A 72089-nucleotide genomic window follows, 5' to 3' on the forward strand; every position below is an offset into this window, starting at 1 on the left:
AGGCAACTAAAAAATGCTGAGGGGGAAAAAATATTAGTACTAGAGAAGAACAAACAATTGGTGTCCAATACCAAATGCTCAGCCCTGAAAATATCCATACAATCAACATCATGTATAAATGTATGCATGTGTGTAACATATATATGTATACATGTATATGTGATATATACATAATATATAGTGACATTTAATAAAAAGTGGCCATAAATTGAAAAAAGAACAAAAAGTAGTATATAAGAGTTTGGAGGGAAGAAAATAGTAAAATTTCAAAATTTTAAATAAAAAGTTTGTAAAGTTGCCTAGTTCAATGCCTGGAATCCTCTAGCTGAACTTACAAAAGAGGAAACATAACACGTAACTTCATTTGATGTGTACATTTTATATGAAATAATCTTCCTAAATAAGAAGAAAATGTGCCAGAGATATTATATACCATCTGTCATTGTTAGGTTTCATTGCTGTGAAGAGATACCATAACCATAGCAACTCTTATAAAGGAAAACATTTAATTGGAACTGGCTTACAGTATCAGAGGTTTAGTACATCATAAGATTTAGTCCAGGGAACAGCATTAGGAAGATATGGTTCTAGAGGAGCTGAAAGCTCTACAGTTTGATCTACAGACAGCAGAAGGAGACCTTGTGCCACACTGGATATAGCTTGAGCATAAGGAACCTCAGAGCCCACAGTGGCTCACTTTCTCCAACAAGGCCACACCCACTCCAACAAGGCCACACCTCCTAATAGTGCCAATCCCTATGGGCCAAACATTCAATCACATGAGTCTATTGGGTCAAACCTATCAAGCCATTACACCATTTTTAATTAAAAGTTATTAACTGTAGAAATGTTACAAAATTACAGAAAAAGGGTTTTAGACTTGAAGGACTGCAAACTCTTTGGAGGGAAACATGGGAATGAAACTAATGGAAAGTAAGAACTATTTGAAAAAGATGTGTTTGGGGCCCAGGAGCGGCAGGACTTCTGCGCCTGAGACACCGCCGGAACCTGAAAGAAACAGACCAGATAAACAGTTCTCTGCACCCAAATCCCGTGGGAGGGAGAGCTAAACCTTCAGAGAGGCAGACAAGCCTGGGAAACCAGAAGAGACTGCTCCCTGCACACACATCTCGGACGCCAAAGGAAAAAGCCAAAGACCATCTGGAACCCTGGTGCACTGAAGCTCCCGGAAGGGGCGGCACAGGTCTCCCTGGTTGCTGCCGCTGCAGAGAGCCCCTGGGCAGCACCCCACAAGCGAACCTGAGCCTCGGGACCACAGGTAAGACCAAACTTTCTGCTGCAAGAAAGCTGCCTGGTGAGCTTGGGACACGGAAGCAGAATTTCTCTAGGAGGCACGGTATGTGTTTACCGGAAGTCCCACACCCGCGGATCCCGGCCCGCAGCAGCTCTCTGCTCCCAGACCCGGTGAGAGAGAGACCCAACCGCCTGGTCAGGTGGGCACTCCTGAGGCTGCAGAGCGGAAGAGACCACCAACACTGCTCACCCCTGCCCACATCCCTGGCCCAAGAGGAAACTGTATAAGGCCTCTGGGCTCCCGTGGGGGAGGGCCCAGGAGCGGCAGGACTTCTGCGCCTGAGACACCGCCGGAACCTGAAAGAAACAGACCGGATAAACAGTTCTCTGCACCCAAATCCCGTGGGAGGGAGAGCTAAACCTTCAGAGAGGCAGACAAGCCTGGGAAACCAGAAGAGACTGCTCCCTGCACACACATCTCGGACGCCAGAGGAAAAAGCCAAAGACCATCTGGAACCCTGGTGCACTGAAGCTCCCGGAAGGGGCGGCACAGGTCTTCCTGGTTGCTGCCGCTGCAGAGAGCCCCTGGGCAGCACCCCACGAGCGAACCTGAGCCTCGGGACCACAGGTAAGACCAAATTTTCTGCTGCAAGAAAGCTGCCTGGTGAACTCAAGACACAGGCCCACAAGAACAGCTGAAGACCTGTAGAGAGGAAAAACTACACGCCGGAAAGCAGAACACACTGTCCCCATAACTGACTGAAAGAGAGGAAAACAGGTCTACAGCACTCCTGACACACAGGCTTATAGGTCAGTCTAGCCACTGTCAGAAATAGCAGAACAAAGTAACACTAGAGATAATATGATGGCGAGAGGCAAGCGCAGGAACCCAAGCAACAGAAACCAAGACTGCATGCCATCATCGGAGCCCAATTCTCCCGCCAAAACAAACATGGAATATCCAAACACACCAGAAAAGCAAGATCTAGTTTCAAAATCATATTTGATCATGATACTGGAGGACTTCAAGAAAGACATGAACACACTTAGGGAAACACAGGAAATCATTAATAAACAAGTAGAGGCCTACAGAGAGGAATGGCAAAAATCCCTGAAAGAATTCCAGGAAAACACAATCAAACAGTTGAAGGAATTAAAAATGGAAATAGAAGCAATCAAGAAAGAACACATGGAAACAACCCTGGATATAGAAAACCAAAAGAAGAGACAAGGAGCTGTAGATACAAGCTTCACCAACAGAATACAAGAGATGGAAGAGAGAATCTCAGGAGCGGAAGATTCCATAGAAATCATTGACTCAACTGTCAAAGATAATGTAAAGCGGAAAAAGCTACTGGTCCAAAACATACAGGAAATCCAGGACTCAATGAGAAGATCAAACCTAAGGATAATAGGTATAGAAGAGAGTGAAGACTCCCAGCTCAAAGGACCAGTAAATATCTTCAACAAAATCATAGAAGAAAACTTCCCTAACCTAAAAAAAGAGATACCCATAGGCATACAAGAAGCCTACAGAACTCCAAATAGATTGGACCAGAAAAGAAACACCTCCCGTCACATAATTGTCAAAACACCAAACGCACAAAATAAAGAAAGAATATTAAAAGCAGTAAGGGAAAAAGGTCAAGTAACATATAAAGGGAGACCTATCAGAATCACACCAGACTTCTCGCCAGAAACTATGAAGGCCAGAAGATCCTGGACTGATGTCATACAGACCCTAAGAGAACACAAATGCCAGCCCAGGTTACTGTATCCAGCAAAACTCTCAATTAACATTGATGGAGAAACCAAGATATTCCATGACAAAACCAAATTTACACAATATCTTTCTACAAATCCAGCACTACAAAGGATAATAAATGGTAAAGCCCAATATAAGGAGGTAAGCTATACCCTAGAAGAAGCAAGAAACTAATCGTCTTGGCAACAAAACAAAGAGAATGAAAGCACACAAACATAACCTCACATCCAAATATGAATATAAAGGGAAACAATAATCACTATTCCTTAATATCTCTCAATATCAATGGCCTCAACTCCCCAATAAAAAGACATAGATTAACAAACTGGATACGCAACGAGGACCCTGCATTCTGCTGCCTACAGGAAACACACCTCAGAGACAAAGACAGACACTACCTCAGAGTGAAAGGCTGGAAAACAACTTTCCAAGCAAATGGTCAGAAGAAGCAAGCTGGAGTAGCCATTCTAATATCAAATAAAATCAATTTCCAACTAAAAGTCATCAAAAAAGATAAGGAAGGACACTTCATATTCATCAAAGGAAAAATCCACCAAGATGAACTCTCAATCCTAAATATCTATGCCCCAAATACAAGGGCACCAACATACGTAAAAGAAACCTTACTAAAGCTCAAAACACACATTGCACCTCACACAATAATAGTGGGAGATTTCAACACCCCACTCTCATCAATGGACAGATCATGGAAACAGAAATTAAACAGTGATGTTGACAGACTAAGAGAAGTCATGAGCCAAATGGACTTAACGGATATTTATAGAACATTCTATCCTAAAGCAAAAGGATATACCTTCTTCTCAGCTCCTCATGGTACTTTCTCCAAAATTGACCATATAATTGGTCAAAAAACGGGCCTCAACAGGTACAGAAAGATAGAAATAATCCCATGCGTGCTATCGGACCACCACGGCCTAAAACTGGTCTTCAATAACAATAAGGGAAGAATGCCCACATATACGTGGAAATTGAACAATGCTCTACTCAATGATAACCTGGTCAAGGAAGAAATAAAGAAAGAAATTAAAAACTTCTTAGAATTTAATGAAAATGAAGATACAACATACTCAAACTTATGGGACACAATGAAAGCTGTGCTAAGAGGAAAACTCATAGCGCTGAGTGCCTGCAGAAAGAAACAGGAAAGAGCATATGTCAGCAGCTTGACAGCACACCTAAAAGCTCTAGAACAAAAAGAAGCAAATACACCCAGGAGGAGTAGAAGGCAGGAAATAATCAAACTCAGAGCTGAAATCAACCAAGTAGAAACAAAAAGGACCATAGAAAGAATCAACAGGACCAAAAGTTGGTTCTTTGAGAAAATCAACAAGATAGATAAACCCTTAGCCAGACTAACGAGAGGACACAGAGAGTGCGTCCAAATTAACAAAATCAGAAATGAAAAGGGAGACATAACTACAGATTCAGAGGAAATTCAAAAAATCATCAGATCTTACTATAAAAACCTATATTCAACAAAATTTGAAAATCTTCAGGAAATGGACTATTTCCTAGACAGATACCAGGTATCAAAGTTAAATCAGGAACAGATAAACCAGTTAAACAACCCCATAACTCCTAAGGAAATAGAAGCAGTCATTAAAGGTCTCCCAACCAAAAAGAGCCCAGGTCCAGATGGGTTTAGTGCAGAATTCTATCAAACCTTCATAGAAGACCTCATACCAATATTATCCAAACTATTCCACAAAATTGAAACAGATGGAGCCCTACCGAATTCCTTCTACGAATCTACAATTACTCTTATACCTAAACCACACAAAGACACAACAAAGAAAGAGAACTTCAGACCAATTTCCCTTATGAATATCGACGCAAAAATACTCAATAAAATTCTGGCAAACCGAATTCAAGAGCACATCAAAACAATCATCCACCATGATCAAGTAGGCTTCATCCCAGGCATGCAGGGATGGTTTAATATACGGAAAACCATCAACGTGATCCATTATATAAACAAACTGAAAGAAGAGAACCACATGATCATTTCATTAGATGCTGAGAAAGCATTTGACAAAATTCAACACCCCTTCATGATAAAAGTCCTGGAAAGAATAGGAATTCAAGGCCCATACCTAAACATAGTAAAAGCCATATACAGCAAACCAGTTGCTAACATTAAACTAAATGGAGAGAAACTTGAAGCAATCCCACTAAAATCAGGGACTAGACAAGGCTGCCCACTCTCTCCCTACTTATTCAATATAGTTCTTGAAGTTCTAGCCAGAGCAATCAGACAACAAAAGGAGATCAAAGGGATACAGATCGGAAAAGAAGAGGTCAAAATATCACTATTTGCAGATGATATGATAGTATATTTAAGTGATCCCAAAAGTTCCACCAGAGAACTACTAAAGCTGATAAACAACTTCAGCAAAGTGGCTGGGTATAAAATTAACTCAAATAAATCAGTTGCCTTCCTCTATACAAAAGAGAAACAAGCCGAGAAAGAAATTAGGGAAACGACACCCTTCATAATAGACCCAAATAATATAAAGTACCTCGGTGTGACTTTAACCAAGCAAGTAAAAGATCTGTACAATAAGAACTTCAAGTCACTGAAGAAAGAAATTGAAGAAGACCTCAGAAGATGGAAAGATCTCCCATGCTCATGGATTGGCAGGATTAATATAGTAAAAATGGCCATTTTACCAAAAGCAATCTACAGATTCAATGCAATCCCCATCAAAATACCAATCCAATTCTTCAAAGAGTTAGACAGAACAATTTGCAAATTCATCTGGAATAACAAAAAACCCAGGATAGCTAAAGCTATCCTCAACAATAAAAGGACTTCAGGGGGAATCACTATCCCTGAACTCAAGCAGTATTACAGAGCAATAGTGATAAAAACTGCATGGTATTGGTACAGAGACAGACAGATAGACCAATGGAATAGAATTGAAGACCCAGAAATGAACCCACACACCTATGGTCACTTGATTTTTGACAAAGGAGCCAAAACCATCCAATGGAAAAAAGATAGCATTTTCAGCAAATGGTGCTGGTTCAACTGGAGGGCAACATGTAGAAGAATGCAGATCGATCCATGCTTATCACCCTGTACAAAGCTTAAGTCCAAGTGGATCAAGGACCTCCACATCAAACCAGACACACTCAAACTAATAGAAGAAAAACTAGGGAAGCATCTGGAACACATGGGCACTGGAAAAAATTTCCTGAACAAAACACCAATGGCTTATGCTCTAAGATCAAGAATTGACAAATGGGATCTCATAAAACTGCAAAGCTTCTGTAAGGCAAAGGACACTGTGGTTAGGACAAAACGGCAACCAACAGATTGGGAAAAGATCTTTACCAACCCTACAACAGATAGAGGCCTTATATCCAAAATATACAAAGAACTCAAGAAGTTAGACCGCAGGGAAACAAATAACCCTATTAAAAAATGGGGTTCAGAGCTAAACAAAGAATTCACAGCTGAGGAATGCCGAATGGCTGAGAAACACCTAAAGAAATGTTCAACATCTTTAGTCATAAGGGAAATGCAAATCAAAACAACCCTGAGATTTCACCTCACACCAGTGCGATTGGCTAAGATCAAAAACTCAGGTGACAGCAGATGCTGGCGAGGATGTGGAGAAAGAGGAACACTCCTCCATTGTTGGTGGGATTGCAGACTGGTAAAACCATTCTGGAAATCAGTCTGGAGGTTCCTCAGAAAATTGGACATTGAACTGCCTGAGGATCCAGCTATACCTCTCTTGGGCATATACCCAAAAGATGCCTCAACATATAAAAGAGACACGTGCTCCACTATGTTCATCGCAGCCTTATTTATAATAGCCAGAAAATGGAAAGAACCCAGATGCCCTTCAACAGAGGAATGGATACAGAAAATGTGGTACATCTACACAATGGAATACTACTCAGCTATCAAAAACAACGAGTTTATGAAATTCGTAGGCAAATGGTTGGAACTGGAAAATATCATCCTGAGTGAACTAACCCAATCACAGAAAGACATACATGGTATGCACTCATTGATAAGTGGCTATTAGCCCAAATGCTTGAATTACCCTAGATCCCTAGAACAAACGAAACTCAAGACGGATGATCAAAATGTGAATGCTTCACTCCTTCTTTAAATGAGGAAAAAGAATACCCTTGGCAGGGAAGGGAGAGGCAAAGATTAAAACAGAGACTGAAGGAACACCCATTCAGAGCCTGTCCCACATTTGGCCCATACATATACAGCCACCCAATTGGACTAGATGGATGAAGCAAAGAAGTGCAGACCGACAGGAGCCGGATGTAGATCGCTCCTGAGAGACACAGCCAGAATACAGCAAATACAGAGGCGAATGCCAGCAGCAAACCACTGAACTGAGAATAGGTCCCCTATTGAAGGAATCAGAGAAAGAACTGGAAGAGCTTGAAGGGGCTCGAGACCCCAAAAGTACAACAATGCCAAGCAACCAGAGCTTCCAGGGACTAAGCCACTACCTAAAGACTATACATGGACTGACCCTGGACTCTGACCCCATAGGTAGCAATGAATATCCTAGTAAGAGCACCAGTGGAAGGGGAAGCCCTGGGTCCTGCTAAGACTGAACCCCCAGTGAACTAGTCTATGGGGGGAGGGCGGCAATGGTGGGAGGGTTGGGAGGGGAACACCCATAAGGAAGGGGAGGGGGGAGGGGGATGTTTGCCCGGAAACCGGGAAAGGGAATAACACTCGAAATGTATATAAGAAATACTCAAGTTAATAAAAAAAAAAAAAAAAATTAAAAAAAATTAAAAAAAAAAAAAAAAAGAAAAAGATGTGTTTGTTTAGAGCCATTGGGGTGTCAAATTTCCATCTTCATGGCCATAACTCACCTTAATGAGGGGTTTTTAGCAGTCTTTATTCTCAGAAGGGAGGGGAAGGTCCAGGAAGCCTTTCTTATGGATCACCTTATAACTTTTTAACTTTTGTTATTTATTTTAATTAACATACAAAGTAATGAGCTTAATTAACTCACTGATGGTTCAGCAGGCAAACCTGTCAAACTGATTTCAATCTCTAGAATCTGCATGGTGGAAAGACAGAACTGAATCCTGCAAGCTGTCCTCTGTAGCATGAATGTGTCTCAAACACACATGCACAAAAATAAATAAATGATGAAAAATGGGAAATGATAAAAAAGAAGGGAGAGAGAGGGAGTGGTGTAGTGGTAAATATTTAAAAAATGAATCTACCATCCCATGCTAGTGCTGGCACCGTAGGGCCACATGGCATCTGCAGGGTATTTTCATCTCAGTCAGCAAAGAGTCTCAACCACTAAGCTCCCAATCTCCATCCCACACTGCCTCCAGCTACTGTCTGAGCCCAGCACAGCAGCAGCCGCCCTCTTCAACTCTCTTGCTGCAGACTGATCACATTCCCAGCATCTGCCCCCGGTGCTTATAGTCACAGCTCCCATAACCAATTAAAATCAAAACTCAATAAGCTTGAAATTTAACAATCAGATTTATATCAGTGAATTTGAACTCCACAAAATGTCTACACAATAAACTCACAACCAATTAATGATATAAGCTGTTGACCCAGATAATCCAATTTGTCCTATAAAAAGCCATCCCTTATGAAATTTTATAATTACTTGTGGTCCTTTAAGGCCACACAGATCTGGGTCGTCCTTCTCCATCTTGGTTCTTCTCTCTTTCTCTCTCCTCCCTTCAAAACGCTGTGCCTGCCTTACTTTTTCACTGCCCAATTAGCCTTGCCTTATCTTGTGCCTGTCTTCACCAGCATAAAGACAACAGTCTACACAGAGGGAAGGAAAGAGGGAGAAAGGATAACTTTGGGTTGTAGCTCCAGAGGGATATGGCTGTGTCATAGGAAGTTTTTTGAGAAAACCTCCATATTGGGTACACTAATGAATTCTTTTATCCACAATGCAAAAGTCTCATCTTTCCCAACATCCCCAGCTGGTGGAACTGCCATTTGCCCTTTCAGGGTTAGCCATTCTGATTAAGGTGAGATGGAATTTCAATGTAGTTTTAATTTTCATTTTCCTAATGGCTAAAAAAACATTTAAAAAATATTAGCCACATATATTTCTTTTCTCAAGAACTATCTAATCAGTTCATTGATCCAACTAAAAATTCAGCAGTGTTTTTACTTGAAAATTTTTACTATGTTTTAATTTTTTATTTTTTTCTCATTTTTACATCCCTGCCTGACCATACTTTCCCCTCCCTCCACTCCTCCAGGTTTCCTCCTACTTCCACTCTCCCCCAGATCCACTCCTCCATTTCCCTTCAGAAAAGAGCAGGCATCCTAGGGATTTCAAATGAACACAGCATAGCAAGTTTCATTAAGGCTCAGCACAAACCTTCCTATCAAGGCTGCTCTATGTTATAGCTCTTAAGGGAAAGGTATCCTGGCAATTGGGAGCCAAGGAATACCACAAAGTCACAGTGCACAATAAGCCTCACATACAAGATTTATTGGGAGGGAAAAGCTCAGGAGGATGGCTGCCTCAGCTCGGCCAGAAACATCAGAGAACTGAGCAGAAAACAGTTTATATAAAATTTCTGGGAGTGTGTGTGTCTGGCGGAGATGGGTGGGATTTCAAGTTCAGGGCTTGGACTTCTTACCTGGTCCTGTGTTTAAGGACATCTGGGTTCTTTCCCAGATAAATAAGGCTGCTGTGAACATAGTGGAACAAGTGTCTTTGTTGTATGTTGGAGCATCTTTGGGATATATGTCCAGGAGAGGTATAGCTAGGTCCTCAGGTACTGGAATGTGCAATTTTCTGAGGACCCGCCAGACTGATTTCCAGTAGTTGTACCAGTTTGCAATCCCACCAACAATAGAGGAGTGTTCTCTTTCTCCATATCCTCACCAGCATCTGTGTTAACCTGAGATTTTGAACTTAGCCATTCTGACTGGTGTGAGGTAGAATCTCAGGGTTGTTTTGGTTTGCATTTCCTTGATGACTAAGGATGTTGAACATTTCTTAGGTGCTTCTCAGCCATTCGATATTCCGCAGCTGTGAATTCTTTAACTCTGTACCCCATTTTTAATAGGGTTATTTGGCTCTCTGGAGTCTAACTTCATGAATTCTTTGCCTATTTTGGATATTAGCCCTCTATTGAATGTAGGATTAGTAAAGATCTTTTCCCAATCTGTTGGTTGCCATTTTGCCCTAATGACAGTGTCCTTTGCCTTACAGAAGCTTTGCAGCTTTATGAGATCCCATTTGTCGATTCTTGATCCTAGAGCATAAGCCAATGGTGTTCTGGTCAGGAAATTTTCTCCAGTGCCCAGGTGTTAGCGATCTTCCTCACTTTTTCTTCTATTAGTTTGAGTGTGTCTGGTTTGATGTGGAGGTCCTTGATCCACTTGGACTTAAGCTTTGTACATGGTGATTAAAAATGAATTGATTTGCATTCTTCTAAATGCTGACCTCCAGTTGAACCAGCACCATTTGCTGAAAATGCTATCTTTCATCCATTGGATGGTTTTACCTCCTTTGTCAAAGATCAAGTGACCATAGGTATGTGGGTTCATTTTTGGGTCTTCAATTCCATTCCACTAGTCTATCTGCTGGTCTCTGTAGCAATACCATACAGTTTTGCTCTGTATTACTGCTTGAAGTCAGGGATGGTGATACCCCCAGAAGTCCTTTTATTGGTGAGGATAGTTTTAGCTATCCTGGGTTTTTTGTTATTCCAACTGTGTTTGCAAATTATTCTTGTTATCTCTATAAAGAATAGGATTGGGGAGACCCAACTGCCTGGTCAGGTGGGCACTCCTGAGGCTGCAGAGCGGAAGAGACCACCAACACTGCTCACCCCTGCCCACATCCCTGGCCCAAGAGGAAACTGTATAAGGCCTCTGGGCTCCCGTGGGGGAGGGCCCAGGAGCAGCAGGACCCCTGCCTGAGACACCGCCTGAACCTGAAAGAAACAGACCGGATAAACAGTTCTCTGCACCCAAATCCTGTGGGAGGGAGAGCTAAACCTTCAGAGAGGCAGACAAGCCTGGGAAACCAGAAGAGACTGCTCCCTGCACACACATCTCGGACGCCAGAGGAAAAAGCCAAAGACCATCTGGAACCCTGGTGCACTGAAGCTCCCAGAAGGGGCGGCACAGGTCTTCCTGGTTGCTGCCGCTGCAGAGAGCCCCTGGGCAGCACCCCACGAGCGAACTTGAGCCTCAGGACCACAGGTAAGACCAAATTTTCTGCTGCAAGAAAGCTGCCTGGTGAACTCAAGACACAGGCCCACAGGAACAGCTGAAGACCTGTAGAGAGGAAAAACTACACGCCCAAAAGCAGAACACTCTGTCCCCATAAATGACTGAAAGAGAGGAAAACAGGTCTACAGCACTCCTGGCACACAGGCTTATAGGACAGTCTAGCCACTGTCAGAAATAGCAGAACAAAGTAACACTAGAGATAATCTGATGTCGAGAGGCAAGCGCACGAACCCAAGCAACAGAAACCAAGACTACATGCCATCATCGGAGCCCAATTCCCCCACCAAAACAAACATGGAATATCCAAACACACCAGAAAAGCAAGATCTAGTTTCAAAATCATATTTGATCATGATGCTTGAGGACTTCAAGAAAGACATGAACACACTTAGGGAAACACAGGAAAACATTAATAAACAAGTAGAAGCCTACAGAGAGAAATCGCAAAAATCCCTGAAAGAATTCCAGGAAAACACAATCAAACAGTTGAAGGAATTAAAAATGGAAATAGAAGCAATCAAGAAAAAACACATGGAAACAACCCTGGATATAGAAAGCCAAAAGAAGAGACAAGGAGCTGTAGATACAAGCTTCACCAACAGAATACAAGAGATGGAAGAGAGAATCTCAGGAGCAGAAGATTCCATAGAAATCATTGACTCAAATGTCAAAGATAATGTAAAGCGGAAAAAGCTACTGGTCCAAAACATACAGGAAATCCAGGACTCAATGAGAAGATCAAACCTAAGGATAATAGGTATAGAAGAGAGTGAAGACTCCCAGCTCAAAGGACCAGTAAATATCTTCAACAAAATCATAGAAGAAAACTTCCCTAACCTAAAAAAAGAGATACCCATAGACATACAAGAAGCCTACAGAACTCCAAATAGATTGGACCAGAAAAGAAACACCTCCCGTCACATAATTGTCAAAACACCAAACGCACAAAATAAAGAAAGAATATTAAAAGCAGTAAGGGAAAAAGGTCAAGTAACATATAAAGGGAGACCTATCAGAAGCACACCAGACTTCTCGCCAGAAACTATGAAGGCCAGAAGATCCTGGACTGATGTCATACAGACCCTAAGAGAACACAAATGCCAGCCCAGGTTACTGTATCCAGCAAAACTCTCAATTAACATTGATGGAGAAACCAAGATATTCCATGACAAAACCAAATTTACACAATATCTTTCTACAAATCCAGCACTACAAAGGATAATAAATGGTAAAGCCCAACATAAGGAGGCAAGCTATACCCTAGAAGAAGCAAGAAACTAATCGTCTTGGCAACAAAACAAAGAGAATGAAAGCACACAAACATAACCTCACATCCAAATATGAATATAAAGGGAAACAATAATCACTATTCCTTAATATCTCTCAATATAAATGGCCTCAACTCCCCAATAAAAAGACATAGATTAACAAACTGGATACGCAACGAGGACCCTGCATTCTGCTGCCTACAGGAAACACACCTCAGAGACAAAGACAGACACTACCTCAGAGTGAAAGGCTGGAAAACAACTTTCCAAGCAAATGGTCAGAAGAAGCAAGCTGGAGTAGCCATTCTAATATCAAATAAAATCAATTTCCAACTAAAAGTCATCAAAAAAGATAAGGAATGACACTTCATATTCATCAAAGGAAAAATCCACCAAGATGAACTCTCAATCCTAAATATCTATGCCCCAAATGCAAGGGCACCTACATACGTAAAAGAAACCTTACTAAAGCTCAAAACACACATTGCACCTCACACAATAATAGTGGGAGATTTCAACACCCCACTCTCATCAATGGGCAGATCATGGAAACAGAAATTAAACAGTGATGTCGACAGACTAAGAGAAGTCATGAGCCAAATGGACTTAACGGATATTTATAGAACATTCTATCCTAAAGCAAAAGGATATACCTTCTTCTCAGCTCCTCATGGTACTTTCTCCAAAATTGACCATATAATTGGTCAAAAAACGGGCTTCAACAGGTACAGAAAGATAGAAATAATCCCATGCGTGCTATCGGACCACCACGGCCTAAAACTGGTCTTCAATAACAATAAGGGAAGAATGCCCACATATACGTGGAAATTGAACAATGCTCTACTCAATGATAACCTGGTCAAGGAAGAAATAAAGAAAGGAATTAAAAACTTTTTAGAATTTAATGAAAATGAAGATACAACATACTCAAACTTATGGGACACAATGAAAGCTGTGCTAAGAGGAAAACTCATAGCGCTGAGTGCCTGCAGAAAGAAACAGGAAAGAGCATGCTTGACAGCACACCTAAAAGCTCTAGAACAAAAAGAAGCAAATACACCCAGGAGGAGCAGAAGGCAGGAAATAATCAAACTCAGAGCTGAAATCAACCAAGTAGAAACAAAAAGGCCCATAGAAAGAATCAACAGAACCAAAAGTTGGTTCTTTGAGAAAATCAAAAAGATAGCCAGACTAATGAGAGGACACAGAGAGTGTGTCCAAATTAACAAAATCAGAAATGAAAAGGGAGACATAACTACAGATTCAGAGGAAATTCAAAAAAATCATCAGATCTTACTATAAAAGCCTATATTCAATAAAACTTGAAAATCTTCAGGAAATGGACTATTTCCTAGACAGATACCAGGTACCTAAGTTAAATCAGGAACAGATAAACCAGTTAAACAACCCCATAACTCCTCACGAAATACAAGCAGTCATTAAAGGTCTCCCAACCAAAAAGAGCCCAGGTCCAGACGGGTTTAGAGCAAAATTCTATCAGACCTTCATAGAAGACTATCCAAACTATTCCACAAAATTGAAACAGATGGAGCACTACCGAATTCCTTCTATGAAGCCATAATTACTCTTATACCTAAAACACACAAAGACCCAACAAAGAAAGAGAACCTTAGACCAATTTCCCCTATGAATATCGACGCAAAAATATTCAATAAAATTCTGGCAAACCGAATCCAAGAGCACATAAAAACAATCATCCACCATGATCAAGTAGGCTTCATCCCAGGCATGCAGGGATGGTTTAATATACGGAAAACCATCAACGTGATCCATTATATAAACAAACTGAAAGAACAGAACCACATGATCGTTTCATTAGATGCTGAGAAAGCATTTGACAAAATTCAACACCCCTTCATGATAAAAGTCCTGGAAAGAATAGGAATTCAAGGCCCATACCTAAACATAGTAAAAAGCCATATACAGCAAACCAGTTGCTAACATTAAACTAAATGGAGAGAAACTTGAAGCAATCCCACTAAAATCAGGGACTAGACAAGGCTGCCCACTCTCTCCCTACTTATTCAATATAGTTCTTGAAGTTCTAGCCAGAGCAATCAGACAACAAAAGGAGATCAAAGGGATACAGATCGGAAAAGAAGAAGTCAAAATATCACTATTTGCAGATGATATGATAGTATATTTAAGTGATCCCAAAAGTTCCACCAGAGAACTACTAAAGCTGATAAACAACTTCAGCAAAGTGGCTGGGTATAAAATTAACTCAAATAAATCAGTTGCCTTCCTCTATACAAAAGAGAAACAAGCCGAGAAAGAAATTAGGGAAACGACACCCTTCATAATAGACCCAAATAATATAAAATACCTCGGTGTGACTTTAACAAAGCAAGTAAAAGATCTGTACAATAAGAACTTCAAGACACTGAGGAAAGAAATTGAAGAAGACCTCAGAAGATGGAAAGATCTCCCATGCTCATGGATTGGCAGGATTAATATAGTAAAAATGGCCATTTTACCAAAAGCAATCTACAGATTCAATGCAATCCCCATCAAAATACCAATCCAATTCTTCAAAGAGTTAGACAGAACAATTTGCAAATTCATCTGGAATAACAAAAAACCCAGGATAGCTAAAGCTATCCTCAACAATAAAAGGACTTCAGGGGGAATCACTATCCCTGAACTCAAGCAGTATTACAGAGCAATAGTGATAAAAACTGCATGGTATTGGTACAGAGACAGACAGATAGACCAATGGAATAGAATTGAAGACCCAGAAATGAACCCACACACCTATGGTCACTTGATTTTTGACAAAGGAGCCAAAACCATCCAATGGAAAAAAGATAGCATTTTCAGCAAATGGTGCTGGTTCAACTGGAGGGCAACATGTAGAAGAATGCAGATCGATCCATGCTTATCACCCTGTACAAAGCTTAAGTCCAAGTGGATCAAGGACCTCCACATCAAACCAGACACACTCAAACTAATAGAAGAAAAACTAGGGAAGCATCTGGAACACATGGGCACTGGAAAAAATTTCCTGAACAAAACACCAATGGCTTATGCTCTAAGATAAAACTGCAAAGCTTCTGTAAGGCAAAGGACACTGTGGTTAGGACAAAACGGCAACCAACAGATTGGGAAAAGATCTTTACCAATCCTACAACAGATAGAGGCCTTATATCCAAAATATACAAACAACTCAAGAAGTTAGACCGCAGGGAAACAAATAACCCTATTAAAAAATGGGGTTCAGAGCTAAACAAAGAATTCACAGCTGAGGAATGCCGATTGGCTGAGAAACACCTAAAGAAATGTTCAACATCTTTAGTCATAAGGGAAATGCAATTCAAAACAACCCTGAGATATCACCTCACACCAGTGAGAATGGCTAAGATCAAAAACTCAGGTGACAGCAGATGCTGGCGAGGATGTGGAGAAAGAGGAACACTCCTCCATTGTTGGTGGGATTGCAGACTGGTAAAACCATTCTGGAAATCAGTCTGGAGGTTCCTCAGAAAATTGGACATTGAACTGCCTGAGGATCCAGCTATACCTCTCTTGGGCATATACCCAAAAGATGCCCCAACATATAAAAAAGACACGTGCTCCACTATGTTCATTGCAGCCTTATTTATAATAGCCAGAAGCTGGAAAGAACCCAGATGCCCTTCAACAGAGGAATGGTTACAGAAAATGTGGTACATCTACACAATGGAATATTACTCAGCTATCAAAAACAACGAGTTTATGAAATTCGTAGGCAAATGGTTGGAACTGAAAAATATCATCCTGAGTGAGCTAACCCAATCACAGAAAGACATACATGGTATGCACTCATTGATAAGTGGCTATTAGCCCAAATGCTTGAATTACCCTAGATCCCTAGAACAAACGAAACTCAAGACGGATGATCAAAATGTGAATGCTTCACTCCTTCTTTAAATGAGGAAAAAGAATACCCTTGGCAGGGAACGGAGAGGCAAAGATTAAAACAGAGACTGAAGGAACACCCATTCAGAGCCTGCCCCACATGTGGCCCATACATATACAGCCACCCAATTAGACAAGATGGATGAAGCAAAGAAGTGCAGACCGACAGGAGCCGGATGTAGATCGCTCCTGAGAGACACAGCCAGAATACAGCAAATACAGAGGCGAATGCCAGCAGCAAACCACTGAACTGAGAATAGGTCCCCCGTTGAAGGAATCAGAGAAAGAACTGGAAGAGCTTGAAGGGGCTCAAGACCCCATATGTACAACAATGTCAAGCAACCAGAGCTTCCAGGGACTAAGCCACTACCTAAAGACTATACATGGACTGACTCTGGACTCTGACCCCATAGGTAGCAATGAATATCCTAGTAAGAGCACCAGTGGAAGGGGAAGCCCTGGGTCCTGCTAAGACTGAACCCCCAGTGAACTAGACTGGTGGGGGGAGGGCGGCAATGGGGGGAGTGTTGGGAGGGGAACACCCATAAGGAAGGAGAGGGGGGAGGGGGATGTTTGCCCGGAAACCGGGAAAGGGAATAACACTCAAAATGTATATAAGAAATACTCAAGTTAATAAAAAAAATTAAAAAAAAAAGAATAGGATTGGAATTTTGATGGGGATTGCCGTGAATCTGTAGATTGCTTTTGGTAAAATGGCCATTTTTACTATATTAATCCTGCCAATCCATGAGCATGGGAAATCTTTACATCTTCTGAGATCTTCAATTTCTTTCTTCAGAGACTTGAAGTTCTTATCATACATATCTTTCACTTGTTTGGTTAAAGTCACACCGAGGTATTTTGTATTATTTGGTACTATTGTGAAGGGTGTTATTTCCTTAATTTCTTTCTCAGTCTGTTTATCCTTTGAGAAGAGGAAGGCTACTGATTTGTTTGAGTTAATTTTACACTCAGCCACTTTGTTGAAGTTTCTTATCAGGTTTAGTAGTTCTCTGTTGGAACTTTTGGGGTCACTTAAGTATACTGTCATATCATCTGAAAATAGTGATATTTTGACTTCTTCCTTTCCAATTTATATCCCTTTGAGCTCCTTTTGTTTTCAGATTGCTCTGGCTAGGACATGAAGAACTATATTGAAAAAGTATGGAGAGAGTGAGCAGCCTCATCTAGTCCCTGATTTTAGTGGGATTGCTTCAAGTTTCTCTCCATTTAGTATAATGTTAGCTACTGGTTTGCTGTATACAGCTTATACTATGTCTAGGTATGGGCCATGAATTCCTGTTCTTTCCAGGACTTTTATCATGAAGGAGTCTTGAATTTTGACAAATGCTTTCTAGCATCAAATTAAATGATCATGTCATTTTATCTTTAAGTTGGTTTACATAGTAGAGTATGTGGATGGTTTTCTGAATATTGAACCATCCCTGCATCCCTGGGATGAAGCGCACTTGATCATGATGAATGATCATTTGATGTGTTCTTGGATTCGGTTTTCAAGAATTTTATTGAGTATTTTTTTTATTAACTTGAGTATTTCTTATTTACATTTCCAATGTTATTCCCTTTCCCGGTTTCCAGGCCAACATCCCCCCTAACCCTCCCCCTCCCCTTGTTTATGGGTGTTCCCCTTCCCATCCTCCCCCCATTACCGCACTCACCCAACAGTCACATTCACTGGGGGTTCAGTCTTAGCAGGACCAAGGGCTTCCCCTTCCACTGGTGCTCTTACTAGGCTATTCATTGCTACCTATGAGGTCAGGGTCCAGGGTCAGTGAGTATTTTTGCATTAATATTCTTAAGGGAAATTGGTCTGAAGTTCTCTTTCTTTGTTGGGTCTTTGTGTGGTTTAGGTATAAGAGTAATTGTAACTTCATAGAAGGAATTTGGTAGTGCCCCATCTGTTTCAATTTTGTGGAATAGTTTGGACAGTATTGATATGAGGTCTTTTATGAAGGACTAGGAATTCTGCACTGAACCCATCTGGTCCTGTGCTCTTTTTGGTTGGGAAACTTTTGATGACGGCTTCTACTTCTTTAGGAGTTATGGGGTTGTTTAAATGGTTTATCTGTTCCTGATTTAACTTTGTTACCTGGTATTTGTCTAGAAAATTGTCCATTTCCTCCAGATTTTCGAGTTTGGTTGAATATAGGCTTTTTTAGTAGGATCTGATGATTTTTTTGAATTTCCTCTGATTCTGTTGTTATGTTTTCCTTTTCATTTCTGATTTTGTTAATTTGAACAAACTCTCTGTGGCCTCTGGTTAGTCTGGCTAAGGGTTTATCTATCTTGTTGATTTTCTCAAAGAACCAACTTTTGGTTCTGTTGATTCTTTCTATGGTCCTTTTTGTTTCTACTTGGTTGATTTCAGCTCTGAGTTTGATTATTTCCTGCCTTCTACTCCTCTTGGGTATATTGGCTTCTTTTTGTTCTAGAACTCTTAGGTGTGCTGTCAAGTTACTGATGTAAGCTCTCTCCTGTTTCTTTCTGCAGGCACTCAGAGCTATGAGTTTTCCTCTTAGCACAGCTTTCATCATGTACCACAAGTTTGGGTATGTTGTACCTTCATTTTCATTAAATTCTAAGAAGTCTTTAATTTCTTTATTTCTTTCTTGACCAAGTTATCATTGAATAGAGCATTGTTCAACTTCCATGTATATGTGGGCATTCTTCCCTTATTGTTATTGAAGACAAGCATTAGTCCGTGGTGATCTGATAGGATGCATGGGATTATTTCTATCTTTCTGTATCTGTTGAGGCCTGTTTTGTGTCCAATTAAATGTTAATTTTGGAGAAGGTACCATGAGGTGGTGAGAAGCTATATCCTTTTCTTTTAGAATGGAATGTTCTGTAAGTATCCATTAAGTCTATTTGGCTCATAATTTCTATTAATTTCTCTATGTCTGTTTAATTTCTGTTTCTATGATCTGTCCATTGATGAGAGTGGGGTGTTGAAATCGCCTGCTATTATTGTGTGATGTGCAATGTGTGCTTTGAGCTTTAGTAAGGTTTCTTTTAAGTATGTAGGTGCCCTTGTAATTGAAACACAAATATTTAGGATTGAGAGTTCATCGGGGTGGATTTTTTTCCTTTGATGAATATGAAGTGTCCTTCCTTATCTTTTTTGATGACTTTTGGTTGAAAGTCGAATTTATTCGATATTAGAATGGCTATTACAGTTGCTTCTTCAGACCATTTGATTGGAAAGTTGTTTTCCAGCCTTTCACTCTGAGGTAGTGTATGTCTTTGTCTCTGAGGTGTGTTTTCTGTAGGCAGCAAATGCTGGGTGTTCTTTATGTGTCCAGTCTGTTAATCTGTGTTTTTTTATTGGGGAGTTGAGACCATTGATGTTGAGAGATATTAAGGAATTATACTTGTTGCTTCCTGTTATTTTCATATTTGGAGGTGGGATTATGTTTGTGTGCTTCTCTTCTTTTGGTTTTGTTGCAAGGAGATTACTTTCTTGCTTTTTTCTAGGGTGTAGTTTACCTCCTTATATTGGGCTTTGCCAATTATTATCCTCTGTAGGACTGGATTTGTAGAAAGATATTGTGTAAATTTGGTTGTGTCATGTAATATCTTGGTTTCTTCCTCGATGTTAATTGTTAGTTTATTGCTGGATATAGTAGCCTTGGCTGGCATTTGTGTTCCCTTAGGGTCTGTATGACATCTGTCCAGAATCTTCTGTCTTTCATATTATCTGGTGAGAAGTCTGGTGTAATTCTAATAAGTCTGCCTTTATATGTTACTTGACCTTTTTCCCTTACTACTTTTAATATTTTTTCTTTGTTTTGTGCATTTGGTGTTTTGACAAAATGTGACAGGAGGAATTTCTTTTCTGGTCCAATCTACTTGGAGTTCTGTAGGTTCCTTGTATGTTTATGGGCATCTCTTTCTTTAGGTTATGGAAGTTTTCTTCTATGATTTTGTTGAAGATATTTACTGGGCTTTTAAGTTGGGAGTCTTCACTCTCTTCTATATCTATTATCCTTAGCTTTGATCTTCTCATTGTGTCCTGGATTTCCTGTATGTTTTGGGCTAGGAGCTTTTTCCATTTTCCATTATCTTTGACAGTTGTATCCATGTTTTCTATGGTATCTTCAACTCCTGAGATTCTCTCTTCTATCTCTTGTATTCTGTTGGTGATACTTGCGTCTATGACTCCTGATCTCTTCCCTAGGTTTTCTATCTCCAGGGTTGTCTCCCTTTGTGCTTTCTTTATTGTTTCTATTTCCATTTTTAACTCATTGATGGTTTTGTTCATTTCCTTCTCTTGTTTGGTTGTGTTTTTCCAATAGTCCTTTAAGGAATTTTTGTCGTTCCTTTTTAAGGGTTTCTACTTGTTTACTTGTGTTGTCCTGTAATTCCTTAAGGGAGCTATTTATGACCTTCTTAAAGTCCTCCATCATCATGATAAAATGTGATTTTAAATCTAGACCTTGCTTTTCCAGTGTGTTTGGATATCCAGTGTTTGCTTTGTGGGAGAACTGGGCTCTAATGATGCCAAGTAGTCTTGGTTTCTGTTGCTTGGATTCCTGTGCTTGCCTCTCCCCATCAGGTTGTCTCTGGTGTTAGCCGTTCTTGCTGTTTCTAATGGTGGCTTGATCTTCCTGTGGACCTGTGTGCCAGCACTCCAGTAGACCTGTTTTCCTGTTTTCTTTCAGCCAGTTATAGGAACAGAGTGTTCTGCTCTCAGGCATGTAGTTGCTCAGGGCAGCTGGCTTTCGGCTCTCTGTAAGGGCAGCAACTGGAAGGGTCCTGCCCCTACTGCTCCTAGGTCCCTGTGCACAGGGAGAACAGATGGCACTAGATGTTTTCCTCCTGAGTTGGGAATGTGAGCTGAAAGTTGTCTTCTCTTGGTTCTCAGGGGTGTCTGCACCTCTGAGGTTCTAGCTCCCCGTCCCCACTGGATTTGTGTGCAGGGAGCTGTTTGACCAGTTCAGTTCAGATTCGGGCACAGATCTGGACATCAGGACTCCTGCAACTGACTGCTCCTATATTCTTGTGTCCAGAGGCACAGTTTCCTCTTGGACCAGGGATGTGGGCAAAGGTGGGCAGAAGTGGCAGTCTGTCCTGCCCTGCAGTCTCAGGATTGCCCACACTTCTGGGTGTTCAGCTCTCTCCCACGGGATTTGGGAGCAGGGAGCTGTGGGCTGGGATCAGAGTTTGGGCCACAGCCAGAAACTGGAAGTGCCTGGTCCCAGAAGACTTCTGCCTTTGTGTGTCTTGAGTCCACCAGGCAGGCAGAAAAGTTGACCTTACCTCTGCTCTCAGGCATGTAGTCACTCCTGGCAACTGGCTTTCAGCTCTCCGTGAGGGCAGCAACTGAAAGGGTCCTGCCCCTACTGCTCCGAGGTCCCTGTGCACAGGGGGCACTGTCCTGTATTTCTTTAAGTGTGTTGTTTATGTCCTTTTTAACGTCCTCTAACATCCTGTTGAGATTTGATTTTAAACAAGAATTGTGCTTTTCTACTCTGTTGGCGTATCCAGGACTTGCTGTAATGGGAGAAAAGGGTTCTGATGATGTCAAGTGACCTTGGTTTCTGTTCCTTACATTCTTCAACTTGCCTCTCGCCATCTGGTTTTCTTTGATGTTACCTGGTCTTGCTGTCTCTGACAGTGGCTTTACCCTCCTATAAGCCTTTGTATTGACACTCCTTGGAAACTATCTCTCTTCTCAAGGGACTTGAGTACAGAGAGCTATGGCACATCGTCAGCTCTGGGAGCAGACAGAAACTGGTAGGATCCTGTCCCAGACTGCTCCTTGGTCCCTGTCCTTAGGTCTCTGGGTAAGTCCTTCTGATCAGAAGTGGAGGTCTCACCATTGCTTTCAGGTGTGTCAGCACTCCCAAAAGTCTAGCTCTCTCCCTGAAGAACCAGGCACAGAAAGCTGTAGCACAGGGTCAACTCTGGGCACAGATGGAAACCAGAAACTGTAGATTACTTTTGTTTGAATGGCCATCTCTACTATGTTAATGATACCAATCATTTAGCATGGAAAAATGTTTCCATCTTCTGATATCTTTTTCAATTTCTTTCTTCAAAGACTTGAAGTTTTTATCATACAAGCCCTCAACATACTTGATTAGGGATAACCAAAGATGTTTTATATTATTTGAAATTATTGTGAAAATGTTGTTTCCATAATTTCTTTCTCTGTCTATTTATCATTCCTATATAGGCGGGCTACTGGTTTTCTATGAGTTCATTTTGTATCTAGCTACTTTGCTGAAAGTGTTTATACCTGGTAGAACATTTAGTATCACTCATGTATACTAGGGAAACTATCATACCCTGTGAAAATAAAAATACTTTGATTTCTACCTTTCCAATTGTATTCCCTTCATCTTCTTTAGTCATCTAAGTTCTAGCTAAGATTTCAAGTCCTATATTAATTAGATTGATAGTGTACAGCCTTGCCTTGTCCCTGATTTTAATACTGGAATTACTTTGAATTTCTCTCCATTTATGCTGATGTTGGCTATGGGCTTGCTATAAACTGCCTTTATTATGGTTAGGTATATTCCTTGTATACCTTATATCTCCAAGACTATTATTGTGAAGGAGTGTTAGATTTTGTCAAAAGTCTTTCTACATCTAGTGAGATGATAGTGTGGGTTTTTTCTTTCAGTTTACTTATATGGTAGAATACATTTATTTGGATGGAGGCAGTTGTAGCAAACTTCATTGATGGTATTCAAAAGAGTAGGGTAGGCTCCCTAGGCCCCTCCTGCTATGGGGGTCAGGAATGGAAATTGTGAGGGAGATGCTCAGTGTTCAGCGCTGAGTCAGGACAGGGACTCCTCAGCAACTGAGGGCCTCTCTTTTGCTCTCAGTGTCCTTTCTGAGGTGGTTGGTTCAGGGTTTCTTACTCCTTGCAGGCCATGTAGATCCATCATTCTGTTGCTGTAGACATATTCATTGTCATACCAGGAAATGAGCTTTACAAAATTGTCATTGAGAGCAATGCCAGCCCCAACATAAAAGGTGGAAGAGACAACCTCATCCTTGGTGCAGCCCAGAATGCCCTTTTGTGGGCCCTCAGATGCCTGCTTCACCATCTTCTTGATGTCATCATACCTGGCAGGTTTCTTTAGGTGACATGTCAGATCCACAATGGATATATTGGGGGGTAAGAATATGGAAGACCGTACCAGTGAGTTTCCCATTCAGCTCTGTGACGACCTTGCCCACAGCCTTGTCAGCACCTGTGGATGCAGGGATAATGTTCTAGGCTGCCCCATGGCCATCATGCCATAGCTTCCCAGAGGGGCCATCCACATTCTTATGAGTGGCAATGATGGCATAGACTGTGGTCATGAGCCCTTCCATGAGGCAAACTTGTCATGGATGTCTGAGCTGAGGGGCTAAGCAGTTGGTGGTGCAGGATGCATTGTTGACAATCTTGAGTGACTTGTCGCATTTCTTGTAGTTCACACCTATCACAAAGATGGAGGCATTGGCTTAAGGAGCAGAGATGATTACACTTTTGGCCCTACCCTTCAAGTGGGTCCCAGCCTTCTCCATGTTGGTGAACACACCAGCAGACTCCATGACATACTCAGTACCAACATCACCCCATTTGATGTTAGTAGTATCTCACTCCTGGAAGATGGAGATGGGTTTCCCCATTGATGACAAGCTTCCCATTCTCAACATTGACTATGCCATTGAATTTGCCATGGGTAGAGTGATACTGTAACATGTAAACCATGTAATGAAGGGATCATTAATGGCAACAATCTCTACTTTGCCAGATACAGAGCAGAAGGCAGCCCTGGTAACCAGGTACTCAATATGGACAAATCTGTTCATGCCAACCTTCACCATCTTGTCTCCTGGACAAGTCTGGCACTGCATGAGAAGATGCAGCTGTCTCTAGAACAGAGAGGAGTAGAGAGCTATTTATTGATTTTTATATTTTTGAATCATCCCTGTATCTCTGTAATGAAACCTACATGATCATGGTGAATAATCTCTTTTTATGTGCTCTTGGTTTTGGTTTTCAAGTATTTTATTGAGTATTTTCACATCTATGTTCATAAGGAAGATTGGTCTGTAATTCTGTTAGTGGTGGTGATGGTTGTTGTTTATGTGATTTGTGTAAGATTGGTCTGTAATTCTGTTGATGGTGGTGGTGGTGGTGGTGGTGGTGGTGGTTATTTATGTGGTTTGGATATCAGTGGAACTCTGACTTCATAAAATGAATTGGGCAGTGCTCTTTCTGTTTCTATTTTATGGAATAATTTGAGTAGCATTGACATTAACTCTGCTTGGAAAGCCTGGTATATTTGTGCACTAAAGCCATCTGTCTCTGAGCTTTTTTGGTGGGGGGAGCTATTAATGACTGCTTCTATTTCACTAGAAGTTATAGGTTTATTTAATCTGCTTGTTGTTTTTGATTCAACTTTGGTAAGCAGAAGCTATGGAGAAAAATTGTGGGATCCTCCTGGGCCCCTTCAGTGTTTGCCCTCTGCTGAGTCTTGCTGATGCATGTGGAAACTTTTTTTTTAAGAAAAGAACATCTTGGCCTTTGCTGATTGGCTGATGGGCAGTAACAACATTGAGTCAGTTCCTCTTTTTATCCTGAGATATATACCTGTTTTTATCCCAAGATGTGTTCCTCTTTTTATCCTGAGAATGTAAACTTGTTTTTGCGCTGTGCTTCCAGGGTTTTTCCACCTAGTGGACTTGGTGTATATATACTGTAAACCTCAGTAAACCTTTGGCATTCTCATAGCATGATTGACCCTTGTCTCTGTCTTTTGTTAAATCCTCCAGACCTATACCTGGTTCTCAGTACCATGGCAGCATGGGTGCTGTCAAGTGGAGGTCCTACTGAGATCCAGAAAGTAAGGAGCCCCTGACTGGATTGTTCCAGGAAGACAGCTGGTGAAGTGAAAGGAATGTATTGGGTGAGTGGCATAGCAATAAACCAAAGGTAAGTTTAGTTTGTAGTAAATAAAAGGGTCACACCACAGGAACCTCAAGTTCCACATTAGAGCTAACAGATCAGATGGTAGCTCTTCTCAAATAGCAGGTAACAGAGATAAAGGTAAAAACAGCTAAAGAATTTATTAAAACTTTAGAAAAGACTAGTCCCTGGTTTGTTCATTCAGGAGGACTTAATATTCCTGATTGGGAGCATGGTAAGACAAATTTGCAAAAAACACTGCAGAGAGATGGCCCTGAAACCATTCCTGTTGCCACATTCTCTTTGTAGAGATTGGTCAAGGATGCTGTCTTGAATACTAACACTAAAATAAAAGATCAAACGTCAGAGATATAAAGCTTTAAAGAAGAGGGAGCTATTGCACCTCCTGCCTATGAACCCTATCCTTCCTTGGAGTAGTTTTATGGAGACAAGGCTCCAATGAGAAGGGTAATTTTTCCTGAGCCTCCTCTAGACATGAAACAGTATATCCTGTTGTTGAGGTCCTGGACCACAAAATACAGGTCAATTTATTAGACAACATGTTCCTCTTAGTTTAAGGAGTTGGTCTGCTTATGGTCCCCTTGCTCCCTTTACTTACAATTATGTAGGGTGGTGTTGTCTTGGGAAGATTGTCTTATATGGTGAGGAGAATGTCAGGAGCAGTGCACCCAGACAGCTCAGGGACATGCTGCTGCAGGATTGGGAGAGATAGCTTACGTGATATGGGAGCTGTGATTACCACCCAACCAGTACAGAGGATGCTGCATAGACAGAGATTTGCCCCCTGTAAGACTTTGGAGAGTTAAGACAGGGGGACCCTCAACCTGTAATGGGGACCTGGTTGTTCAAGCCCATGCAGATGGGATGGGATTGGGAGGGTTGTCATGGGCCACTGCTAATTTGTTTCCTATCCTGTGTGGGTAAAGCAGTGGTCCCTTTTCTCTTGGGGAATTGGAGGCAGTTCATGGACTTGTGAGGGAGTGGTTGCAAGCAGGACATATTGTTCCCTCCACTTCCCCCTGAAATGTTTCTTTGTGGCCCTCTTACATGCCTGGATGCTGCTCCTCTGATGTTAAGAAAGAAGGTAGCTTTTAATTCCACTGCTTCTTGGAATATGTCTATCACCTTTGAAGTTTCCCTTAATTTTGAAAATAGTAAATTTAGTAAAAATTTTAATATCTCTTCCTTCACCTGTGTAATTCCTCCATTTTTCTTTGTTGTTTGAAATGGTACTAATGCTGGAGATAGTCTTGACTATTATTCACAGGAATGCCATCGACATGAAGCTGCTGGGGACCAGAGAATTCTGCCCTGGTTGTGCGAATCTCAGGCATAGTTCCATTGCCTGCTGGTAATTCAGGAGAGGGTTAGCTGATCCTGAACTGTCATGGGAAAGACTTAGGCATCATCACTGCTATTATAAGAGCCATTGCCACTTCAACAACTGCAGTATCTGGGATCTCCCTCTCCCAATCTATTGTTAAGGCAAGCACAGTGGATAAACTTAAAGGAAACGATGCTGACAATTTGAAATTATAAATTTCAATCAACAGACAGAACTTTTACAGGAACAGCTTGATCTCATATGGCCTCCTGTTCTATTTTTTATGCGTGTTTGTGTGACTCCACTTAGAGTTCAAAACCTTACAGCACCCCTCGGTGTTATGGCCCTCAGCACTGCAGTAGTTGGCCTTTTACTTCTTTGTCACATGTGTAGACAACATTCACAGTCCCAAGCAGCAACTAAGCAAGTGTTGCTCTCTTGGCAGGAGAAAATCCCTCTGCCCAAATCTGACTCAGCCTTTACAAGAAGTAGTTAGCCTATGATGGGCAACCCTTTGGGATCAGCACCCACCTAAAACAGAGGCTCTGAGACTGACAGATATTCCCAAGGATGGACAAGGCCAAGGATGGATAAGGCTGTTGGTTTTCCCAGAGTGACCTAAGACAGCACTACTTTAAAAAATATAAAACAGGGACTTGTGGGAACCTCCTGAGTGCCCTCAGTGTTTGCCCTCTGCTAAGTCTTGCTGATACATGTTGAAACATTTATTTTTATTTTTTTATCTTTATTAACAAGTATTTCTTATTTACATTTCTTTTTTTTTATTATAGATGGTTGTGAGCCACAACGTGGTCGCTAAGAATTGAACTCAGGACCTCTGGAAGAGCAGTCAGTGCTCTTAACCACTGACCCATCTCTCCAACTCAAATGTACACATTCTTTTTTTTTTTATTAACTTGAGTATTTCTTATATACATTTCGAGTGTTATTTCCTTTCCCGGTTTCCGGGCAAAGATCCCCCTCCCCCCTCCCCTTCTTTATGGGTGTTCCCCTCCCCATCCTCCCCCCACTGCCACCCTCCCCCCAACAATCACGTTCACTGGGGGTTCAGTCTTAGCAGAACCCAGGGTTTCCCCTTACACTGGTGATCTTACTAGGATATTCAATGCTACCTATGAGGTCAGAGTCCAGGGTCAGTCCATGTATAGTCTTTTGGTAGTGGCTTAGTCCCTGGAAGTTCTGTTTGCTTGGCATTGTTGTTCATATGGGGTCTCCAGCCCCTTCAAGTTCTTCCAGTTCTTTCTCTGATTCCTTCAATGGGGGTCCTGTTCTCAGTTCGGTGGTTTTGCTGCTGGCATTCGCCTCTGTATTTGCTGTATTGCGGCTGTGTCTCTCAAGAGAGATCTACATCCAGCTCCTGTCAGCCTGCACTTCTTTGCTTCATCCATCTTGTCTAATTGGGTGGCTGTATATGTATGGGCCACATGTGGGGCAGGCTCTGAATGGGTGTTCCTTCTGTCTCTGTTTTAATCTTTGCCTCTCTGTTCCCTGCCAAGGGTATTCTTGTTCCCCTTTTAAAGAAGGAGTGAAGCATTCACATTTTGATCATCCGTCTTGAGTTTCATGTGTTCTAGGCATCTAGGTTAATTCAAGCATTTGGGCTAATAGCCACTTGTCAATGAGTGCATACCATGTGTGTTTTTCTGTGATTGGGTTACCTCACTCAGAATGATATTTTCCAGTTCTAACCATTTGCCTATGAATTTCATAAAGGCATTGTTTTTGATAGCTGAGTAATATTCCATTGTGTAGATGTACCACATTTTCTGTATCCATTCCTCTGTTGAAGGGCATCTGGGTTCTTTCCAGCTTCTGGCTATTATAAATAAGGCTGCTATGAACATAGTGGAGCACGTGTCTTTTTTATATGTTGGGGCACCTTTTGGTTATATCCCCAAGAGAGGTATAGCTGGATCCTCAGGCAGTTCAATGTCCAATTTTCTGAGGAACCTCCAGACTGATTTCCAGAATGGTTGTACCAGTCTGCAATCCCACCAACAATGGAAGAGTGTTTCTCTTTCTCCACATCCTCGCCAGCATCTGCTGTCACCTGAGTTTTTGATCTTAGCCATTCTCACTGGTGTGAGGTGAAATCTCAGGGTTGTTTTGATTTGCATTTCCCTTATGACTAAAAATGTTGAACATTTCTTTAGGTGTTTCTCAGCCATTCGGCATTCCTCAGCTGTGAATTCATGAAGGTGTGCTGAATTCAAGAACATATCAAAATGATCATCTGTCATGATCAAGTAGGCTTCATCCCAGGGATGCAAGGATGGTTCAATATATGGATATCCATCACCATAATCCACTATATAAGCAAACTCAAAGAAATAAACCACAAGATGATTTTATTAGATGCTGAGAAAGCATTTGGCAAAATTTAAGGAAAGCATTTAATTGAGATTGGCTTACAGTTTCAGAGTTTCAATCCATTATTATCATGGTGGAAAGCATGGCAGTGTTCAGGCAGACATGGTGCTGGAAAAGAAGCTAAGTGTTCTACATCTTGATCCACAGGCAACAGGTGACAGTGTAGCACATTGAGTGTAGCTTGCACATACATAATACCACAAAGTCTACCTTGAAACTAATACCTTTTCTCCAACAAGGCCACACCTACTCCAACAAGGCTGCACCTCACAATATAACCACTCCCTATGAGCCAATCATTCACCCACATAAGTCTGTAAGGGCCAAACCTACTTAAACACAACACCTTTTTAAAAATTATCTTAATGTTTTTTATAATCGAATTATTATCCCCATCCCAGTCCTTCTGACAGTTCCTCATACCATTCCTCCTCCCCTCCTTCTCTTCCTCTTCCTCCTTTTCTCCCTCCTCCTCTCCAAGAAGATATACCCACCCTCCCCTAACCTCCCAGATCTTCCCACTCCCTCTGGCCTCAAGTCTCTCCAGGGTTAGATGTATCTTCTCTCACTGAGGCCAGACCAGGCAGTCTACTACTCTGTCAGGGGCCTTGTATCAGTTATTGTATGCTGTCTGGTTGGTGGCTCAGTGTCTAAGAGATCTTAGAAGTCCAGGTCAGTTGAGACTGCTGGTCTTCTTATGGGGTCACCATCCTCCTCACCTTCTTCCAGCTTTTTCCTAATTCAACCATAGGGGTCCGCAGCTTCTGTCCATTGATTGGATGCAAGTATCTGCTTCTGACTCTTTCAGCTGCTTATTGGACCTCTCATAGGGCAGCCATGCTAGGCTTCTGTCTGTAAGCACATGATAGCACCAGTAGGAGGCCTTGGAGCCTCCCCTTGAGATGGATCCCAATTTAAGCTGGTCACTGGACCTGCTTAGTCTCTTCTCCATTTTTTTCCCTGAAGTTTTTATTTTCTTTTTCTTTTTTTTTTTTGACTGTATTTTTTATTGGATTATTTTTATTTACTTACATTTCAAATGCTATCCCCTTTCCCAGTTTCCCTTACATAAACCTCCTATCCCATCCTCCCTCCCCCTTCTTCTATGAGAGTGTTCCCCCACCCATCCATCCACCCCCTTCCTGCCTCCCTGGTCTGACATTTCCCTACACTGGGGAGTTGAGCCTTGGCAACACCAAGGGCTTCTCCTCCCATTGGTGCACAACAAGGCCATCCTCTGCTACATCCTCTGCTGGAGCCATAGGTATGTCCATGTGTGCTCTTTGGATGGTGGTTTAGTCCCTGGGAGTTGTGGTTGGTTGGTAATGTTGTTCTTATGGAGGTGTAAACCCTTTCAGTTCCTTCAATCCTTTCTCTAATTCCTCAATGGGTAGCCCATTCTCAGTTCAATGTTTGGCTGAAAGCATCAGCCTCTGTAATTGTCATGCTCTGTCAGAGCCTCTCAGGAGACAGTTATATCAGGCTCCTGTCAGCATACACTTCTTGGCATCTGAAATATTGTCTGGGTTTGGTGGCTGTATGTGTGTGTATATATATATATATATATATATATATATATATATATATATATATATATATATGCTGGATCCCCAGGTGGGGCAGTCTCTGGATGGCCTTTCCTTCAGGCTCTGCTCCAAACTTTTTACCTCCTCCTCTGAATATTTTTGTTCCCCTGTCCAAGGGCTGAAGAATCCTTCTTCTTGAGCTTCATGTAGTCTGTGGGTTGTATCTTAAATAATCCAAACTTTTGGGCTAATATTCACTTATCAGTGAGTGCATAACGTGTGTGGTTTTTAGTGTTTGGGTTACCTCACTCAGGATAATATTTTCTAGTTCCATCCACTTGCCTATGAAGTTCTTTTTAACAGGAACAATTCTGGGTCAGAATTTTTGACTGTGACATAGCAACCCCATCCCTCCAACTGATGCCCTGTCTTCCTACGGAAGGTGGGCTCTACAAGTTCCCTCTCCCCACTGTTGGGTATTTTATCTAAGGTCCCTCCCTTTCAGTCCTGAGCAGCTCTCATCTCCCAGGTCTCTGAAACTTTCTAGAGCCCCCCAACCCCCATCTCCTACCTCCTGAGGTTACTTACCTGTTTCTATACTTTCTGCTGGGCCTCAGGGTATCATTCCTGTCCCCTCCTCCCTAATACTTGATCATGTTCTATCTTTCTCCTCCCTGTCCCCTATCTCACCCAGGTCCCTCCCTCCCTCTAACCTCATGATTTCTTTCTTCTCCCTCCCAAGTGGGATTGAGGCATCCTCACTTGGGCTCTTGGCTTGTTAACCTTATTGAGTTCTGTGGATTGTATTCTGTACTCTTTTGGCCAATATCCACTTATTAGTAGTGAGTACTTACCATGCAGTTCCTTTTGGGTCCGAGTCACCTCACTCAGAATGGTATTTTCTAGTTCTATCTATTTTGCCTGCAAAACTCATGATGTTCTATTCATAGCTGAGTAGTATTCTACTGTGTAAATGAACCACATTTTCTGCATCACTCTTCTGCTGTGGGACATCTGGGTTGTTTCCAGCTTCTGGCTATTACAAATAAGGTTGCTATGAACATAGAATACATGCCCCTGTGGTGTGGTACAGCATCTTTTTGATATATGCCCAAGAGTGGTATGGCTGGGTCTTCAGGTAGATCTATTTCCAATTTTCTGAGGAACATCCAGATTGATTTCCAGAGTGAATGTATCAGTTTGCAATCCTACCAGTGATGGAGGAATCTTCCTCTTTCTTCACATTCTCACCAACATGAGCTATCAGCTAAGTTTTTGATCTTAGACATTCTGATTGGTATAAGGTGGAATGTCAAGGTTATACTGATTTGCAGTTCCCTGATGACGAAGGACTTTCAACAGTACTTTAAGTACTCCTCAGCCATTTGAGATTCCTCTGTTGTGAATTCTCTGTTTAGTTCTACACCCCATGTTTTGATTGGGTTGTTTGGTTTTTTGGAGGTTAGCTTCTTGAGTTCTTTACATGCTTTGGATATTAGCCCTCTATCAGATGTGGGGTTAGTTAAGATTCTTTTCATAAACTGTAGGTTACAAATTTGTCCTATTGACTATGTCCTTTGCCTTACAGAAGTTTTTCAGTTTCATGAGGTCCCTTTTATCAATGGTTAATCATGAGCCATTGGAGTTCTGATTAGGAACTCACCACCACCTCCCCAGGAACAATTTGAGTCTCTTTCCCACTTTCTCTTTTATTAGATTCAGTATATCTGGTTTTATGTTGAGGTCCTTGATCGTCTTGGCACAGCACCTATTTGAACCCAAACTGCCTTGCAACTTTGGGTTCAGCCTGTAACGAAGATTACATTGTAAAAGCTCCAGACCTGAGACATCAAGAATTCCTAAAACATGTATTTTCATTCTCTTGGGACCAAGATACTATGACAAATTCTTGAGACTTTACTTATGCATGAGAGATCATATCAAGAGAGAGATAGCACCTTTCTAAACATCCAGCCTAAGTCACACACCTAAGAGTAAGACCACGTTATACTCTTCAGCTCCAACAGACACACCATGTGCAACTTCTGAGCAAGACCAGTAGAATTATACAAAAGAATCATAATAAATGATAAATCAGTATTTCTCTAAACCATGAGCACTGTGGGAACCTTTTGCACAGTGGAAGACAGTTAATCTAAAACTATTTGTGGGTCATGTCTTAGGGTTTCTATTGATGTGACAAGATTCCATGACCAAGGCAACCTTATAAGGGACAATATTTAATTGGGGCTGGCTTTCAGTTTCAGAAGTTTAGTCTATTATCATCATAGCAGTAAGCATGGCAGTGTGCCAGCAGACATGGTGCTGGAGAAGGAGCTGAGAGTTCTGCATCTTGATTCAACCAGGAGAGACTGACATCCTCAGGAAGCTAGGAGGAAGTTTTGTTCTGCAATGGGTGGAGCCTGAGCATAGGAGGAGAAATCCAAAGCCCACCCCACAATGACACACTTCCTCCAACAAGGCTGCACTTCATGACAGTACGACTCCCTATAAGCCAAGTTTATTCAAACCACCAGCGTCATACAGAGGAGTTTTCTAGAAAATACATCAGTAGTTCAGTGAGGAAAGCTGGAGAAGATAAATGTATATATTACAAATAAATACAGATTTAGCCAGTATGTAAATTATGCAGGAAGCACCATGTAGTAATCAGATACCATATTGTTTTTTAGAAAAGTTTTCAAACTATGGGTGCTTTTAAAAAAATGAATCAATAATTTATTCATTATAATTCATTGTATTTCCAAAACAAATCAACTAGTTATTGATTAGGTAACAGTTGTCTTTTGGTATTATCATAGTTTCTATGAATTTTTTATAGTGGAGAAATCTAGTAGTGACTATAAATCTCTCACAATGTTGCAGTCAAGGCGAAGAATAGAGTCACATATAGCTGATAGCTCAAAGGGGCTAGAAAACCCAGTTCTCAAAAGTGTCATTATTGTGGCTGAGATCCATCTTGCTCCACTTGAGCCTTTCCTCACAAGTCTGTGTATAGTCTCACAGTGTGGCAGTTGGCTTCTCACATACCCACAGCTTAAAAAGACCAAAGACTCTGAAATGTCTTTAATTATCTAGCCTTGGAAGTAATATAACAAATACCTTCCCCTTGTTTTCAACAGGCACAGAAACAGTTAGAACTTTGCTAGGAGACTACACAAAGGTAGGTATTTCTTGTTCTTAGTTCTCTTGGAGACTTGATTTCATATCCTAATGCCCAAAAGTCACCAGAGCTTATACTAAAAAATCGTATATGATGGGATTCTCTAAATTATGTGGACTCGGGAAATCAGAAACTAGAGCCAGAAAAGGACCTAATTCTTCTATTTTTACAAGTCCAAAACTACTTAGTAGGAAGAAATCCTACAGGTCAGAATTTAGAGCTTTTTGAATTTTGGAAAGTTAGGGCAATACCTGCTGACTCTGCAAGAGTACAGGAAAGTCAGCCTAAGACCAAGTACACTGTGGTTTATGGAAAAATACATTGATTTTCACAGTGAGATAAAGATTTTAAACATATATAATTTATTTTTTATTAATCATTCCATTCGTTTACATCTCAAATGATATCCCACTTCCTGGTTACCTCTCCACCAGCCCCCCCATCTCACAACCTTCCTCTCCTCCCTCCCCTTTGCCTCTATGAGGGTTCTCCCCCACCTACCCACCCTCTTCTGGCCCACCCCTCCAACATCCCCCTACAATGGGGGATCAAATAAGGCCATCCTCTGCTACCTATGTCTCTGGAGCCATAGATCCCTTCCTGTACACTCATTGGTTCGTGGTCTAGTCCCTGAGAGCACTGGGTGGTCCCGCCAGCTGATGCTTTTCTATGGGGTTGCAGTCTCCCTCAGCTTCTCCAGTCCTTCCACCAGCTCCCTTACCAGGGTTTCTGAGCTCAATCTGATGGTTAGCTCTAATCATCCTCATCTCTATTGGTCAGTTGCTGGCTGAACTTCCCAAAGAGCAGTCATACTAGATTCCTGTCAGCGCCTCTTGGCAACAGTGTCAGTTTTGATATCTGCAGACAGGATGGATCCCCAGGTGGGACAGTCCTCGGACGACCCACCCTTCAGTCTCTACTCCATTTTTTTGTCCCTGTTCTTTCTTTGGACAGGAACATTTATGGGTCAAAAACTTTGAGATGGGTGTATAGTTCCTATCCCACGACCAGGGGCCATGCCTATCTACTGGAGGTGGTCTCTACAGGTTCTATCTCCCGTTCTCTGCTAAAATCATCCCTGTTGGGTCCTGGGAGCCTCTCGTTTCCCTGGCATCTGAGACCCTCCAGTGGCTATCCCCAGTTCCCCATCCCCCTCTGCTATATACTTTTAATTTGATTTCCTGACCTTCTGTACCTCTTTCCTGTCTCTCCAGTACCTGATACTGTCCCCCTTATTCCCTCCCCCACCTCTCTACCTCCCAGGTCTGTCCTCCCTTCACATCCCTGGATCATCCTGTTCCCCCCTCAATGCAGGACTGAAGCATTGACACCCTGGTCTTCCTTCTGCCTAAGCTCCATATGGTCTGTGGGTTGTATCATGGGCATTGTGAGGTTTTGGCCTGATAGCCACTTATCAGTGAGTACATATCATGTGTGTTCTTTTGTGTCTGGGTTATCTCATTCAGGATATTTTCTAGTACTATCCATTTGCCTATTAATTTCATGAAGTCACTGTTTTAAATCGCTGAGTAGTACTCCATTGTGTAAATGTACCACGCTTTCTGTATTCATTCCTCTGTTGAGGGACATCTGGGTTGTTTCCAGCTTCTGACTACTATGAACATAGTGGAGCATGTGTCTTTGTTATATTTTGGAACATATTTTGGGTGTGTTCCCAGGAGTGGTATAGCTGGGTCCTCAGTATTATGTCCAATTTTCTTGGGAACTGCCAGATTGATTCCCAGAGTAGTTATACCAGCTTACAATCCCACCAACATGGAGAAGTGTTCCTATTTCTCCACATCCTTGCCAGCATCTGTTGTCACCTGAGTTTTTTGATCTTACTTGTTCTGACTGGTATGAGGTGGTATCTCAGGGTTGTTTTGATTTGCATTTCCCTGATGACTAAGGATGTCGGACATTTATTTAAGCACTTCTAGCTATTTGAGAGTCTTTAGTTGAGAATTCCTTGTTTAGCTCTGTACCACATTTTAATAGGGTTATTTGGTTCTCTGTAGTTTAACTTTTTGAGTTCTTCTTATATTTTGGATATTAGCCCTCTATCAGATTTAGGGTTAGTGAAGATCTTTTTCCAATCTGTGACTTGCTGTTTTGTCCTATTGAGAGTGTCCTTTGCCTTATAGAAGCTTTGCAATTTTATGAGGTCCCATTTGTTGATTCTTGATCTTAGCCATTGGTGTTCAGTTCAGGAAATTTTCCCTTGTGCCTACGTGTTTGAGGCTCTTCCCCCACTTTCTTTTCTATTAGATTCAGCATATCTGGCTTCCTGTAGAGATCCTTTATAAACTTGGACTTGAGCTTTGTACAAGGAGATAAGAATAGATCAATTTGCTTTTTTCTACATACTGACCACCAATTGAACCAACACCATTTGTTGAAAATGCTGTCTTTTTCCCACTGGATGGTTTTGGCTTCTTTGTCAAATATCAAGTGATCATAGGTAAATGGGTTTATTTCTGGGTCTTCAATTCTATTCCATTGATTTCATCAAAATATAACTATTTGCAGATAATATGACAGTATACTTAAGTGACCCCAAAAATTCCACCAGAGAATCTTACAGATGATAAACAACTTCAGCAAAATGGCTGAATATAAAATTAACTCAAACAAATCAGTAGTAGCCTTCCTCTACTCTAAGGATAAATGGGTTAAAAAAGAAATTAGGGAAATGACACCCTTCATAGTAGTCACAAATAATATAAAATATCTTGGTATGACTCTAACCAAGCAAGTGAAAGATCTATATGACAAGAACTTCAAGTCTATGAAGAAAGAAATCAAAGAAGACCTCAGAAGATGGAAAAACACATGCTCATGGAAAAAACGGCCTTAAATCTTTTCTGTGATGCTTTCCCTGTACTGTTCTACATCCTGTGGACTATAATATACTCCAAATAATCTTCAGTGTCCAAAACATAATTTAAACCTTGCTCAAACAACGCAATCATGGGTGTGTCATCTCATCTGCTATACCTTGTCATTATGAGTACACAAGAAGAGAAAATCTCAGCTCAGGAAAAAGTGATATTTCTATGACACATACACAAGGAGAAATGTAGTAGTCTGAATGAGAGATGGTCACCATTGGTTCCTAGTTGGTAGTGTTATGCCCAGAAGCATTTGTGAACTCCAAAATACCACAAGGTGCCATTTCTGATGTTATCACATTAGGGTCTCTTTATTACAAACTCTAGTTTGGGTTTACTCACCATCGACCCACAGGACTGTTTGGTGAAGCAGTCCCGAACTCTCGCCAGGACAAGGTTTTATAGGAAATGGAAGTAAATGAGGATGGGCTCAGCCTGGCAAACCTTTAACTGAATGACTATTGTAAGTCAACAGATGGATGCTCTGAAGTAAGACCTTATACAATCAAGAATGGTCCAAAATACATCTGAAACAATCAGAATAATTTTTAATCCATTGTCGATAGGAAGTAGCTAGGTCAAGAATAAGACATGAGGTCGTTGCTGATATGTGGGTGCAGCTTGTGTTCTACTACAGGTCATTTCTCAGGCTTTTTTTTCTTTAAGATCGAGGCCAGTTGCAAGATGGAGTAGGTTTGGCCTCTCAGTAGCACTGTTTCTAAATGTAATGGAACATTTAGGAAGCATGATCTCACTTGAGAAAATAGGGAGTGAGCTTAGGAGTTTTATAGCTTTACTCCAATTCCTGCCTTCCCTCTCTCCTTATATATTGATGAAAATGTATCCACCCAACTTCTTGTTCTTGCTGTCCCAGGAAATGTTTGTGAACACCAAAAGACCACCACGGAACAAGTTCAAATGCAATTAGTCTCTTTATACAATCTTTAGCTTGGGCCACACAACCATCTCTGCAGGAGAACAGAAGGGCCCCTGTCCCAAGCCCAGTTTCAAGCAAATATAGAGAGAGGCAAAAAGCAGGTAACTAGCCTGGTACACATCTGATTGGGGGCCATTATGGCCTTTAACATAATTGGCTGGTGCTGTGAGCCAAACCATAAACTTAACTTCTGTGTTTCTCCTGATTGGTGGTTTTTCGAAAGTGAAATGCCAGAGGCAGGCACCTAACCTGGGGTGTAGATTTGTTGGGGAATAACCTGAAAACTGGTGTTAGGTTAACTCAAGTTCAAACTCAGGTCAGTTTCTCTAAGATGAACCCAAAACATCTGTTTCTCACTCCTACTATCATGTTGTGCTTTCCTGGCCAATACGGACTGTCCTTCTGGAACTGTATTCCAAAATAAACTCTTTCTTCTATGTGTTGCTTTTGGTCATGGTGTGAATTCACAAGAAATGATCTGAACTACCTGATTAAACCAGGGCAAATAAATAGTTGTTGATTGTTTCTTTGTTTTTCTTTTTTGTATTTGTATTAGGAAAATTGATCCCAGACACAAGGCATGGCTTAGATTCTGTAAACAGGGGAAAATGGCTCATTTTCCAGTTTACCCATAATAGTAGCATATTTTTTAAAATAAATTAAATTTTTAAATAAAACTTATCTTGGGACTGGAGCAATGACTCAATGGTTAGGAGAGTGTGCACTCTTCCAGAGGACCTAAGTTCAGTCCCTGTCACATATCACCAGGTGGTTTAACAATCACCAGAAACTTCAGCTCTAAGAGATGTGATGTCATCATTCTGGCACCACTAAGATCTCCAATACACAGCACTTACACAGATACATGAATATGCATAAATACAAATGACAAAAATAAATATTTCAATAAAAACTGGAATTGACTCTCACAAAACATTTTCTTAAAAACCTGCCAACAGATCATAATGAGGCAGATATGTGGAGTACATCTTTAATTCCAATACTCAAAATGTAGAGTCAAGAGGATCTCTTTGAGTTCAAGGCCAGCCTTGTCTACATAGAAAGTTTCAAGACAGCCACAGCTACATAGTGAGAACCTTCCAATCAAAAACCAAAAACAAAACATCAACAAGATCAACAACAACAAAAACTCTAATGTTTTGCAAAGACCAGTACTAACTTTTTTAAGTAAAATAAGTTTTGAAAAACCCAAGATAGATTTTTTTTAACTAGTACAGCCAAAAGAAAGCTCTACTGATCTTCCTTGAAAGAAAGCTGCAGCAGAACAACAGATCACATGCTTGGCAAGGGTTTGGAATTAACGATGGTTCTGATTCAAAGGAGCTCAGAGATGAACTTTATGCCTAAACAGAGCCTTATTAAGCACAAAGTGTACTAACCACAATGTACTCTGCAGCGATAAAATCAGAACTCTCAGCATATGAGATGTTAGGGCTGGAATTACTCTGAATGTCTTTTATACAGCCATACAGAGAAACAAGCCTCTGAACTTCACCCAGCTTACAAGACTGGCATGCCCTTCTGTTTGGGCAAGAATCTGATAAAGGCTTGATCTTTGGGTGGTTATCTGTCCTCCTCGTGTTATCACATGTATTTTGAAGTTTAAAATATGAAGATTAGGTAGAAAATGCTACATATCCAAGTCCAAGCTCACACAACATTTATGATTACTGATATTATTTCTCCAGCCCTGTCTATCAAAAGACTCAACAGGTACTTCATATTCATTTGCCAAAGCTTTATTTGCAAGAGTCTTTTTTGGATAGGAACTGTGTTTAAGTGATAAGTTATATAAGGCAGTGATGTGTGTTGAAGAAAGGCAATTAAAACTAAAAGTAGCTCTCTGCCCCCAGACCCGGTGAGAGAGAGAGACCCAACCGCCTGGTCAGGTGGGCACTCCTGAGGCTGCAGAGTGGAAGAGACCACCAACACTGCTCACCCCTGCCCACATCCCTGGCCCAAGAGGAAACTGTATAAGGCCTCTGGGCTCCGGTGGGGGAGGGCCCAGGAGCGGCAGGACCCCTGCCTGAGACACCGCTGGAACCTGAAAGAAACAGACCGGATAAACAGTTCTCTGCACCCAAATCCCGTGGGAGGGAGAGCTAAACCTTCAGAGAGGCAGACAAGCCTGGGAAACCAGAAGAGACTGCTCCCTGCACACACATCTCGGACGCCAGAGGAAAAAGCCAAAGACCATCTGGAACCCTGGTGCACTGAAGCTCCTGGAAGGGGCGGCACAGGTCTTCCTGGTTGCTGCCGCTGCAGAGAGCCCATGGGCAGCACCCCACGAGCGAACTTGAGCCTCAGGACCACAGGTAAGACCAAATTTTCTGCTGCAAGAAAGCTGCCTGGTGAACTCAAGACACGGGCCCACAGGAACAACTGAAGACCTGTAGAGAGGAAAAACTACACGCCCGAAAGCAGAACACTGTCCCCATAACTGACTGAAAGAGAGGAAAACAGGTCTACAGCACTCCTGACACACAGGCTTATAGGACAGTCTAGCCACGGTCAGAAATAGCAGAACAAAGTAACACTAGAGATAATCTGATGTCGAGAGGCAAGCGCAGGAACCCAAGCAACAGAAACCAAGACTACATGGAACCATCGAAGCCCAATTCTCCCATCAAAACAAACATGGAATATCCAAACACACCAGAAAAGCAAGATCTAGTTTCAAAATCATTTTTGATCATGATGCTGGAGGACTTCAAGAAAGACATGAAGAACTCCCTTAGAGAACAAGTAGAAGCCTACAGAGAGGAATCGCAAAAATGCCTGAAAGAATTGCAAAAATCTCTGAAAGAATTCCAGGAAAACATAAATAAACAAGTAGAAGCCCATACAGAGGAGACACAAAAATCCCTGAAAGAATTCCAGGAAAACACAATCAAACAGTTGAAGGAATTAAAAATGGAAATAGAAGCAATCAAGAAAGAACACATGGAAACAACCCTGGATATAGAAAACCAAAAGAACAGACAAGGAGCTGTAGATACAAGCTTCACCAACAGAATACAAGAGATGGAAGAGAGAATCTCAGGAGCAGAAGATTCCATAGAAATCATTGACTAAACTGTCAAAGATAATGTAAAGCGGAAAAAGCTACTGGTCCAAAACATACAGGAAATCCAGGACTCAATGAGAAGATCAAACCTAAGGATAATAGGTATAGAAGAGAGTGAAGACTCCCAGCTCAAAGGACCAGTAAATATCTTCAACAGAATCATAGAAGAAAACTTCCCTAACCTAAAAAAAGGGATACCCATAGACATACAAGAAGCCTACAGAACTCCAAATAGATTGGACCAGAAAAGAAACACCTCCCGTCACATAATTGTCAAAACACCAAACGCACAAAATAAAGAAAGAATATTAAAAGCAGTAAGGGAAAAAGGTCAAGTAACATATAAAGGCAGACCTATCAGAATCACACCAGACTTCTCGCCAGAAACTATGAAGGCCAGAAGATCCTGGACTGATGTCATACAGACCCTAAGAGAACACAAATGCCAGCCCAGGTTACTGTATCCAGCAAAACTCTCAATTAACATTGATGGAGAAACCAAGATATTCCATGACAAAACCAAATTTACACAATATCTTTCTACAAATCCAGCACTACAAAGGATAATAAATGGTAAAGCCCAACATAAGGAGGCAAGCTATACCCTAGAAGAAGCAAGAAACTAATCGTCTTGGCAACAAAACAAAGAGAATGGAAGCACACAAACATAACCTCATATCCAAATATGAATATAACGGGAAGCAATAATCACTATTCCTTAATATCTCTCAATATCAATGGCCTCAACTCCCCAATAAAAAGACATAGATTAACAAACTGGATATGCAACGAGGACCCTGCATTCTGCTGCCTACAGGAAACACACCTCAGAGACAAAGACAGACACTACCTCAGAGTGAAAGGCTGGAAAACAACTTTCCAAGCAAATGGTCAGAAGAAGCAAGCTGGAGTAGCCATTCTAATATCAAATAAAATCAATTTTCAACTAAAAGTCATCAAAAAAGATAAGGAAGGACACTTCATATTCATCAAAGGAAAAATCCACCAAGATGAACTCTCAATCCTAAATATCTATGCCCCAAATACAAGGGCACCAACATACGTAAAAGAAACCTTACTAAAGCTCAAAACACACATTGCACCTCACACAATAATAGTGGGAGATTTCAACACCCCACTTTCATCAATGGACAGATCATGGAAACAGAAATTAAACAGTGATGTCGAGAGACTAAGAGAAGTCATGAGCCAAATGGACTTAACGGATATTTATAGAACATTCTATCCTAAAGCAAAAGGATATACCTTCTTCTCAGCTCCTCATGGTACTTTCTCCAAAATTGACCATATAATTGGTCAAAAAACGGGCCTCAACAGGTACAGAAAGATAGAAATAATCCCATGCGTGCTATCGGACCACCACGGCCTAAAACTGGTCTTCAATAACAATAAGGGAAGAACGCCCACATATACGTGGAAATTGAACAATGCTCTACTCAATGATAACCTGGTCAAGGAAGAAATAAAGAAAGAAATTAAAAACTTTTTAGAATTTAATGAAAATGAAGGTACAACATACCCAAACTTATGGGACACAATGAATGCTGTGCTAAGAGGAAAACTCATAGCGCTGAGTGCCTGTAGAAAGAAACAGGAAAGAGCATATGTCAGCAGCTTGACAGCACACCTAAAAGCTCTAGAACAAAAAGAAGCAAATACACCCAGGAGGAGTAGAAGGCAGGAAATAATCAAACTCAGAGCTGAAATCAACCAAGTAGAAACAAAAAGGACCATAGAAAGAATCAACAGAACCAAAAGTTGGTTCTTTGAGAAAATCAACAAGATAGATAAACCCTTAGCCAGACTAACGAGAGGACACAGAGAGTGCGTCCAAATTAACAAAATCAGAAATGAAAAGGGAGACATAACTACAGATTCAGAGGAAATTCAAAAAATCATCAGATCTTACTATAAAAACCTATATTCGACAAAATTTGAAAATCTTCAGGAAATGGACAATTTCCTAGACAGATACCAGGTATTGAAGTTAAATCAGGAACAGATAAACCAGTTAAACAACCCCATAACTCCTAAGGAAATAGAAGCAGTCATTAAAGGTCTCCCAACCAAAAAGAGCCCAGGTCCAGACGGGTTTAGTGCAGAATTCTATCAAACCTTCATAGAAGACCTCATACCAATATTATCCAAACTATTCCACAAAATTGAAACAGATGGAGCACTACCGAATTCCTTCTACGAAGCCACAATTACTCTTATACCTAAACCACACAAAGACACAACAAAGAAAGAGAACTTCAGACCAATTTCCCTTATGAATATCGACGCAAAAATACTCAATAAAATTCTGGCAAACCGAATTCAAGAGCACATCAAAACAATCATCCACCATGATCAAGTAGGCTTCATCCCAGGCATGCAGGGATGGTTTAATATACGGAAAACCATCAACGTGATCCATTATATAAACAAACTGAAAGAACAGAACCACATGATCATTTCATTAGATGCTGAGAAAGCATTTGACAAAATTCAACACCCCTTCATGATAAAAGTCCTGGAAAGAATAGGAATTCAAGGCCCATACCTAAACATAGTAAAAAGCCATATACAGCAAACCAGTTGCTAACATTAAACTAAATGGAGAGAAACTTGAAGCAATCCCACTAAAATCAGGGACTAGACAAGGCTGCCCACTCTCTCCCTACTTATTCAATATAGTTCTTGAAGTTCTAGCCAGAGCAATCAGACAACAAAAGGAGATCAAGGGGATAAAGATCGGAAAAGAAGAGGTCAAAATATCACTATTTGCAGATGACATGATAGTATATTTAAGTGATCCCAAAAGTTCCACCAGAGAACTACTAAAGCTGATAAACAACTTCAGCAAAGTGGCTGGGTATAAAATTAACTCAAATAAATCAGTTGCCTTCCTCTATACAAAAGAGAAACAAGCCGAGAAAGAAATTAGGGAAACGACACCCTTCTTAATAGACCCAAATAATATAAAATACCTCGGTGTGACTTTAACAAAGCAAGTAAAAGATCTGTACAATAAGAACTTCAAGACACTGAGGAAAGAAATTGAAGAAGACCTCAGAAGATGGAAAGATCTCCCATGCTCATGGATTGGCAGGATTAATATAGTAAAAATGGCCATTTTACCAAAAGCAATCTACAGATTCAATGCAATCCCCATCAAAATACCAATCCAATTCTTCAAAGAGTTAGACAGAACAATTTGCAAATTCATCTGGAATAACAAAAAACCCAGGATAGCTAAAGCTATCCTCAACAATAAAAGACTTCAGGGGGAATCACTATCCCTGAACTCAAGCAGTATTACAGAGCAATAGTGATAAAAACTGCATGGTATTGGTACAGAGACAGACAGATAGACCAATGGAATAGAATTGAAGACCCAGAAATGAACCCACACACCTATGGTCACTTGATTTTTGACAAAGGAGCCAAAACCATCCAATGGAAAAAAGATAGCATTTTCAGCAAATGGTGCTTGTTCAACCGGAGGGCAACATGTAGAAGAATGCAGATCAATCCATGCTTATCACCCTGTACAAAGCTTAAGTCCAAGTGGATCAAGGACCTCCACATCAAACCAGACACACTCAAACTAATAGAAGAAAAACTAGGGAAGCATCTGGAACACATAGGCACTGGAAAAAATTTCCTGAACAAAACACCAATGGCTTATGCTCTAAGATCAAGAATCGACAAATGGGATCTCATAAAACTGCAAAGCTTCTGTAAGGCAAAGGACACTGTGGTTAGGACAAAACGGCAACCAACAGATTGGGAAAAGATCTTTACCAATCCTACAACAGATAGAGGCCTTATATCCAAAATATACAAAGAACTCAAGAAATTAGACCGCAGGGAAACAAATAACCCTATTAAAAAATGGGGTTCAGAGCTAAACAAAGAATTCACAGCTGAGGAATGCCGAATGGCTGAGAAACACCTAAAGAAATGTTCAACATCTTTAGTCATAAGGGAAATGCAAATCAAAACAACCCTGAGATTTCACCTCACACCAGTGAGAATGGCTAAGATCAAAAACTCAGGTGACAGCAGATGCTGGCGAGGATGTGGAGAAAGAGGAACACTCCTCCATTGTTGGTGGGATTGCAGACTGGTAAAACCATTCTGGAAATCAGTCTGGAGGTTCCTCAGAAAATTGGACATTGAACTGCCTGAGGATCCAGCTATACCTCTCTTGGGCATATAACCAAAAGATGCCTCAACATATAAAAGAGACACGTGCTCCACTATGTTCATCGCAGCCTTATTTATAATAGCCAGAAAATGGAAAGAACCCAGATGCCCTTCAACAGAGGAATGGATACAGAAAATGTGGTACATCTACACAATGGAATATTACTCAGCTATCAAAAACAACGAGTTTATGAAATTCGTAGGCAAATGGTTGGAACTGGAAAATATCATCCTGAGTGAGCTAACCCAATCACAGAAAGACATACATGGTATGCACTCATTGATAAGCGGCTATTAGCCCAAAGGCTTGAATTACCCTAGATCCCTAGAACAAACGAAACTCAAGACGGATGATCAAAATGTGAATGCTTCACTCCTTCTTTAAATGAGGAAAAAGAATACCCCTGGCAGGGAAGGGAGCGGCAAAGATTAAAACAGAGACTGAAGGAACACCCATTCAGAGCCTGCCCCACATGTGGCCCATACATATACAGCCACCCAATTAGACAAGATGGATGAAGCAAAGAAGTGCAGACCGACAGGAGCCGGATGTAGATCGCTCCTGAGAGACACAGCCAGAATACAGCAAATACAGAGGCGAATGCCAGCAGCAAACCACTGAACTGAGAATAGGTCCCCTATTGAAGGAATCAGAGAAAGAACTGGAAGAGCTTGAAGGGGCTCGAGACCCCAAAAGTACAACAATGCCAAGCAACCAGAGCTTCCAGGGACTAAGCCACTACCTAAAGACTATACATGGACTGACCCTGGACTCTGACCCCATAGGTAGCAATGAATATCCTAGTAAGAGCACCAGTGGAAGGGGAAGCCCTGAGTCCTGCTAAGACTGAACCCCCAGTGAACTAGTCTATGGGGGGAGGGCGGCAATGGGGGGAGGGTTGGGAGGGGAACACCCATAAGGAAGGGGAGGGGGGAGGGGGATGTTTGCCCGGAAACCGGGAAAGGGAATAACACTCGAAATGGATATAAGAAATACTCAAGTTAATAAAAAAAAAAAAAAAGAAAACTCAACCTGAAAAAAAAAACTAAAAGTAAAATAATCCATCTTTTAAAAATTAAAGAAGAGGATAAACAGAAGATGATAAAAATCACATAGTGAGGAAATCGACAAATCAGGGCCAGGACATGTCCACAGAGGAATAGTAGAAAAGAGATGGGGGACATAAACAAAGAGAAATAAAAGACAAAGAGGCAGGAATGAAGAAAAGGGTACAGGCACGCAGGACTAGAGTAAATGAGGGACAAACATGGGGCAAGAAGAACACACTAACATCTCAAGTGGTCCCTGTATTTGGGACAAAATAATGACAGAAATATTAATTGCATAGGATAAAATACATTGAACTATGTTCATATCCTGGGAAACATAAGTCAGAGTTTAAAACTATCAACAATAATTATGCTTTAAGAACATATAAGAAAATTGACAAAGTTGATATAAATGAACTAACATAGAAAAAATATGCCAAGTACTAAGAAGTCCCATAGAGATAAATGCTCATGAAAAGAGACAAAGACACCAGGACACTGAAGATTCCTCTTAGAGAAGACAAGTACTTTCAAAAAGTACTTTCCTTGTCAATCACAGTTCATATGTCTCAGCCTGTGTGACAGGGTCAATATTCACAGGCTTCTAAGGGATATAATAAAATACAATAAGATAAAATTACTAACACATCAATAGAACAAAAGAAGTAAACAAAAAGAAAAAAATCCAAGAAAAGATATAAGAAACAGTTATAAGTAGAAACTCACTAGTATGAACATGAAGGATCCCATAAAACTCTAAACTTGGGGGCTAAAAATAAGATAAAAATAAAGAAATAAATGAATATAACAAACATATAAATAAACTAAAATAACAGTGCCTCCACCTTCCTGGGAATTCCAGGATTTCAATGATTTAAGGGGAAGTAATGAGGGGTAGAGGAAAAGGAAACATACTCAGGAGTTATTATATGATTTAAAAAATATTTTCAATTAAAGGAAAAGTAAAACTCCATTGCGTGTTACCATATTCTTTATTTATTAATCTGTTGAAGGACATCTAGGTTGTTTTCAATTTTTAGATATAATGAATAGAGCAACAATGAGCACGGCTGAGTAAATGTCTATGTGGTGGGATGAGCATCCTATACGCATATACCTAAGAATGATAAAGCTGCATCATGAGGTACCTCAAATCCCAACTTTCTGAGGAACCATCATACTGATTTCTATAGTGGCTGTACAAGTTTATGTTCCCATCAGCCAAGGATGTGTGGTCCCCTTACTCCACATTCTTGCCAGCATGAGATTTCACTGATTTTATTGATCGTAGCCATTCTGATGGGTGTAAGAGAAATCTCAAAGTCATTTTGATTTGCATTACTTTAATGGTTAAATGTAAAGCATTTCTTTAAGTGTTTCTTGGCTATTTGAGTTTCCACTATTGATAATTCTCTGTTTGCATCTATATCCCATTTTTTAACATTGGATTATTTGTTTTCCGAGATTGAGTCTCTTGATATATATATCAAGAGAATATATATATATATATACACATATATATACATATATATACACATACATACATACATACACACACACACACACACACATACATATTCCCTCTTTTGGACTTGCTAAAAAATTCTTTTCCCATTCTATAGATTGCAGTTTTGTCCTGTTGATAATGGTCTTTGCCTTACAGAAACTTTTTAGTTTCATGAGGTCCAAATTATTAACTGTTGATCTTAGTGCCTGTGCCAAAGGTATTCTGATCACAAAGTCTTTTCCTATGCCAGTGAGTTCGAAGCTATTCTCCACTTTCTCTTTAATCAGGTTCAGTGTACCTGGTTTTATGTTGAGGTCCTTGATCCATTTAGAGTTGAATTTTGTACAGAGTAATAGATCTGGATCTCTTTGTATTCTCCTACATTCAGACATCTAGTATGGCCAACATCATTTATTGAAGATGCTACCTTTTTTCCAGTGTATATTTTATCCAGCTTCTTTATCAAAAACTGTGTGTCCATAGGTGTGTGGATTTATGTCTAGGTCTTTAATTCAGTTCCATTAATAAGTGTGTCTTTTTTATGCCAATGCCATTCTGTCTTTATAACTATAACTCTGTAGTAAAACCTGAGATGAAGAAAGGCAATACCTCCCACAGTTCTTTTATCATTGAGGATTGTTTTAATTACCCTGGTTTTTTTTGGGGGGGTCTTTTTTTCTTTTCCATATAAAGTTAAGAATTGTAATTTCAAGGTCTGTGACAGGCTGCATTGTAATTTTGATGGGGATAGAATTGAATCTATAGATAGCTTTTTTGTAAGATTAAATCCTATCAAACCATGAGCATGAGAGATTGTTCCATATTCTGATATCTTCTTCAATTTCTTATTTCAAAGACTTGAAGTTTTTATCATATATGTCTTTCACTTGCTTGGTTAGAGTTACCGAAGATATTTTATATTATGAAATGTGTTGTAGGAGCTATGGGCTTATTGCAAACTGATTTTATTATGGTTGTGTATGTCCCTTGTATTCCTAATTTTATCAAGGACTTTTAATATGAAGGGGTGTTGAATTTCTGTCAAAGGACTCTTCTACATCTAATGAGATGATCATGTGGTTTTTTGCTTTCAGTTTGTTTATGTAGTAGATTATATTTATTGATTTTTATATATTGAACCATTTATATATTGAATACATCTTTTTGATGTATTCTTGAATTTTGTTTATAAGTATTTTACTGATTATTTTTACATCTGAGCTTATAAGGAAGATTGGTCTATAATTCGCTTCTTTGTTGGGTATTTGTGTCTTGGGTGTTGGTAACTGTGGCCTTATAGAATGCATTGGGCAGTGTTCTTTCTATTTCTATTTTGTGGAATAATTTGAAGAGTATTGGCACTAACTCTTGTTTGAAAGTCTGGTAGAATTGTGCCCTAAAATCATCTGGCCCTGAGGTTTTAGATTGGGACATTTTAAATGACTACTTCTATTTCACTACAAGCTGTATATCTGTTTAAATTGCTTACCTCATCTTGATTTAACTTTGGGAAGTGGTAGCTTTATATATTGGGAAATTTATCCACTTCATTTTGGTATTTCAATTACATGTAGTGCAGGTTTTTTTTTTATTAACTTGAGTATTTCTTATATACATTTTGAGTGTTATTCCCTTTCCCAGTTTCCGGGCAAAGATCCCCCTCCCCCTCCCCTTCTTTATGGGTGTTCCCCTCCCCATCCTCCCCCCCTTGCCGCCCTCCCCCCAACAATCTAGTTCACTGGGGGTTCAGTCTTAGCAGGACCCAGGGCTTCCCCTTCCACTGGTGCTCTTACTAGGATATTCATTGCTACCTATGAGGTCAGAGTCCAGGGTCAGTCCATGTATAGTCTTTAGGTAGTGGCTTAGTCCCTGGAAGCTCTGGTTGCTTGGCATTGTTGTACATATGGGGTCTCGAGCCCCTTCAAGCTCTTCCAGTTCTTTCTCTGATTCCTTCAACGGGGGTCCTATTCTCAATTCAGTGGTTTGCTGCTGGCATACGCCTCTGTGTTTGGTGTATTCTGGCTGTGTCTCTCGGGAGAGATCTACATCTGGCTCCTGTCAGCCTGCACTTCTTTGCTTCATCCATCTTGTCTAATTGGATGGCTGTATATGTATGGGCCACATGTGGGGCAGGCTCTGAATGGGTGTTCCTTCTGTCTCTGTTTTAATCTTTGCCTCTCTATTCCCTGCCAAAGGTATTCTTGTTCCCCTTTTAAAGAAGGAGTGAAGCATTCACATTTTGATCATCTGTCTTGAGTTTCATGTGTTCTAGGCATCTAGGTTAATTCAAGCATTTGGGCTAATAGCCACTTATCAATGAGTGCATACCATGTGTGTTTTTCTGTGATTGGGTTACCTCACTCAGGATGATATTTTCCAGTTCCAACCATTTGCCTACGAATTTCATAAAGTCATTGTTTTTGATAGCTGAGTAATATTCCATTGTGTAGATGTACCACATTTTCTGTATCCATTCCTCTGTTGAAGGTAGTGTAGGTTTTTAAAGTATGCCTTTTGATTTTCTGTTTTTTCTCAGTGTCTGTTGTCACATCCCCCTTTCATTATTGATTTTTCTTTGAGTAGTCATTCCCTCTGCCTTTTGGTTAATTCAGACAATTGCTTGTTGATCTTACTAATATTCTTAAAAAAGACCAACTATCTTAGTTAGCGCTTTACTACTGTGAACAGACTCCATGACCAAGGCAAGTCTTACAAAGAACAACATTTAATCAGTGCTTGTTCAGAGATTCAGTTCATTATCATCAAGGCAGGAACATAGCAGAATTCAGGCAGGCATGGTGAAGGAGAACCTGAGAATTCTTTGTCCTGATCTGAAGGTTAATAGGAGAAGACTGTCTTCCAAGCAGCTAGGAGGAGGGTCTCAAAGTCCATACCCACAGTGACACATTTCCTCCAATAAGGTCACACCTCCCAACAGTGCCACTCCCTATGGGTCAAGCATACTCACAGCACCGCACCTTTTTTTCCTATTGATTTTTTATATTTTTATTTTTGTTGTTTCTATTTATTTGTTTATCTATTTCTATTTATTTATTTATTTATTTCAGCCCTCAGTTTAATTATTTTTTTCCATTTGAAACCTCTTGGATGTGATTACATATTTTTGTTCAAGAGCTTTTAAGTATGATCTCTCTCTAGTTTCTTTATTAAGGCACTCAGTGCTATGAACTTTTTCTCTTAGTACTGCTTTCATTGTGTTCCATAAGTTTACATATGTTGTGAATTTATTTTTATTGAATTTAGGAAGTCTGTAATTGCTTTCATATTTCTTTAATTCATGGTAATCTGACAAGATACAGGGGGTTATTTCATTTTTCTTCTATCTGGTGAGCCCTGCTTTGTGACCAAGTATATGAACAATTTTAGAAAAAGTTCCATGAGATACTGAGAAGAAGGTATATTATTTTGTGTTTGGGTCGAATGTTATGTAGATATCTATTAGGTCCATCTGTTTTATAATGTACACTAACTCTAGCATTTCTCTGTTTAGTTTTTGTCTAAATGACATATATATTGGTAAGAGTGGGAAACTGAAGTCTTCTACTATCAGAGTATGAGCTTAAATATGTGATTTAAGTTGTATTAATGTTTCTTTTACAAATGTGGGTACACTTGCATTTAGGGCACAGATGTTAGTTGAAATATCATCTTTGTTGATAGTTCTCTTGAATGTATAGTGTCCTTCCCTATGTCTTCTGGCTAGTTTTGGTTTGAAGTCTATTTTATTAGATATGAAAATGGTTATACCAGCCTGTTTGTTAAGACTATTTGCTTGGACTATCTTTTTCCAATCCTTTATTCTGAGGTAGTGTCTGTCTTTGATGCTGAGTTGGGTTTCCCCGATGCAACAGAAGCATGGATCCTGCTTTCTTATTTATTCTGCTAATTTGTATATTTTTATTGGGGAATGAGGCCATTAACATTGAGAGATATCAATGACCAGTGACTGTTCAAAATGCTCTGGGTGTGAGTGTGTGTGTGTGTGTGTGTGTGTGTGTGTGTGTGTGTGTCTGTGTGTGTCTGTGTCTGTGTCTGTGTGTGTTCATTATGTTTATTTACTGATCTGGGATTATTTATTCCTTTTGATTTCTTTCTTATGGTTAACTTTCTTAGGCTTGAGTTCTTCTAGCATCTTTGGTAGGGCTGGACTTCTAGATAGATATTGCTTTGGTTTTGTTTTATCATGGAATATCTTATTTTTTGATCTATTGTGATGGAAAGTTCTGCTCCATATAGTAGTCTGGGCTGGCATCTATGATCTCTTAGAGTGTGTAGCACATCTGTCCAGGAAACTTCTAGCTTTTAGAGTCTCTATTGAGAAATGGGCTATACTTTTAATAGCTATGCCTTGGTTACTTGGTCTTTTTCCCTTGAAGCTTTTAATATTCTGCTTTTGTTGTGTACATTTAGTGCTTTGATTATTAGTGCCAAGGGGACTTTATTTTCTGTTTCAGTATACTTGATGTTCTCTGTACGCTCCTTGTACCTTTATAGGCATCTTTTTTAGGTCAGGGAAATGTGCTTCCATAATTTTGTTGAAAACATTTTCTGGGGAGCTGACCCAGTACCACAGTTCTCTGTACCCAGATCCTGTGGAGAGAGAGCTGGATTCTCAGAAGTGCAGACAATCCTGCGAGCTCAAGGCAGACCACCACTTCTGCTCACATTCCTGGCCCAAGAGGAATCTGCCTTGAGCCTTCTGGACACAGGAACCAAGAAATAGTTTGGGACAGGATCCTTTCCAGTTTCTGCCTGTGCCTGAAACTAACCCTGTAACAAAGCTCTCTGTACCAAGATCCTGCCACGAGAAAGCCAGTCTCCAGAAGTGCTGACACACAGGTATACAAGAGGGTCAAGCTACTGTCAGAGACAACAGGATAAGCTAACACCATAGATAGGCAGATGGCAAGAGGCAAGGGCAAGAACCAAGCAACAGAAACCAAGGCTATCATTGGAACCAAGTTCCCCCACCACAGCAAACCTTGGATATACTAACACACTGGAAAAGTAAGATTTTGATTTTAAATGATGGTGTCAGAGGTCTTTAAGAAGGACATGAATAAGTTCCTTAAAGAAATACAGGACAACACAGGTAAATAGGTAGAAGCCCTTAAAATGGAAACATAAAATCCCTTAAAGAATTACAGGAAAATACAATCAAACAGGTGAAGGAATTGAACAAAACCATACAAGATCTAAAAATGGAAATAGAAACAATAAAGAAATCATAAAAGAAGACACCCTGGAGATAGAAAGCATAAGAAAGAGATCATGAGTCATAGATGCAAACATTATCAATAGAATACAAGAGACAGAAGAGAGAATCTCAGGGAAAAAGATACCATAGAAAATATTGACAAAACCATCAAAGAAAATGTAAAACACAAAAAGCTCCTAAGGCAAAATAACCAGGAAAACCAGAACACAATGAGAATAATTGAGTACCTAAGGATAATAGGTACACAAGAGAGCAAAGATTCCCAACTAAAAGAGCCACTAAATTTGTTTTTTATATATTTGAATAAACTAAGAGTCTAGTAAAGTATGTGATAATATTCATAAATATCACAGGAAAACTATAGACCAATATGAGTTATAAATGCACATGAGAAAAATACTCAACAAAACTAGAAAAGGTGCACGGGGGCTCCCAGAAAAGGCGGCGCAGGTCCTCCTGGTTGCCGCCCTCACAGAGAGCTCAAAAATAACACCCACAAGCAAACTTGAGCCGCAGGACCTCAGGTAAGACCAACTTTTCTGCTCCAAGCGACCTGATTGGTGGCCTCAGGACACACAGAGGCAAAATTCATCTGAGACCAGAAACTTCCATTTTTAGCTGGATTCCCAACCTCGCTGATCCCCACCCACAGCTCTCTGCTCCCAAACCCCTTGGGAGAGAGAGCTCACCGCCAGACAGGTGGGTACTCCTGAAACTGCAGAGCAGAAGAGACCACCAATACTGCCCACCCCTGCTCACATCCCTGGCCCAAGAGGAAACTGTACATGGCCTCTGGGAACTGGAAGATAGGGGCACTGGAGCTGCAGGTCCCCTGTACCCCAGACACCACCGGAACCTGAAGGGGGAGATCAACAGTTCTCTGCACCCAAATCCCGTGGGAGGGAGAGCTAAACCTTCAGAGAGGAAGACACGCCTGCAAAGCCAGAAGAGACTACACTCTGCCCACATTTCTGACTCCAGAGGAAAACACCTAACACCATCTGGGACCCTAGTGCACGGGGGCTCCTGGAAAAGGTGGCGCAGGCCCTCCTGGTTGCTGCCCCCAGGGAGAGCTCATAAACAACACCCCACGAGCAAACTTGAGCCTCGGGACCACAGGTAAGACCAACTTTTATGCTGCAAGTGACCCACCTGGTAAACTCAGGACACAGGCCCACAGGAACAGCTGAAGACCTGTAGACAGGAACAACTACATGCCCGAGAGCAGAACACTCTGTTCCCATAACTGGCAGAAAGAAAACAGGAAAACTGGTCTACAGCACTCCTGACACACAGGCCTATAGGACAGTCTAGCCACTGTCAGAAATAGCAGAACAAAGTAACACCAGAGTTAATCTGATGGCGAGAGGCAAGCACAGGAACCCAAGCAACAAAAACCAAGACTACATGGCATCATCAGAGCCCAATTCTCCCACCAAAGCAAACACTGAATATCCAAACACACCAGAAAAGCAATATCTAGATTTAAAATCATATTTGATCATGATGCTATACCATAGAAGAAACAAGAAACTAATCGTCTTTGCAACAAAACAAAGAGAAGAAAAGCACACAAACATAACCTCATATCCAAATATGAATATAACAGGAAGCAATAATCACTATTCCTTAATATCTCTCAACATCAATGGCCTCAACTCCCCAATAGAAAGACATAGATTAACAAACTGGATACGCAACGAGGACCCTGCATTCTGCTGCCTACAGGAAACACACCTCAGAGACAAAGACAGACACTACCTCAGAGTGAAAGGCTGGAAAACAACTTTCCAAGCAAATGGTCAGAAGAAGCAAGCTGGAGTAGCCATTCTAATATCAAATAAAATCAATTTTCAACTAAAAGTCATCAAAAAAGATAAGGAAAAACACTTCATATTCATCAAAGGAAAAATCCACCAAGATGAACTCTCAATCCTAAATATCTATGCCCCAAATACAAGGGCACCTACATACGTAAAAGAAACCTTACTAGAGCTCAAAACACACATTGCACCTCACACAATAATAGTAGGAGATTTCAACACCCCACTCTCATCAATGGACAGATCATGGAAACAGAAATTAAACAGAGACGTAGACAGACTAAGAGAAGTCATGAGCCAAATGGACTTAACAGATATTTATAGAACATTCTATCCTAAAGCAAAAGGATATACCTTCTTCTCAGCTCCTCATGGTACTTTCTCCAAAATTGACCATATAATTGGTCAAAAAACGGGCCTCAACAGGTACAGAAAGATAGAAATAATCCCATGCGTGCTATCAGACCACCACGGCCTAAAGCTGGTCTTCAATAACAATAAGGGAAGAACGCCCACATATACGTGGAAATTGAACAATGCTCTACTCAATGATAACCTGGTCAAGGAAGAAATAAAGAAAGAAATTAAAGACTTTTTAGAATTTAATGAAAATGAAGGTACAACATACCCAAACTTATGGGACACAATGAAAGCTGTGCTAAGAGGAAAACTCATAGCGCTGAGTGCCTGCAGAAAGAAACAGGAAAGAGCATATGTCACCAACTTGACAGCACACCTAAAAGCTCTAGAACAAAAAGAAGCAAATACACCCAGGAGGAGCAGAAGGCAGGAAATAATCAAACTCAGAGCTGAAATCAACCAAGTAGAAACAAAAAGGACCATAGAAAGAATCAACAGAACCAAAAGTTGGTTCTTTGAGAAAATCAACAAGATAGATAAACCCTTAGCCAGACTAACGAGAGGACACAGAGAGTGTGTCCAAATTAGCAAAATCAGAAATGAAAAGGGAGACAAAGCTACAGATTCAGAGGAAATTCAAAAAATCATCAGATCTTACTATAAAAGCCTATATTCAATAAAACTTGAAAATCTGCAGGAAATGGACAATTTCCTAGACAGATACCAGGTACCTAAGTTAAATCAGAAACAGATAAACCAGTTAAACAACCCCATAACTCCTAAGGAAATAGAAGCAGTCATTAAAGGTCTCCCAACCAAAAAGAGCCCAGGTCCAGACGGGTTTAGTGCAAAATTCTATCAGACCTTCATAGAAGACTATCCAAACTATTCCACAAAATTGAAACAGATGGAGCACTACCGAATTCCTTCTATGAAGCCACAATTACTCTTATACCTAAAACACACAAAGACCCAACAAAGAAAGAGAACCTTAGACCAATTTCCCCTATGAATATCGACGCAAAAATATTCAATAAAATTCTGGGAAACCGAATCCAAGAGCACATCAAAACAATCATCCACCATGATCAAGTAGGCTTCATCCCAGGCATGCAGGGATGGTTTAATATACGGAAAACCATCAACGTGATCCATTATATAAACAAACTGAAAGAACAGAACCACATGATCATTTCATTAGATGCTGAGAAAGCATTTGACAAAATTCAACACCCCTTCATGATAAAAGTCCTGGAAAGAATAGGAATTCAAGGCCCATACCTAAACATAGTAAAAAGCCATATACAGCAAACCAGTTGCTAACATTAAACTAAATGGAGAGAAACTTGAAGCAATCCCACTAAAATCAGGGACTAGACAAGGCTGCTCACTCTCTCCCTACTTATTCAATATAGTTCTTGAAGTTCTAGCCAGAGCAATCAGACAACAAAAGGAGGTCAAGGGGATACAGATTGGAAAAGAAGAAGTCAAAATATCACTATTTGCAGATGATATGATAGTATATTTAAGTGATCCCAAAAGTTCCACCAGAGAACTACGAAAGCTGATAAACAACTTCAGCAAAGTGGCTGGGTATAAAATTAACTCAAATAAATCAGTAGCCTTCCTCTACACAAAAGAGAAACAAGCTGAGAAAGAAATTAGGGAAACGACACCCTTCATAATAGACCCAAATAATATAAAGTACCTCGGTGTGACTTTAACCAAGCAAGTAAAAGATCTGTACAATAAGAACTTCAAGACTCTGAAGAAAGAAATTGAAGAAGTCCTCAGAAGATGGAAAGATCTCCCATGCTCATGGATTGGCAGGATTAATATAGTAAAAATGGCCATTTTACCAAAAGCGATCTACAGATTATTTACTGGTCTTTTAAGTTGGGAGTCTTCACTCTCTTCTATACCCATTATCCTTAGGTTTGATCTTCTTGTTGTGTCCTGCAGTTCCTGGATATTTTGGGTTAGGAGATTTTTGTGTTTTGCATTTTCTTTGAGGGTTGTGTCAATGTTTTCTGTGGTATCTTCTGCCACTGAGATTCTCTCTTTTATCTCTTGTACTCTTTTGGTGATGCTTGCATCTATGAATCCCAATCTCTTTCCTAGGTATTCTATCTCCAGGGATATCTCCCTTTGTGCTTTTTTTTTCTTTCTATTTCCATTTTTAGATCCTGAATGGTTTTTTTCAATTCCTTCACCTGTTTGGTTGTGTTCTCTTGTAATCCTTTAAGGGGTTTTTGTGTTTCCTCTTTAAGGGCTTCTTATTTTTATTTTTTTTATTAAATTGAGTATTTCTTATTTACATTTCGATTGTTATTCCCCTTCCCGGTTTCCCGACCAACATCCCCATAAACCCTCCCCCTCCCCTTGTTTATGGGTGTTTCCCTCCCCATCCTCCACCATTGTTGCCCTCCCCCCAACAATCACGTTCACTGGGGGTCCAGTCTTAGCAGGACCCAGGGCTTCCCCTTACACTGGTGATCTTAGTAGGATATTCAATGCTACCTATGAGGTCAGAGTCCAGGGTCAGTCCATGTATAGTCTTTAGGTAGTGGCTTAGTCCCTGGAAGCTCTGGTTGCTTGGCATTGTTGTTCATATGGGGTCTTGAGCCCCTTCAAGCTTTCCAGTTCTTTCTCTGATTCCTTCAACAGGGGTCCTGTTCTCAGTTCAGTGGTTTGCTGCTGGCATTCGCCTCTGTATTTGCTGTATTCTGGCTGTGTCTCTCAGGAGAGATATACATCTGGCTCCTGTCGGCCTGCACTTCTTTGCTTCATCCATCTTGTCTAGTTGGATGGCTGTATATGTATGGGCCACATGTGGGGCAGGCTCTGAATGAGTGTTCCTTCTGTGTCTGTTTTAATCTTTGACTCTCCCTTCCCTGCCAAGGGTATTCTTGTTCCCCTCTTAAAGAAGGAGTGAAACATTCACATTTTGATCATCAGTCTTGTGTTTCATGTGTTCTAGGCATCTAAGGTAATTCAAGCATTTGGGCTAATAGCCAATTATCAATGAGTGCATACCATGTGTGTTTTTCTGTGATTGGGTTACCTCACTCAGGATGATATTTTCCAGTTACAACCATTTGCCTACGAATTTTATAAAGGCATTGTTTTTGATAGCTGAGTAATATTCCATTGTACCACATTTTCTGTATCCATTCCTCTGTTGAAGGGCATCTGGGTTCTTTCCAGCTCCTGGCTATTATAAATAAGGCTGCTATGAACATAGTGGAGCACGTGTCTTTTTTGTATGTTGGGGCATCTTTTGGGTATATGCCCAAGAGAGGTATAGCTGGATCCTCAGGCAGTTCAATGTCCAATTTTCTGAGGAACCTCCAGACTGATTTCCAGAATGGTTGTACCAGTCTGCAATCCCACCAACAATGGAGGAGTGTTTCTCTTTCTCCACATCCTCGCCAACATTTGCTGTCACCTGAGTTTTTGATCTTAGCCATTCTCACTAGTGTGAGGTGAAATCTCAGGGTTGTTTTGATTTGCATTTCTTTAAGGGCTTTTTTAAAAAAGTAGTTGTTTACTTGTGTTGTCCTGTATTTCTTTAAGGGAGTTATTTATGTCTTTCTTTAAGTCCTCTATCATCATCATGAGATCTGATTTTAAATCCAAATCTTGCTTTTCTGGTGTGTTGGGATATCCAGTATTTGCTTTGGTGGGAGTACTGGTCTCTGATGATGCCTTATAAGCAATCTTGGTTTCTGTTGCTTTTGTTCCTGCACTTGCATCTAGCCAACGTCTCTGGCGTTAGTTGATCTTGCTGTCTCTAACAGTAGCTTGACCCTCCTGGAAGCCTCTGTGTCAGCACTATTGGAAATTGGCTTTCTCCCAGTGGAATCTTGGTACAGACAGGTGTAGGACCAGGTCAGCTCTGGGCGCAGGCAGAAACCGGAAGTGTCCTGTCCCAGACTGCTCCTGGGTTTATCGTCCTGAGGGATCCAGACTGGTCCCTTGGAGCAGAATTCAAGGTCTTACCTCTGCTCTCTGCTCTCAGCACTCCTTCTGACTGGCTTTCATCTCTGGGTGCAGGCAGAGGCTGAAAGGATCCTCTTTTAGACTGCTCCTAGTTTCCTTGTCCAGAGGGCTGTAGGCAGGTTCTTCTTGGGCCAGGAATATGAGCAGAAGTAGCCTTCTCCCCTGAGCTCTGAGGATTGTCTGCACTTCTGAGAGTCTAGCTCTCTCCCTTATGGGATTTGGATACAGAGAGCTCTGGGACTGCGTCAGCTATGGGTACAGGCCTGTTTGTCTTTTTTCATTTGTAGTCAACTTTTAGAATGGCTATATTTTTCACTTTCCAATATGTGCAAGCAGCTGAATGTCAAATCTATCATAATGAGAAGATTTGAAATATGCATGCAGAAAATATGTGTTTTGCATTCTAACATTAACTTAACCACAACATAGAGTAAATATTATGTTCTTTCAACATCATAAGAGTAAACTAATGGCTCAGAAACAACATGTGTGATCTGACTAAATTAGTGTTACTATGGAAACATATTTTCAATTTCCTGATCCTTAAGGTTGACTTCAATACTACAGTGTGTAGTGTCTCCCACTGTGCTGCTATTCTTTAGGACAACAGAAATGTGTATTGCAAATCAGTCAGTAAAGGCTCTTAAACAAGAAAGGAAAAATAGGGAAAACTATATTCTCTCTTTAAAAGTACAGCCACATGTTGTCTCTGGTTCATCCCATAACCTAGTCCTCATCTGGCTTGTCTTTATTTTTCCCAAAAGTTTGCTGGCAGATTCACAAACTCCAAATAAATAGAATTTTTCCACTATCTAATTCAGCATTTGGCAGGAAAACTCAATGATGAATCTACCTCAAAAAATGTTTTCTTTTATACATTTCACTCACTCCATGGTCAAGCACATAGACTAAAGCAATAAAACAAACTTACTCTAACAGCTTTCTCAGGGGTAAGGAAAATGCATATTAAATCTCAATATCTGAAATGTCAAACAGGGTTAAACAGCTTTTCCATCATATTCTATGTTGAATGCCTTCCAGGCCATCTGAGGGGAAATAATGTTATTCTTCACACTATGAAGATGATATTTCATTTTACTGTAAACCAAGAAAAAGCCCCTCATAATAGAAGATATTGCTAGGCGTTCATAGGACCACTTATCCCACCACCTCATCTTTTTAAAAAAATATTTTCTTCCTTTTAAAAGAATTTCATATGTGAATATCATATTTACATCATTTCTATCCCCAGATCCTGTGTCCCCCAACTTTCTCTCAAATTCATGAAATCTTTTTAATGATTACTATAATACATATATAGATATATATGTATACACACACACACACATTGGTATCTATAAATACAAACTGCTGTCCATTAGAGTTGCTCATCTGTATATGTGTTTAACCTATCTGAGGTCCCCCCCACAGCCATTAATTTCCTGTAGCTCTTCATCCAGAAGTAGGGACTTGGAATTCTTCTCATATACAGTGCCATGTCAACTGGTATTGTCATTATGCCAAAACACACTACTGACATAGCACTTGGGGGGAATGGAGCTGGAACAACCTGGAAGCCTGCTCCTTGAGGACAATCTCTCATAGTGTCTACAGGAGCTATGCAACCTGTCAATGGAGAAAAGCAACCAGTAGTCCAACTCAGTCTGTGAACCACAACAATAAATGTCCCAAGACATCTTCAAGCATGCAGTAGTGGTACTCATATCTTGGGGATAATCAACATCTACCAAACTGAATTAAAGGACTATTCAGTAGATGAGAATTCATTCCTACCACTGTACACCTAGCCAGTTACCTGTGGTTGGTGACCTCATAGAATCTAAAAGAGGCTGCACTACTGCTCATTAAAACAGTCTGATTTCTAAACACATTCTAAATACTTGGTTATGCCCACAGATAAGTGTAGCTCTCACCCCTTATCAAAGAAGCTTCTTTCTGTAGCAGATGAAGACTTTCATAGAAATCCACTGTCTTGGGGTTTTATTGCTGTGAAGAGACACCTTGATCAAAGCAACTCTTACAAAGGAAACCATTTAGTTGGGGCTGGCTTAAAGTTTCAGAGGTTCAGTCTACTATCATCAGTGGTAGGAAGCATGGCAGCATCCAAGCAGATATGGTGCTCTAGAAGGAGCTGAGAATTCTACATCTTGATCCAAAGGCAAGCAGGAAAACTCTCTTAGGCACTGGGCAGTGCTTAAGCATAAGACCTCAAAGCTCACCCCCACATAACATACTTCCTTTCCTCCAACAAGGCTACACCTACTCCAAGGCCACACCTCCTAACAGTGTCACTCCCTGAATCAAGTATATTTAAACCAGCACAACCACAATTGGTCAACATACACAGAACAACTGATGATGGGATGCCCAGCACCAACTGCTACACTTACAGCACAACCCATATATCAAAGGGTCAGGAAACATCACAGAAGAATAGAGAGACTGCAGTGCCTGTGGACTCAATGTCTTCTGGGAAATCCTGTCTTCTGTATATAACAAGGAAGCTGTGCCCATGAAATCTGATCCTCTTTTAAAGCATAAATATGTCACAAAACACACAAAGTTTTAACCAGCTAATGTGCAGGGTATATAGAATAAAACAAGCAATCCTTGGATTATTTCCACCAATGTGCCCAAGTAAAGAAAGAGTTATAGTTACTAAGGAAAAAATGTTTTCTCTGATCATTTTTTTCTTCTACTAAACATAGTCCGTTAGTCTCTACTTACCAACTCTGCTTTCTATTGCAGATCTTTTCAAAAAACCCTAAAAGGTTACCTGTCCTCCTTTAGAATGAATGCCAGGAGAGTGACTCACAATGAGCTACTGTTTGTTCCACATAGGTGCCTAGAAATAACTTAAAATTCCTGCTTGGAAAGTGGAAAACCCACATTATATACAGCCCTTTCCTGCGGGGTCTGTTAGAATTTCTCTTTCATGCATCACTTTCACTTTATTTAAGGAAACATGTCCCCAGGACATTTTTTAAATGGAATCATGAATTTACACTACCTCCAAATTGAGTTTTCCAAAGAGAGTTTGATCATGTCACTCCCCTACATAGAAACCTCCAATGATGTTTCTCCACTGGCTGCAGGCAGAAAGTTCTTCATAACCTCTTGTCAATTAATGGCTACAACCTCACTTTCTGTCTCTTCTACCCAGATTCCTTCTTCCAAACAAGACAAGGAGAGCTTAAAATTTATGCCCAGAGGTATAAGATTTAAGCTGTAGACGGGGGGGGGGTACATTATATTTCAGTCCTTTTCCAGTGGAAATTTAACTAGTTTTTGTTGCTGTTGCTGTTGTTGTTCTTGTTGCTGCTGCTGCTGCTGCTGCTGCTGCTGCTGCTGCTGCTGCTGCTGCTGCCATTCACAATTTCTGGCAAGCTTAATTAATAATGGATTTCTTAAATGATTAGACTAAATAAAAGTTGTATCCAGACCAGATTATGGGGAAGTAGGAGGTCTAGAGATCCTGGATCTAAGCTTAATTTTATTTTGGATTACCACCCTTTATAAGGAGACTATAAATGCATATGAAGTGTCTTGGTAGGAAGGAGGCAATGTATGGTTGATGATAAGTAGCCTAATATAGACTTCAGAAGGCCCAACATAGGATTCACTCATTCTGTGAATCACCATGATGTTTGAGTGGCATATTCGTCTTCTATTTTTTGTAGTATTCTGAGTTGTCTATGTCAGTCCTTGTTATCCTATACCCCTTCAAAAAACATTGGCTCAGTAATTTCAGTCTCAGTCACTAGGATTTGCTGTTCTTCCAGCCACTATGCCTTAGACATGGCATATTCAGAGAAAGTCTGAAATACTTCACTTATTGAAGCAACTATCTTTCTAGACAAAAGTAAGGAATTATAATGAGTCAGAAATAGTATCTGGCCTCTAAAATGGTTTTTGAAGATTCCAGCTTCAATTGCAGACAGACAGACAGACAGACAGACAGACAGACAGACAGACAGACAGATGTTGTTATGGTTTGTATATGCTAGGCCCAGGAAGAGGCACTATTAAAAGGTGTAACCCTGTTGGATTAGGTGTGTCCCTATGGGTGTGAGCTTTAAGACTCTCATCCTAGCTGCTTGGAAGCCATTATTCTGCTAGCAGCCTTCAGATGAAGATGTAGGACTCTCAGCTTGTCCTGTATCATGTCTGCCTAGATGCTGCCATGTTCCTGCCTTGATGATAATGGACTGAACCTCTGAACCTGCAAGCCAGCCCCAATTAAATGCTGTCTTTTATAAGATTTGCATTGGTCATGGTGTCTGTTCACAGAAGTAAAACCCTAAATAAGATAAATATTGATCAATAAAGTAGGAGATACATTTTTAAAAAAAGAAGAGAAAATGAATGGGAGCATACAATCTGTCACCTCTACAGTCTATCTGTCATCTCTCTCCCTCATCCTTCCTTTGGGTGAAGTCATGCCACGAGAAGTGGTGTAGGGAAGCCTATATGACAAAGAACTGAAGAGACACTGAGTTTAGAAGTGGATCCTCCAGACCCAGTAAAGTTTCTAATGGCCATGACCTGTCTGATTCCTTGAGTACAACCTCAAGAAGATGGGGAAACAGAGCCATTTAGCCAAGCCATCCCTAAAGAAAGCCAGGAGGGGCAAATTGGAATATTTAGAAGAAGGAAACGGAGTTTTAAAAAAATATTTAAAAGAAATATACATTAAAGTTTCTGTTGTCACATATATTACAATTTTTTTATTGAAAACTAAGTATAAAACTAAAACAAACTTAGGCCAGCAAGATGTCTCAAGGTAAAAGTGCTGGCCCTAAGCCTAATAGCCTAAGTTCAGAGCCTCGGACCTAGAAGGAGAGACTCTCGCAACTTATCCTCTGACCTCCAAATGTGTAATTTGGCATATACATGCATTTCACAGACAGACAGACAGACACACACACACACACACACACACACACACACACACACACACACACACACTTTTTTAAAAACCTGAAACCTTGCCTGCTCTACCAGAGGTCACAGACTGCCAAAAGTCCAGGTAGGCCTCCTGCCTGTGAACTTCCCCTCTCTCTCTAAGTGCCCTTTCAACCTATCCCCAGGTCCCTTGCTCTCTAGTCACTGTGTTCCAGCCCCCAACTTGGGCAGAGACCCCCAGTATGACAAGACTCCAGAAATCTAGGAAGGCCCCACTCACTTGCACCACCCCCATTTTCTACCCCAGTCACAGATCACCATGTCCCTGACCCTAACTCAGGTAGAGACATCCCAAATCCCCCAACCTCTGAGTGACAAGAGACCACACTAGCTGCCAGAAGTCTAGCCCCCAACTCATGTGGAGACCCATGGCCCAAACAACACAAAGACTCAACAACAACAACAAAAAAAGAGATTTACAGATTAATTTCCCTTATGAAAATATATGCAAAAATACTCAATAAAATACTCACAAATTTATTTCAGAATGCATCAAAAAGAACATTCAAGTGATGCTGGAATAGTTCCACATATAAAAAATCAGTAAATGTAACCCACCATATAAAGAAACTAAAAGAAAAATAACCTGATTATCTTCTTATATGCCAGACAAAATGCCTTTGACAAAATCCAACACCCCTTCATGATAAAGTCATGGAGAGAACATGGATACAAGGAACACACCTAAACATAGCAAAGGCAATATACACCAAACTAGAGCAACATCAAATGAAATAGAGAGAAACTCAAAACAATACCATTAAAATCGGGAACAAGACAAGGCTGTCCACTCTTCCCAAACCTAGTCAATATAGTTCTTGAAGTTCGAGCTAGAACTGTAAGACAACTGAAGAAGATCAAGGGAATACAAATTTGAAAAGAAGTCCAAGTATTATTATTTACAGATGATATGATAGTGTATACATAAGCATCCCCAAATTTTCTCTCAAGAAACTCCTACAGCTGATAAACACCTTCAGTGAAATGGCTGAATACAAAACTAAATAATAACATATCAGAAATTTTCTTTGCAATCTAAGTATAAAACTAAAACCAACTTAGGCCAGCAAGATGGCTCTAGGTAAAAGTGCTGGCTCCAAGCCTAACAGCCTAAGATCAGAGCCCAGGACCTAGAAAGAGAGACTCTTGCAAAAGAAAGAAAGAAAGAAAGAAAGAAAGAAAGAAAGAAAGAAAGAAAGAAAGAAAGAAAGAGAGAGAGAGAGAGAGAAAGAAAGAAAGAAAGAAAGAAAGAAAGAAGGAAGGAAGGAAGAAAGGAGGAAGAAAGAAGAAGGAAGAAAGAAAGAAAGAAAGAAAGAAAGAAAGAAAGAAAGAAAGAGAGAGAGAGAAAGAGAGAGAGAGAGGGAAAGAAAAGAAAAGCAGTAGCCCTCCTATATACAATGGCAAATGCACTGTGAAATAAATCAGGGAAACATCACATTTTATGATAGCCATAAATAATATAAAGTATCTTTGGGTAACTCTAGCCAAGCAAATTTTCAGTTGACCTGTATGATGAAAACTTCATTTCTGAAGAAATTGAAAGACAGAATGAACTCCCATGCTAATGTATTAGTAAGATTGACACAGTAAAAATGACCGTCCTACTAAAAGCAATCTACAGACTTAATGCAATATCAATCAATATTCCAACACAATTCTTTATAGACCTTGAAAGGACAATACTCAACTTGATATGGAATTAAAAACCAGGATAGCTAAAACAATAAAAGAAATTCTGGAGAGAGCCCTCACCGCCTAGACAGGTGGGCACTCCTGAGACTGCAGAGCGGAAGAGACCACCAACACTGCCCACCCCTGCCCACATCCCTGGCCCAAGAGGAAACTATATACGGCCTCTGGGTTCCCTTGAATAAGGGCACAGGAGCAGGACATCCGCTGTATCTGAGACACCACCGGAACCTGAAGAGACCGACCTGATAAACAGTTCTCTGTACCCAAATCCCGTGGGAGGGAGAGCTAAAGCTTCAGAGAGGCAGACACGCCTGGGAAATCAGAAGAGACTGCACTCTGCACACATTACTGATTCCAGAGAAAAACACCAAACGCCATCTGGAACCCTGGTACACGGAAGCTCCTGGAAAGGGCGGCGCAGATCTTCCTGGTTGCTGCCTCCGTGGAGAACTCGTAGGCAGCACCCCACGAGCAAACTTGAGCCTCGGGACCACAGGTAAGACCAACTTTTCTGCTGCAAGCGACCTGCCTGGTGAACTCAACACACAGGCCGACAGTAACAACTGAAGACCTGTAGATAGGAAAAACTACACACCCGAAAGCAGAACACTCTGTCCCCATAACTGGCTGAAAGAAAACAGGAAAACAGGTCTACACCACTCCTGACACACAGGCTTATAGGACAGTCTAGCCACTGTAAGAAATAGCAGAACAAAGTAACACTAAAGATAATCTGATGGCGAGAGACAAGCACAGGAACCCAAGCAACAGAAACCAAGACTACATGGCATCATCAGAGCCCAATTCTCCCACCAAAGCAAACACGGAATATCCAAACACACCAGAAAAGCAAAATCTAGTTTCAAAATCATATTTGATCATGATGCTGGAGGACTTCAAGAAAGACGTGAAGAACTCCCTTAGAGAAACACAGGAAAACATTAATAAACAAGTAGAAGCCTACAGAGAGGAATCGCAAAAATCCCTGAAAGAATTCCAGGAAAACATAAATAAACAAGTAGAAGCCCATAGAGAGGAGACACAAAAATCCCTGAAAGAATTCCAGGAAAACACAATCAAACAGTTGAAGGAATTAAAACTGGAAATAGAAGCAATCAAGAAAGAACACATGGAAACAACCCTGGATATAGAAAACCAAAAGAAGAGACAAGGAGCTGTAGATACGAGCTTCACCAACAGAATACAAGAGATGGAAGAGAGAATCTCAGGAGCAGAAGATTCCATAGAAATCATCGACTCAACTGTCAAAGCGGAAAAAGCTAATGGTCCAAAACATACAGGAAATCCAGGTCTCAATGAGAAGATCAAACCTAAGGATAATAGGTATAGAAGAGAGTGAAGACTCCCAGCTCAAAGGACCAGTAAATATCTTCAACAAAATCATAGAAGAAAACTTCCCTAACCTAAAAAAAGAGATACCCATAAGCATACAAGAAGCCTACAGAACTCCAAATAGATTGGACCAGAAAAGAAACTCCTCCCGTCACATAATAGTCAAAAAACAAAATGCACAAAATAAAGAAAGAATATTAAAAGCAGTAAGGGAAAAAGGTCAAGTAACATATAAAGGCAGAACTCTCAGAATCACACCAGACTTTTCGCCAGAAACTATGAAAGCCAGAAGATCCTGGACAGATGTGATACAGACCCTAAGAGAACACAAATGCCAGCCCAGACTACTGTATCCTGCAAAACTCTCAATTAACATAGATGGAGAAACCAAGATATTCCATGACAAAACCAAATTTACACAATATCGTTTTACAAATCCAACACTACAAAGGATAATAAATGGTAAAGCCCAACATAAGGAGGCAAGCTATACCCTAGAAGAAGCAAGAAACTAATTGTCTTGGCAACAAAACAAAGAGAAGAAAAGTGTCCCGCGCTACGTCTCGCCAGCAGGAACGACGCGGCACACACAGGATCCTACTACAGAAAAGCTTTAATGCATCTTGAGAGGGAGAGCATAAGCTTACAATGCAGAGACGGAGAGTGAGGAATAACCGTCCCTTATATAGGAAACTATCCTCGCCTAGGACGTGTCACTCTCTGACTGGTCGCTGCCAATTATGCCAGATGACGTACCAAAACGTACATGTCCCTTTGAGTAGGGAAGTTACCAGGCGCCTGCGTATTGCTCTTTTTACTAGGTGCGTTCTGCCGGATGCCAGTGCCATCTTGTAATGGAGTTTGTGAGGACAGCTCCTCACATATGTGAGGACAGCTCCTCGGACAGCTCCTCACATCTCTGTGAGGACAGCTCCTCGGACAGCTCCTCACATCTCCCCCTTTTCTGTTTTTTTAAGCAAACAGGACACCCAGATATAGGAGGGTGAAGACAGAGGTCATATCCTCGTACAAAGTTGGCGAACCTGTACAAGAGAGATACCCTTAAGCTGTTGTTGAGACCCAGGGCACTCCCAACCCGTCGCACTGCCATTTTTCGAGGGAGGGAAAACTGGGGCAGAAACCCTCATGTAATACGACATGCCTTCCAGGGAGCATATTTGGTAGAACTTCCCTGTGCGATGCTAAGCTCGTCACCCCTCATGGGCTGCTCAAGCCGGACACTCTAATCCTGTGCAATGAACCGAGGTTCTAGGAGTGCAAGAGCTGTCCAGCTGGCGACCTGTTGCTTGAGCATGGTCAACCAGATATCGGCTGACGCTCCTTGTTCAAGGGCTACAAGCGCCTGGGCGATCACTACTTTGTCCTTTCTTGTTTGAGATCTCAATTTGCAAAGCAACCAGAGGAGTAACACTAATCCACAGCAGAGGATCACTCCAAAAAGTCCCACTCCCACCCATTCCTTGAAATAAGAGACTGCTGAGGTGATCCAGGACGACAATCCCTCCGTCAAAGACAGGTCCAGTCGGGTAGAATTTACTTGAATGATGGTCGTTCTCAGCTCCCGAAGTGTCTGTTCAAACTCCGAGGTCCAATTCTGTAACAGATGCTGTGAAAAACTCTTAGACAGATTAGCAGCTCAGGTAAATTTGTCATATTATATGGAGGTGACACAAAGGCCTGGGAGTTTTTACTCACAGCCAAGCTGGGCCAGTTGCCATAGAATGTCTAATTGCTCTCGGACCAGATCTATACGTTGTTTGACAAGCATAAGGCCTCCCTATATCTGAGTATTGGCTGAGGCCTGTCTGTCCCGAGCCACAGAGATGGTGGCCGATAAATCATTGATAGTTTGGGTTCTCTGTACTGAATTTGACAAGGCCAATGCCGAGGCAGTAACCGAGGCAGCGACTGCTGTCGTAGCAATAATGCCAGCAATAATTGCAGAAGTACCAAAATCTCTTTTTCCTCTAAATAAGGTCATGGTCCCCGGGGCATCAACAGGGATCGGGATAAAGCGAGGCATGCGGGTAACTACTGCGATATTTTATATGAGTAGCTGTCCAGACAGAGGCAGCAGGTTTGATGTTCCCCATCCAGGAATATGACAACCGTCCCTTTTCGCCCTTTCCTCCAAGTAGCATCGCCATGGGCGTAAGATCAGTGCAGCTACCATTAACGCAATGTAAGGCCACCACCATAGAGAACTGTGGCGTTAGCCACAATGTCCTCCTCACCAGTTCCCCATGTGGCCTCCCTTAACCAAGCAGAAGATTGATTATATAACATAATGCAAGGGAGATCAAAAGATGTTTTGTTGAATATGCCAAAACAAAGGCTGCCCTTAAGGGGAATAGTCCTATTTTCTTTTAGTCGTTCAACCTGTGGATCCTTAGGTAAATAGGCCAACCCTAAATCCCTGTTAGTGGTACATCACCGGCATCGGGAGTGGAAAGGTTGACATTATTCCCCATCGTAGCTCGCCCTGCACCGTTGCTGGCATCCATGGAAGAAGAGTGAGGAGGTGCAGGAGTCCCAGTCCCTTCTTGATCACTTGCTGTGATGCTCCTAGTAAGTCGTCCTGGGATCCATATGGGATTTTCATTGTCCTGTGGAAAAACACAGACAGCTCCCCTGGATCTTATTAAAACAGGATCCGGGCCTTTCCATTCATTTGTTAATACATCCTTCCATTTGACTAATTCTTTTGTCCTCTTGGGCTCTGAGCAATGTCGCTCAGCCGCTGTTTGTCCAGCTTCATCAAGATTTAAAAAATTTAAGGTAAAAAGGGCCAGAGCAGTGGCCACTCGGGGTGTTGGGGGGAGTTCTATCATAATTCCCCCTCTTTGTTTTATTAAATATGATTTGAGCGTCCGATGAGCACGCTCTATGATTCCCTGTCCTTGAGGGTTGTAGGGCAGGCCCGTCAGGTGGGTAACCTGCATCTGAGCACAAAACTGATGGAATATTTGAGATGTGTAGGCGGGGCCATTGTCAGTTTTTACACATTTTGGCTTTCCCCAAGCACTCCATGCTTCAAGGCAGTGCTGAATGACATGTGTTGTTTTTTCTCCTGTAAGTGGGGTGGCATGTAGAATGCCAGAACATGTGTCTATAGATACATGCACATACTGTAATTTTCCAAAAGTAGAATTATGAGTAACATCCATTTGACAGATTTGCAATGGCTGTATTCCTCTCGGGTTGACCCCAATGTGAGGAACTGGGAGGAACTGGCAGCACTGTTGGCATTGGGTGACTATATCACGTGCCTCTTATCTAGTTATAGAGAAGCGGCGGCGTAAAGTTTCTGAGGTGACATGGAAATTGCCATGAAAGGCTTTAGCGGCCTCTAAAGGAGAGGCCAGGGCCACAGCTATCATTTTTGTGGCTTTGTCAGCCAATTCATTCTCTGAACTCATTGGGCCAGGGAGTCCAGAATGGGCCCGTATATGAGTAATGTATACAGGGAATCTTCTATTTAATAGGATAATTTGGATTTTTCAGAAAATATCTGCCACCTTACTAGTGGTTTTAATTATACCGGCAGTTTCAAGAATACTAACAGCACTAGCTCGGCCTCCTCCTCTGAGTCTAAGGTTTTATTTTCAGAGCTTTCAGAACTGTCGAGGTTCAGCGCTTCTAGCTCTTTCACAGGGTATAGGCTGGCTCCCCCTCCTGGTTTATGTGTCGAGGAGGAAGTGCTGGAATCTGAAAATTTCAACGCTCCCTTGTCTGTGGACTTACCGGGAGGGCACTTTTTCTTTCTTAGGACGTCTTTTTTCTTGCACGCGCCCAACCTCTCACTACGTTCAGTTTCTGACAGACTTTCCCGCACTACCTCGAGAGTGGCCTGTCCTTCTACTACTGCTGCCTTACACGTTTCATCCTTTAAACAATTCTTAATCAGCTTCCATATAGCTTTGGTCCCTAGGCGCAGATCCTCTTCCGCCAATTTTCTGTCAAGGTCTTTTCCAAGTTTGTTCCATGAGGCAATCGTAAACGAGCCTGAACAGGCAAACCAAGGCGCCACCCTCTCCACCTCCTTCACAAAGTTTTTAAGTGTTCCTCCTCCAATTTTGATGTTCCTCTGCTTTAACACTGTTTCCAAGGCCGTGACCACAGACTGTGAGGATCCCATGATGGGCCAGGAACGCCGGCGGCTTATCTACGTCCGTCTGACAAGGCGTGAGGTGAAAGGGTAGAGACGGACACGCTGCTCTCTTATGTACGGGAGTCTTACACGCGCCTCCTCGGACGGTGCCGCTTATCTACGTTGGCCTTATCGCGTCCTTGTTCCTCAACAGTCAAAATCGAAGGTAAAAGGGAGCTGCGCGAAGCTCACTTATATACGAGAGACTGAGACGCGCCTTCAGCTGCTGTGATCGTCCTTTTAACAGCGAAAACGGTGAAAACAGAACATAAAGATTACGGTGGCTCTCAGGACAAATACTATAGCCTCAACAAATCCTTCCCAAGGCGGTGACAACCCCAGACCAAAGTCCAAGAGAGGGCTGCCTCTCCGAACGTATCTACCTGCAGTTCTGAATCCTCCTTGTCGCCAAGGGACCTCCGAAGGTGCTGACGATGGTGAGGTCTTTCCCGGGTTTCGGCACCAGATGTCCCGCGCTACGTCTTGCCAGCAGGAACGACGCGGCACACACAGGATCCTACTACAGAAAAGCTTTAATGCGTCTTGAGAGGGAGAGCATAAGCTTACAATGCGGAGACGGAGAGTGAGGAATAACCGTCCCTTATATAGGAAACTATCTTCGCCTAGGACATGTCACTCTCTGACTGGTCGCTGCCAATTATGCCAGATGACGTACCAAAACGTACGTGTCCCTTTGAGTAGGGAAGTTACCAGGCGACTGCGTATTGCCCTAGGTGCGTTCTGCCGGATGCCAGTGCCATCTTGTAATGGAGTTTGTGAGGACAGTTCCTCACATCTCTGTGAGGACAGCTCCTCGGACAGCTCCTCACAGAAAAGCACGCAAACATAACATCATATCCAAACATGAATATAACAGGAAGCAATAATCACTATTCCTTAATATCTCTCAACATCAATAGCCTCAACTCCCCAATAGAAAG

This window comes from Rattus norvegicus, chromosome 14 (assembly GCF_036323735.1).
Source record: "Rattus norvegicus strain BN/NHsdMcwi chromosome 14, GRCr8, whole genome shotgun sequence".
Lineage (NCBI taxonomy): Eukaryota > Metazoa > Chordata > Mammalia > Rodentia > Muridae > Rattus > Rattus norvegicus.